The sequence below is a fragment of the Pelodiscus sinensis genome, chromosome 1, assembly GCF_052426305.1.
Source record: "Pelodiscus sinensis isolate ZL-2025 chromosome 1, ASM5242630v1, whole genome shotgun sequence".
In the NCBI taxonomy this organism is placed as follows: Eukaryota; Metazoa; Chordata; order Testudines; family Trionychidae; genus Pelodiscus; species Pelodiscus sinensis.
In genome coordinates, this window is record NC_143052.1 from 282,802,936 (window position 1) to 282,875,024 (window position 72,089).

The 72,089-nt window shown below is 42.6% G+C and overlaps 1 protein-coding gene and 1 long non-coding RNA gene across 2 annotated transcripts; both read left to right on the top strand.

Moving 5' to 3' along the window:
* The first annotated feature begins 5,094 nt into the window (after nt 1-5,094).
* Nucleotides 5,095-43,232, top strand: LOC112544201 (uncharacterized). The gene is made up of 4 exons (XR_012901533.2): nt 5,095-5,200; nt 6,079-6,191; nt 41,128-41,238; nt 42,697-43,232. It is a non-coding gene; the product is annotated as an uncharacterized LOC112544201 (long non-coding RNA).
* Nucleotides 43,233-63,329: 20,097 nt separating this feature from the next.
* On the top strand, nt 63,330-71,347 carry PCDH20 (protocadherin 20). Its single transcript, XM_006113555.5, has 2 exons — nt 63,330-64,514; nt 66,242-71,347. Exons 1-2 carry the CDS (start codon nt 64,362-64,364, stop codon nt 68,924-68,926), a joined length of 2,838 nt encoding a protein of 945 aa, XP_006113617.3. The 5' UTR covers nt 63,330-64,361; the 3' UTR covers nt 68,927-71,347.
* The last annotated feature ends 742 nt before the right edge of the window (nt 71,348-72,089 follow it).

Sequence of the window (72,089 nt, forward strand, 5' to 3'; positions counted from 1 at the left end):
GATCTGTAAATTAAGGCCCGGTTCTCACAACGAAATCTATGTGAGGAATTTTCCCTGGCACCTTGAAAAAACATATTGATTTCTGTGGAAGCACATGACAGGCCTGCCCTGACTTTGAAGAACAGTCCCAAATGTAATCACTTAAAACTAAACAACATTGTCAGAGAAGAAACAACTCTTTTCCTATTTTAGCAATTCAGGTAATATTCTACAATTTTTAATGAATTATCATTAACAATTATCATTTAAATTTCTATTTCCAAAAATAAGTCATTGGTGAAGAAATTATGGTAGTATATTTTTTTCCAGTGCTTTTATTATTATTTTACACCATTACAATCTCTCAGCTTCCTCTAAAGGTAATTTTTTTAGCTGCTGGTAATGACCAGTTTTCAGAAGCCATCATTTAATTGCATCCTTCTTGTTCATTGCTTTGCATCCACCTGGTTGTGCATGCTGCTCTGAAATGAGCCCTCTTGCTCAATGTATAATCAAAGTAGGATGATTAACAAGGGCTTCCAGTAGTTTACTGAGCTTGTATTGGGTACTTCTAAGAAAGAACAGGCTATATTCAGAAAACAATTGATGTGGTGTCCTGTTGTGCCTCATCACTAGTGAATTTATTTCTCTCTTAACTGTGCATATCATCATGTCTGTTAATTTGGGCCACCACATAAACATTCCTTTATATGCAGAGATATGTGTCAGCTTTCATCTGAACTTCATATTTTTCAGTAAAAAACAGCAGGTTTTGTGAGTTCTGATTCAGCAACCACTTTCAGTAGGGTTTAAATACACGTTTCTGTGCTTTGCTGAATTGGAGTCTTTGTTGAAATCACATTGTCTTTGAATAAACTGCTGAGAGCCACAGAAATGCTTTTGTTTCAGGGATAATCAGAGTATGGTCTGATCTACATTAGGAAATTTGGTCTGCAAAACTAATGTCACTTAAGTGTGTGAAAGAGCCACACACTTGAGTGACACACTAAAATTGACTTAAACTCCAATGTAGATGCCTCTCAATGAGCTAGCTACCAGCTCTTGGAGTGGATTACTTTTGTCAAATACCTCCCTTTGGTGGTATTTGACATAAGTAACCCTTATACTGAAGCACTCAAACAGCACAAATGCAGTGGCACTGCTATGCTGCTATAGTGGTTTATGCATGGACAAGCTCTGTCAGCTCATTGCTTATTTTAAGGTCCCACATTCACACCAAATAAACACAAAGATTTATTGGTAGCAGGAGAATTAAAAATCACCAATCAAAATGTGTAAGAACAGCATCTCACAATGTAAGTGCCTTGAACAAAAGCACCACTCTGGACAAAAAAAAAATTCAACTCTTAAAAAAAATTACAGCTGGTATGACATTTTTAAAGGCTGGTCCCCTATTTCTAAGGGCATACTATCTATTATGTTTCATTCATTGCTAAGTGTATTAGAGCCTCATTTTTTGTTTTAAATCAAACTAAAGCTGCCTGAAAGTTGGTGAGCAGAGGGTTGTTTACAGTAGAAAGTTGCTCTGCTTGAGCTCTACTAGTATAGTTCAAAGGATACAATCCCCCTATTATGCACACAGTCATCTCAGTATGAAGGTGTTTTATATCAGTTTAGTGAGGCGAGTAAGCTTTATTGGTATAAAGCACTTTTATGAATATATAGCTCTTCAAGTTATGCTAGGAAAACTATTTAGGTATAAATAAAGACATGCATAGCTCCCTAGCCTAGTTCTGTAAGTACAAAGAACTACATGGAGACCAGGCTGTTAAACATTAGGAAACACTACTCTTAAGGTTACTTCTAAAACCTTAGCACAGTGCCATTGTGCACGTGTGTTATGATACGGACTCAAAAGTATGGCCTTGTGGTCAATTCCCTTGCCCACACTGTATTAATTTCCCCCAAAGTACCAAGGGAAATGGTAGTTTCTCCTTCTCTTGATGTCTCCCAAGGCCAGATACCTTTCTGATGTGTACTTTGGTCCCCAACTCCATACTGCACCCTACAGAATGACTGTGATCTGCAAGCGGGTCATAGTAGATGATCTAATAGTCTCTTCTATGCAAAACTGAATGTGGCACATTGAACAGTCTCTGATATTTTCATGTGTAATCTACTTAATCCCCAGCACTAGCACTAAGTGAGTGGGGGGAGTAACAAGGGGCACAAGTCAAACATACGCAGGATTGGCCCACAGGCAGGACCTTGGTCCTGCAGGTCATAGGTGGGTCTGGCAGAGAAATCACAAGAGACTTTTGCAGCTCCTCAGTTTATTATCAAAGATGTTTGGGAAGCGGTGACCTCACAGAGTGTCCATGGCAATGGGCATGTAAGAGAATCTTCAAGGTACAGTGGTGGATCTTGCATACACTTGAATCATTTGTATGTAATTCTTAGAGACAGGTGACTCTAGTTTTCACATTGAATATAGCATTCCATTTGAACTTGATAGACATAACTTTGGGAACCTGGGGCATGTATTGTCATGTCAACTAATAGCAATGGATACTACAGGCCAAACTAAGTCTTCAGATGTGCAAAAACCAAAGAAAGAACTGAGTTCTAAAGCTGTAGGATAGTTCAGGCTATGACTCCCATCCCTGTTCTAGCCATCATAAATGATATAACATTACACATTCACTGACATCCACCCTTGATGCTATCAGAAATGCTGACTCTTGTAACAAAATCATTACCAAAAAATTGGTGGCATGAAAGCATTTCATTGTAGTGCAGGGGCAATCACAATATACGCTAAATAAAAATACAGGAAAGCTAATGCATTTTGACCATGGAAAACTAGGATAGTTCTCTTTGGAAATATTTAAAATCGAGCTCTACATCTCATTTTTGTGATGTGGCCTTTCCGTACCAATCTACAAAATCCGTTCATTTGGAGGGAGCTCAAAATCTTGAGTTTAGTTCATCCTGTCAATTATCAATGGTGGAAAATTTCAGTGCATTCATCTCAAAGGCATCAGTCTTTCTGAATATTAGGATACTTCAAAGGTTAAAAATCCAGAAATAACACTAATCCATACTATTGTTTGGTTTTGTTTTGGCTCCAGGGTCATTATATTCACATTAAGACAATGTTATTACAACGCCAGCATAAACAATCAATTAAGGAGATAAAATGTTTACTTCTATAGTGATGAGCTTTGCAAAAATCATCTGTAAATAAACATATTAAATTGGCAAAAACAGATTATCTTTTATATTTTATAAAATAAGAACTACAAAAGAAGAGGAAACAGTTATTCAAAAACCCCAAAAGATTTGAAATAAAGCATAAATATATCTGCTGCATGTACTGTTATTATAATATAATCATTGTTCTTGCCTTGACAAATTAAGATAATTAGCATTATTACAAAATAAACATAAAGGCTACATCATGATTTTGTGCAAATGCGCAAATACTGGCATGATTTTGCGCAAATGCTTTTAATGGAAAAGTTTTTCCATTAAAAGCATTTGCGCAAAAGAGCGTCTAGATTGGCATGGATGCTTTTGCGCAAAAAGTGCTTTTGCGCAAAAGCATCCATGGCCAGTCTAGACGCGATTTTGCTCAAGAAAGCCCAGATCGCCATTTTCGACATTGGGGATTTTTTGCACAAAACAGTTATTCCCTGTCTACACTGGCCCTCTTGCTCAAAAACATTTGCACAAATTCAAGCGGCCAGTGTAAACAGCTGGCAAGTTTTTGTTGAAAAGCAGCTGCTTTTGCGCAAAATCTTGCCAGTCTAGACACACCCAAAGTGAATAAGTCTAATAATCCGTGTGTGTCAACACCTATTTAAAGTGCATTATATAGTGCTTATCATCAAGTAACTCTTTATATAATAAACATGCTACAATAAATTGTGATCTGCATGCATCCAAGGGTTGAAAGTCCCAAGAACTGTGTTGGGAAAATGAGAGGAATATCTACCTTTCTACCACTGTAGCAACATTCTCCACCCCAACATTCTCTTCCTGTAGTATCCCCTTTGCTTTGACCCTGATCCTGAATTTCTGCTCTGGTAGGACAGTTTCAGAATGGAGAAACCTTCTGGAATAGTGGTTTAAACTGTGGGGTGCATCTCCCCGGGAAGATATGGAGAAATATTTAGGGAGATAAGGGGAAACACCAGGTGCCTCAACCCAGCATCATGGGAGTCGTGTTTTAGCCCCACCCAAAGAGCTCAGGGAGGGAACACTATTTCCACCCCTACCTCACCTCTTTTTGTCTCGGTTGGAAGAATGAAACCACAAATTGTAAGTCAGAGGCTCCAAAAGTTTGAAAGCTGTTGCTCTAAAAGGATTATTCTAGAGTTATTAATATCTAGAATTATTACTATCTCTGCCCCCACTATTCCCATTCTGGCTCCACCTCTTCTACTGTAGTTTTCTTTGTTATGCAAACCTACCAACCTTGATTTGTGCAGAACAGAAGGTCACATATGCAAGGGTATGTAATAGCTACTTCTGTCTGACAAAATCAGAGAATCCCAGCAATTTAAGAAACACTGTCCTTTTCATGTGTGTTCATTTTTTTTTAAATTGTATCCTTTGGTATATATGGTTGTGACTATTTTCTTCCATTATTTGATCTGAGGAAGTGGGTCTGGCCCACGAAAGCTCATCATCTAATAAACCATCTTGTTAGTCTTTAAAGTGCTACATAGTCCTGTATTTTGTTTAAGAAACACTAAGACATCTTTCCCAGAAATATATTGTTCTAAAATTTTATTCAGATACAAATAGCTGTGGTCATCTATCAGCATAAACCCAGAAGGGCCATTAATGCTGGCTCCTTACCATACCAGACCCTGCAGTAGAAAAGGCAATATGCCATGGAAACTCATAACACAATAAACCTATTAGCTCTGCATCCAAAAGTGATGCAGCCAAACAGCTCTTCCCACAGTGTAACAAACAATGCCTGATTCCCAGTCATTTTAAAAATCCTGCCCATAGGTGTATTACATCATTTTACACTCATTCACATTTGGGAGGGTGCCCTGATAGCTAAGGTTTAGAGACACAGGTCCAAATTTCTGTCCTCACACTCCATGAATCTCAATGATTTGTTTTATTGTTTTGTTTTCACAGAAAACTTAGATTCTCGAGTTTATTTCTATGAGACGGTAAATATAATGACAGATTCTATGACAGTAGAATTCACAGAGCCCTGACTATATTGAGTGCCAAGGTGAGTCATTTTAAGTTCTTCCATGTCCACTTCCTATATTCTTTATAGAAGGACCCACTTCTATTTTAAGACGCCTGAGAGACTAAAAAATGCTCAGTCTATGTCTAAAATGCAGAGCTTTTCCAGGATACCAGAGATATCCCGGAAAAGCTCTGCCGCATCCAAGGAATGCGTCCACTTTTTCGGAACAGTTTCTAAAAAAACAGATGCGTTCTTTTGGCATCCCTGTATTCCTTACTGTATGAGAAATAAAGGATGTTCTGAAAGAGGAGGTTTTTCCAAAATTTGGCTCTGTGTAGATGGGCAAAATTTCGGAAAAGCCTCTTCCGAAAAATAAAGGAGAAAAAGATACGCAAATTGCAATTCACAATCTGTTTATCTTTTTCCAACTTTTCTTTGTAGGGTAGACATCGGATGCATCTAGACTGCAGCTTTTTCCAGAAAAATGTCTGTTTTTCTGAAAAATATTCACTTACGATATCCACACTGCTGTTGCGTTCTTTTGAGGTTTTTCTGGCATTGGTGAACCTCATTCTATGAGGAAGAACACCTTTTCTGAAAGAGCTCTTTCAGAAAAAGGCATGTGTGGACAGGGAAGAAGGAGTTTTTTTCAAAAGAAGAGGTTTCCAGGAAAAAGCACAGGTGCCCTGGCGGCCACTGTGTCCATAGTAATCACAGCTTAAATGTGAGACAGTGTCCATTCAGTGTGGATGCTATCTTTTGAAATGAGCTTGGGCAGTGTGGACACTCTCTTTTGAAATAAGTTTTTTTTTGAAGATCTCTTCCAGAAAAGCTTCTTTGGAAAGAAGCCTGCAGTCTAGACGTACCTTCAGTGTCATCTCTATTATTGACTTAACATGATATCCGATTCTGACCAGGAAAAAGGGGGTAGCACCAGACAATCTCATGAAGGAACTCAGCCACTGAGGAGCAAGAATTCTACCTGATGAAATTGGATATCCTCTACTCAAGAGCCCAAGGAAATATAAAGGTCAGTAAGCAGGCAAAGATTTGTTTCTGTTTGCCTGGTGCTTGCAAACTCAAGTTGTGCACAATGCTGCTTAAAAAAAACAACAACAAACCAAACAAAAAACAAAACAAAAACAAAAAACGAAAACAAATCCAGACAACTGAACAACTACAGCAACTGGAACCTACTAAAAAGCGTCAATACATTTTTTTATATAAAAATGTTGCTCTGTGCAACTCTGAAGGGAGGGAGAAAAGATAATGTTAAGCCGTTTTTGCATTTCCATTATTCCAGTCTATTTAGGCCCATGATATAAATTAGAGCACCATAAAGGCTGCCCTACTTTATGCCAGTGATAATGGTCCCTTAGGGGAGTTCCATCAGCTGGGAACTGGTAGAACATTCAATCCAGCCTCACATACCCTTCCAGCCCCTGGAAAACCCTATGAAAGCAGTGAGCTAAAATTAGGATTTTTAGACCCAGCTATGCTGACTTTTCACCATATGAGAATTCTCTTAAGCAAGAGGAATTCCCAGGTGAGCAGCTTTACAGCCCATTTGCACCACTCCCACAGCACAAAGGGACAGAAGTTTAGGCAGGAATCTGGCTTACATTCTTTACCTTCTTAAAAGGAGTCTTGTTTGTTTAAACTTTATGTTCTAATTATTTCCAGGTAGGGTGTTCTTTGCCTGAAGTCAGAGATGTGATGTTCCCTTTCTCACAATCAGAGACAAATTAAAACATTTACCAGAATGTCAGAGTGAGATCAAGCAAAAATAACTTCATCTGGCTTCTGAGCCAAAGGGGAAAAGCCTTGTTACTTACAAGCTTTGCCTTCTGTTAAGACTTTCACAGCAAACAAGTGCAGGTTGAGCCTCCCAAATCCAGGACTCTGGTCCTGCAACATCTGTGGTCAGGCGAGGCCATGGATGTAGCTGGACCAAAGAGCCCCAGGAGCAGGAGCCAGTCTGGAGAATTTAGGGTCTGTGGAATCCTGGCTCGGCCAGCAGCAGGCAGGGGAACTCTGGTGTCATCAGGGCCACATGGCAGTAGGGAGCCTCTTCCCCGCCTGGGGAACCTCCAGTGACAGTGGGGTCATGAAGGCAGAGAGCCCCTAGAAGCAGGGCCAGTGACAGACGGAGAACTCCAGAGACCTCCCTGTAGTGGGGCTGAGATGGCCGGGCAGTCCTGACCAGGAAAACCCTGGCAGCAATGGGGCCAGGCAGTGGCCTGCAAGCTCCAGCTGGGGGACCCCAGCAGAAGGGTCAGGTGGCAGCCAGGGAGTCCCAGCTCCTGCAGGGGAGTTTCTGGTGGCAGCGGAGCTGGTCTATCAGCCCTGGCAGGGGAACCCTGGGAAACCCCAGGAAACCCCCAGTGGTGGCAGGCCTGGGCCACCCCAAAGAACCCGCAGAGGCAGAGGGGGTGGTGGTGCCCAGCTAGCCTTGGCTGGGGAACCTCTGGAGCAGTGGGTGGGCAGCTAGGTGGGGAGCCTCAGCCCAGCCAGCTTTAGCGGGGCTATGGCAGGGAGGGGAGCACCAGCCTTAGGAGCCCCATAGAGACAAGTTGGCAGAGGGGCAGCCAGAAGGGGAGCACTGACCTCCCCTGGTCCAGCAAACTCCCAGGTCCGGGATGACCCAGATGACCCATGGAGGTCCAATCTGTACTAATAATCTGAACTGTCTCTTCCTCCCAATGATGAGTAGGTAGTAAAAATAGTAATAGTACCCAGCCCTGAAAACGTTCCAAGTTTGAAGTTGGTGAAAATGCAGAACAACTATTTTAAGTTCTCTTAAATATGCATACAGTGTGTAAAAGTCTGATCTCGATGGTATATATATATATATATATATAGAGAGAGAGAGAGAGAGAGAGAGAGAGAGAGAGAGAGAATCAACAGAATCTATCTATCTATCTATCTATCTATCTATCTATCTATCTATCTATCTATCTATCTTTAATTAGCTCAGATTTAATTTAAGAAATACATTTTTTCCTTATTAAATATAGTCATTCAGATGTATCAGGAACTTGCTGACAGATGACCACTGTGATATGTAAGTCCTTCTGAATAGACATCATTGAAAACTTCCATCTTACACAATAGTGACCTAATTTTAGTATGATTGAGGGAACTATAAAATTGATTCAAGCTATGCCTTCATCACATTTACAAAGCAAGTAAAAATTCAAGGATAGGATCTAAAATTAGGAAACTGGTAGCAGAACCAAGAACCAAAAAGTTTAAGAATATGGAAAGTCTGACACCCTTCCTCCAAAAAGAGCTATTGAAATGAGCATTAGTGATCTCAAAAAAAAAAAAAAAAAAAAAAAAAGTAAACAAAGCCAGCATTGAGAGGTAAAGGAAACATATGCTAATAGAGATGATGAAATTTAAAATGGCCATTTAAAGTGGCCTTTTCTCTAGATTACTTACATTCATTCTAAAACATCTATATCTTGTATAGCATCAGTGTTGTAATGATATAAGAAACATTCATTTCTATTGAATTCACTCAGAACATGTCTATACTATGGAGAAGATCGACCCTCTGTTGGTTGATCTAGCATTTGATTTAGCGGGTCTGGTGTAGACCCCCAAACTGAATGCTGAAGGCAGCCCATGCCAATGTCCTATATTCTTCATTCTGTGAGGAGTGAGGGAAGCTGACAGGAATGTGTGCTCCTGTCAGTCTCCTGAAGTGTAGGTACTGTGGCGGCTCGACTTAAGGTAAACTGAATCCAGCTATGAATTTTGCATAGCTGGATGGTCTAGCTTAAGCTGACCTGCCTGGTCTAGTGTAGACCGAGGCTCAGCCCATGAAAGCTCATGATGCTATCTACATGTTTTGTTAATCTTTAAAGTGCTACCAGATTATTTGTTGTTTTTTTAAGTTTACCCCGGACCAACTAACTCGGCTATCCTCTGAAGCTTCATTATATAATGTTTCCCTCATAAATAAGCCCCAGAATCCTTTGTGCTATCTGTGGAGGTGCTCCATTGCAGCTGGCACAAAAGCTTTAAGAGCACCTATTGTGCAAACATAAACTAGAACTGGAATATAATATTGGAGGAGTAGGCCTGCTTGGCAGAACATACATAGCTAGATTAGAGCAGGTAGAAGTCTGTCTGTCTTGTGCATGATCATGGCTGTCTTCTGGTACTCCATTACACAACCAGAACTAGAGGTTACTCCAATACATCTCTTATTAAATTTCAGGACGGGCAACTAAAAAAAAAATCCGCTAATTTTAGTGATGATAGCATTCTGACAGATGGGCACTTAGAACTATATCTGGAGCATAAAACTACAATCTGTTTTTGTTTTGCTTTTTAAAGTGAACTTATTGCTTGCAGAAGGTGACAAATCCTCTATGGATCCACATAATAAGTATGAGTATACTTATTAGCATGAGTATAAGCCCTAATCTATACTATAGGGTTATGTTGACGAAACTACCTTGTGTTGACCTAGCTGTGGAAGTTTCTTCACTTAAAATTGGCTCCTGCCAACATAATCAGTTTGGTTCTCTATAACTGATTTAGTAACATCACCTCCCTGAGTAGCACAGTCATAGTCCATATAATTAAGAACATAAGAACAGCCATACTGAGTCATACCGAAGGTCCATCTAGCCCAGTATCTGTCTTCTGACAATTGTGAATGCCCCGGGGACAGTAAACAGATAATCATCAAATGATCCATCCCCCATCTCCCATTCCCAGCTTCTGGTAAAGAAAAGGCTAGGGATATCATTCCTATCCATCCTGGCTAATAGCCACTGATGGACCTATCCTCTATGAATGTATCTAGCTCTTTTTTTTTAACCCTATTCAAGTCCTGGCCTTCATAACACACTCTAGCAAGGGGTTCCACAGTACTTTGCCTGAAGAAATACTTTCTTTTGTTTGTTTTGAAACTGCTATTTATTAATTTCATTTGATGACCCCGAGGTCTTGTGTTATGGGAGCAAGTAAATAATATTCTCTTTCTTATTCTCTGTCCCTTTATTAATTATTTTGAAGATTCTATTTGCTTTTTTGACTGCCACTGCACGTCAGCTACGTCTACACTGGCATGATTTTCCGGAAATACTTTTAACGAAAAAGTTTTCCGTTAAAAGCATTTTCGGAAAAGAGCGTCTAGATTGGCAGGACGCTTTTCCACAAAAGCACTTTTTGCAGGAAAGCGTCCGTGGCCAATCTAGACGTCCTTTTCCGCAAAAAAGCCCCAATCGCCATTTTTGCGATCAGGGCTCTTTTGCGGAAAAGAAATCTCTGCTGTCTACACTGGCCCTTTTGCGCAAAAGTGTTTCAGAAAAAGACTTTTGCCTGAACAGGAGCAGCAAAGTATTTCCGCAAAAAGCACTGATTTCTTACAGTAGGAAGTCAGTGCTTTTGCAGAAATTCAAGCGCCCAGTGTAGACAGCTGGCAAGTTTTTCCAGGAAAGCGGCTGATTTTCCGGAAAAACTGGCCAGTCTAGATATAGCCATTGAGTATATGTTTTCAGAGAACTATCCACAATGATTCTAAGATCTCTATTCTGAGTGGTACAGCTAAATTAATCCCCATCATTTTATATATATAATTGGAATTATGTTTTCCAATATGCATTACTTTCCATTTATCAACAATAAAATTCATCTGCCATTTTGTTGCCCAATCACCTAGTTTTTTGAGGTCCTTTTGAAACTCTTCACAGTCTGCTTTGGGCCTAACTATTTTGAGCAGTTTGATATCATCTACAGATTTTTCCACCTCACTATTTACCCCTTTCTCCAGATCGTTTATAAATATGTTGGGTAGGATTGGTCCCAGTATGAATCCCTGCGGAATACCATTAGTTACTTCTCTCCATTCTGAAAACTCACCATTTATTCCTACCTTTTGTTTCTTGTAATTTAACCAGTTATCAGTCCATGAAAGGACCTTCCCTCTTATCCCATGACAGCTTATTTTGCTTAAAAGCCTTTGGTGAGGGACCTTATCAAAGGCTTTCCGGAAATCTAAGTACCCTATATCCACTCAATCCCTTTTCTCCAATAGACAGTAATAGTGTCAGTGTAGATAATGTGGTGGTTATGTTGACTATTACTGGCCCTCAGGAGCTGTCCCCCAATGCCCCATACTGACAATAGAATTGCTACAAACTGTCCCGTATGCACCACTGACACAAGGAACCCAGCGTGCACATGCACAAACAATTTAATACTTTGTAGTAACTGTATGCCAACATAGTTAGTTCAACGTACTTTTGTTATGTAGCCATGGTCAAAGCAATCCAAATTCATCCATACTGCCCCACTTGTCAAACCTTTGCCCTCCCCTGAATGACTGTCTTATGGAATTGGAAAGAAGTTCAATTTCCATGCTCAGGTATTCCTTGGCTTCTTTTCTCATACTCTAAATAATGGTCCTATGTAATTACAGTTGTTTGGATTTTGACATGTGGATACTTGTACACATTCTGGACCCTGCTCTGGTCTGTGCCAGAAAGCAGCCCCATATCGCTAAGTTGGCACCTTGAGATTTCCCCTGCCTCTGTACTCCTATGCCATCTCTTCCTGAAACCAGCATAGGGTGTAGTCTCAGGACACAGCAAGAAGAATAACATTTGTCTGGGATATCCTTATACTTCAGTGTGTGTGTGTGTGTGTGTGTGTGTGTGTGTTAAAGGATCTTCAGGCTACAACCTCGAACTGAGGTATGCTCTGCTCCTTAACTCTCTGGCCTGAGTTCCTTCTTACAATGTTTTGCTAGTAGCAAACACCAAACCCCTATGGGCACAGTTATCACATAATAAATCAACGTGTGGCATGCCACACCAATGAAATTGAATAAATGCTCCCTGAGCCATTCCCAAATCACACAGAGACCAACATATCTCCCAATGTCCAGCCTTGCACCACTAGGATATGCCATCTTGCCCTTATTAGAAGCCTGATGAGTGTAAGTTTATTACTCAGTCTTCCCTCCCTCAATTTGGAGAGAATACACACTAGTCTTTGTGAACTGAGATGAGATTTACCAAGCACTTTGACCAAAACACAGTTTAGGTAAAATATAAAATAGATTTTTTTAACTACAGAAAGATAGATTTTAAGTGATTAAAAGTAGTAGGCACATCTGGCTGCCAAAGAAAATAAAAATCTCACAGTCTAAATCTTAAACCCTATTAGATTAGGTAGTATTTGGATCAAGCAGTTTTTTCCTATCCCATTCGATGTTTCAGGTAGATTAGAGACTAACATGGCTACCCCACTAAGACTTTGTAAATCACTTGTTTTCAATTCCTCTGCTGGGAGTGCATCACCTTCTTAGTTTAACTAGAGATGCCAATGGCCACAAACTTACAACATATTTCAGTAACAACCACACAGCAAAATCTCATACCTTCATAAAAATTAAGAAGATCTATATTTTGATATTGTTTCAGCAGATCATGACCTTTCATTTGAGTTCTTACATTTATGGGTAGCAGGTTGCTATTTTATGGCTCTGTGTGTGTAGTTAGCTAATCAGCCATTAACATTTAGAAAGAGGAACTATTGAGGATATCTCATAAATGGAACAAGGAAGAAAATAAGATATGGAATTAACAGAATGTATAGGTGCCTCCATCACTCTCATTAATTTGCTTCTATGCTGCATTCACACACACTTCCCCATATATTTGTTTTGCCTTTCAAGAATGTAAGTTTTTGAGGGTTAAAGGGCTAAAGTGGGAATAAACTACGCAACTACGCAATTTCAGCTGAGTCAAATGCATAGCTGAAGTCGAAATAGTTTATTTCGGCTTTTGGCGCTGTCTACACAGCAGGAAGTTGAAGGAAGAACACTCTTTCTCCAACTTCCCTTACTCCTTGTGATATGAGGATTACAGGAGTTGCAGTAAGAAATCTGCCAGCTTGACATTATGTCAAAATAAAGGCTTATAGTGTAGACATGCTCTTTGTTATTTTGGAATAATGCCACCTGTTCCGAAATAACGCTACAGTGTAAATGTACACTGAGCAACTGTGTGTTTCTTAGCATTTGGAAGGCATCTAGTGCACTTCTTTCCTTTCCCTCTCTTCCTATTTCTTTGTTCTTTTACCTTTTGTAAATGTTCTTTGCTTATTAAAAATCAATTAAATATAAACTTTAAAAGAAAAAATAGTTTTCTAAACAAGGAACTTTGTTTTAAAGTGAGTAAAATAATCCTCATTTTTTATCTTTCCTTATTATATGGATGATTAGGAAAATCAAATTCCATTAAACACAGGTTTAGAGAGGAAACTCTCAAAAAAAAGTATCCTTTCCCCATTGCTTTCTATTATTTTCTTGATCCCATGGTCATGATCCCATAAGTATGGAGAATCAAGGTGGTGTCCTTTCCTGAGAGACATAGGTTAATGGCAAAAACATTCCTAGTTCACCCAGTTATTACTTGAATATTCATTTCTGTAGAGCAGGTGTTTACAGTTATCTACATTGCAGCATTGTTTGACATTAAGCATGAAATGCCAATGATTCAATAATGTGCTTAATGCAAGTATTCTTATTTTCAGCTGAAATAAAAACCACCGTCTTGCCAGTATGTGTGCAATAAATGTTTGATATAAATGGCAATCTTGTTTACACATTTAAGTGTCACGCTTTTTTCTTCACTTAGAGCAGGTTTTTTGTAAAATAAATAAAATAAAGTTACAAACAGCTATGCTTCCCTTGAGAGAGATTTCTCCCCCATTTGAATGGTAATAAGAGGTGAAGCAAATCTTTTCTTAGCTATATGATTATTTTTCCTTGCCTTTTGAAATTGTGTTTTGCATTTGTCATTTATATACATCAGCACATAACTAATGTAGAGAGTAAATTTAGCTGGTTAGCAGTTCCTAGTAGCTTTGATTCATTACAATGTATGTAAAGACTGTATATCCTTGGTATTATGCCACAGATTAAAAAAACTGAGAAAGGGATCATTTCCCTCCCCACGAGCCTTTTATATGCAAAGATAAAGGGTACGTCTAGACTTCAAGCCTCTTTCAAAAGAAGCTTTTTGAAAGATACTTTCGAAAAGGACTCTTTCGAAAAAGTGAGTCTAGACTACAAGTAGATTTTTTGAAAAAGCAAGCCACTGTTTCGAAAGAGCGTCTAGACGCTCTCTTTTGAAAAAAGCAGTTTGCATTCAATAACACCTGTTTTTGAAAGAGTACTTTCATTCCTCATAAAATAAGGTTTACCGCGATCAAAAAAACCTGCAGCTTTCTTTCGATTTACTTCCAAAAGAACACAGCTGCAGTCTAGATGCATGTGAAGTTTTTTTGAAAAAAGGCTACTTTTTTCAAAAAAACCACGTAGTCTAGACACACCCAAGGTGTGCACTTAATATTAGGCATGTGTCCTCGTTGGGCTGTATTCTCAACAGTTTTACAGTGAGTGAGGCTGACTATGATTCAGTGGGTGCGATTTGTTCATTTAAAATCCACTGTTGGAAAGGTTAAGTGCTGAGCACTTCTGAAAACAATGCTCACGTCAGTCATCTGAAGAAGTGGGCTTTGCCCATGAATGCTCATGATCCCATTGACATGTTTTGTTAGTCTTTAAAGTGCTACCAGACTATTTGTTGTTTTTTATGTTTATCCTGTACAGACTAACTCGGCTACCCCTTTGAAGTTTTATTACTCACTTGAACATCTTCCTTTGTATTTTCTCCAAACTACCTTTCTTAACACTGCCAAAACTGATAGCTCTTCGCTCATTCTTCTCCCCCATCATGCACAGGAGTCTGAGCTGAACAATGACTTGACCACTGATTCATAATTCCTGCTGGAATTCATTTTATGAATTATGTCAATCCAATTAGGTAACAGCTAACTGCTCAGAATTTCTATAGATAGACAAGGTGGATGAGGTATATCTGTTTATGAGAGAGACAAGCTTTAGAAGCACATAAAGCTCTTTTTCAGGCTAGGAAAGTATCACAGCTACATTCATGGTGGAAGAGATTGTTTAGGATAAATATTCAGCAAGAATGTTCAGGGGCCATTGAAGGAAGAGTGCCCCATTAACACCTCTGCAAAAAATGGGGATTTTTGGGTTACAAATTGTTATAATAATCTATAAATCCAGTCTCTCTGTTCAACCTATGATTTTTAATGTCTAGCAGAGTTATGAATTCAAGCTCCCAGGCTCATATTCTACAAGTGTTGTTTTCTTTTATAATGCCAAGAGAACTTTTTTCAGATCTGATCTCTAATATTTGTCACTCCAGAACTTGTCTATGAATACAAAGATGTTGATTAGGGCTAACAGGCACTAAGAGACTAATTGACAAGTTATTAGCAGGTGATTTTCAGATAAAGGGAATTCAGATAACTGGAATTATAATATCTTTGTAACAAAATTCTAATATGAAGACCAAGAGTTATTTATATACATTGTTTGGTATAATAATTCAGAATAAGAAATATATTTGGGAAAGTCATGATTTGTTTGGGGGAAAACTCGTGAACTGAAAAACAAATAAAATTTATCTCATAAACTATCCGTCATGAACATTTTTCATAGGTTCGCTTGAGTCATCTGTAATAAACTGTCAACATTGCCATTATTGAGTTAAGTATTAGGCTTCTTCTCAAGTGGATGTGGGACTTCTTGTAAGGAAAGGAAGTTGAGGAGATGCTATAATATCAGATTTAAGAGGAGTAGCTGTGTTAATTTGTTTCAGCAAAAACAACCAGGAATCTGGTGGCACTTTAAAATCTAATTCATTTATTAGCTTGTGCCCTAATAAGTGTGTTAGACTTTAAAGTGTCATTGGACTCTTGGTTGTTTTTATAATGCCAGAAATGACAAGGGGGATGAGGTGATATCTTTTATTGGCCTATCTTCTGTTGGTAAGAGACCCAAGTTTTCAAGCATACACAGAACTCTTCTTTGTCTGGCACCAAAACAGCTACAACAACAATGCTATAAATACCATATAAATTTTGTGCTTGTGTTATTTACTTTCTTCTGTAAATGGAAACAAAAGTGTGTTCATTGGAGGAAATACTTTAACCATGATTCTGTGTCCATTTTGCCATTCACATGGAAGAGAAATACAATGTATTCCACTTGATTAGAATATGCTTAATGTACTCATCTATACTACAGAGAAGATTGACGCTCCCACGGTCGATCTTCCAGGGTTCGATTTAGTGGATCTAGTGAGGTGTAAGAGAAGCTGATGGTGTAAGTGAGGTGTAAGATGAAGCATTTGCTCCTGTCAATCTCCTGTTGCGTGGACAGTGATTTAAGACATATCAACTCCAGCTACACAATTAATGTAGCTGGAGTTGTGTGTTTTAGGTTGACCTTCCACTCCATTGTAGAACAGGCCATCTCCCACAGAGCCAGTGACCCATTTTGCTAGCAAGCACTGCTGTTTTATGGAGTGGCTAATTCTACTGAAGAAGATTTCAGGTGATTTATTTTGACATCCTTAACTGTGGTGTTTTCTTCTCAGTCCCATGCTATTTATACTGCTGCTTTTCTAATCACAATTTCAGGCTCACCATAGCAGTGATACATCCAGAGAATGTATTAAAAGTTTCATTACTGACTATACCTGGCTGTTGATTTGCTCCTTCCATGCAAACTAAGCAATCTGGGCTGTTATGCTAGGCCTTTCACAGCTGTCACTAGTCAAGAACCAGGCACAGTCATTATCCCAATGCAGAGAAATCTGATTAGAACTCCATGAACCAGTCCAGTAACATAATGGGACTCTGCAGCTTTTCAGAATGCAGCAATATAGAATCACAGAAATGTAGGACTGGAAGGGACCTCAGTAGGTCACCTAGTCAGTCCCCTGCACTGAGGCAGGACTAAATATTATCTAGATTCTAGACTATCACTGACAAGTGTTTGTCTAATCTGTCTTTAGATTCCTATAGCAACAGAGATTCCACAACTTCCCTGAGTATTTTGTTTCAGTTCTTAAATACCCTGACAGTTAGGAAATTTTTCCTAATATTTAATCTAAATCTCCCTTACTGCAACTTATGCCCATTACTTCTTGTCATGTACTTAACAGATAAGGAAGCCAATGTATCACCCTCCTCTCAATAGCAACCCTTTACTTACTTATTTGAAGACTGTTATAATCACATCCCTTCTCAGTTTTTTCTACTCCAGATTAAACAAATCCTTTATTGTTTTCTATCTTTCATTACAGGTCATGTTATCTAGGTTACCTTTAATCGGTTTGTTGCTGTTCTCTAGATAGTCTCCAATTTGTCACATCTTTCCCAAAGTGTGGTGCCCAGAACTGGATGCAATGCTCCATCTGAGTACAATAAACATAATTATTTCTTGTGTCTTTCTTATTGCACTCCTGATAATACATCCTAAAACATTTGCTGGGTTGTTGTTTTTTTGGGTTGTTCGGTTTTTTGTTTTTGTTTTTTTTCAATAGGATTACATTGTTGACTCATATTTAGTTTGTGATCCCCTATGAACTCAGATCCTTTTCTGCAGTGGTCCATCCTCAGCAATCATTTGCCATTTGTATTTGTGAAATGGTCATTCCTTCCCTCATGTAGAACTTTGCATTTGACCTTATTGAATTTAATCCTATTAATTTTAGATCATTTCTCCAGGTTTTCAAAAACATTTTGAATTCTTATCCAGCTCATTATCCTATATAAACATTATAATTATATTCTTTATGTCATGTTCCAAATCATTTATGAAACAGACTCAGCACAGATCCCTCTGGGACCATATTCTATATACCCTTACAGCTTGATTGTGAACCAATGGTTGATAATTACGCACCACCTTATCATCATTTCATCTAGGCTATATTTCCCTGTTTGTTTATGTAAGACAATATCAAAAGCCTTATTAAAATCAAGATACATCATGTCTAGTGCTTCCCCTTTACCCACAAGACTTATTATCTTGTCAAAGAAAGATATTGGATTGGTTTCACAGGATTTGTTCGTGCTAAATTCATATTAATTATTACCTATCATGTTATTGTTTTTAGGTTCTTCCAAAAATAGGTGATTGATTGTTCCATTATCTTTCCAGGTATCAAAGTTAATCTTACTGGTTGATAATTTCCTGGGTTGTCCTTATTCCCCCTTTTACAGATAGTTATTATATTTGCCCTTTTCCAGTCTTGTGGGATCTCACCCGTCTTCCATGACTTCTCAAAGATAATTGCTAATGTTTCAGAGACCCTTTCAGACAGCTTCTTGAGTATTCTTAGGATTTATTTGATCAATCCCTGCTTATCTAGCTAATTCTTGACTAGTTCTTTCCTACTTTTATCCTCAGATCCTACTTCATTTACATTGATGTACACTGTGTTAGATGTTCACCTCACCTTCTATTCTTTGTCATTGTCACTTGCTGTGTACTCTGCTGTACACAGCTAAACTCTTCAGGTCAGGAATTTTGTTATTTTATGTGTTTATAAAATACTTAGTATATTGGGGTGCCCAGTGGAACCTTTAGGAGTTACTGTCATATAGATATATGAATAACAAGAATTATGGCAAGAATAACTTTCATCGATGAAATGAAAATTAGGTACAGATGTCCCTGTCTATGAATGGCAGACTAAAATGCTCATATTTTTGACAATAGTGACAACAGAAAAGATATTCACATTTGGTTTTGTCCATCCTCTTAGCATGAAAAATCCCATGTTTAACAGCTGAAGCAGATACTAGATAGAGTATGATAGCTTTTTTTTTTACCCTTTCATAGCAAGCAGTCAATCTGTTCTTGTTACATTCAGTTCATCAGCTAATTTATTTCAGAAAAATCTAAATATAAGTGTCTAAGTTATGAAAGGGGCTTAGTAACTTCTTTGATGACCAAATGTGGTAGACAGAATAACATTAAATATTATAATTTAAAATGTTCTAATGTGCCTTTTTATAGCAAAAAATGGTATGGCTATTAAATATTCACACTGCAAAGTACTTTTGAAAAATTGCCCATGATAAATTGGTCCCCCTTGAAGTTTCCATTTTCTAATATTCAGATACAAAATTCCAGCAACATTTGAGTTTGATTGTTTCTTTGTGACATTAATGACAGTTATATAAGAAAACCATCGCAACTGAAAAACATTTCTAAAAATAATCAAGTTTGTTTTTCGATCTTGCTTTGGGATGACTACTACATTTTGGTCATGATGATCTCACTGAGACTATTCAGTCAGTTCATGGTGGTTCACAGTGAAGCTTTTTTCTTCATGCTAATCAGTGTCTCTTACTTGCAATTAAAAACATGGGCTTCTATCATTTCAAAAATATTTGATTGTGACGGTCATTTCAGAGCCAGCTTTGTCTTCAGTTTCTTAGGAAAAATGTAAAGCGGCAGATTCGCAGTTGTAGACACCATGACACAAAATTACTATTAATAATACTCATTATTAATGACAGTTACATCATTGCAACCATGAATAATCTATTAATATTATTAATGTGAGCTACAAGTTTCAAGGGATTTTGAATCATAGAGTGGTTATAGAGACTATTTTGGTTAATGTGTAATTCTTACTATCATTTGGCTAAACTCTTCTTTAGAAAGTAATGTCAGGTTGAAAACTGTACTGTTTTTAAAGCAAACATTAGATCGTTCAATAGACACAAATTTTAAAATGTAACTGGTTTTTCAATATTTATGCTGTTTCTTTTTTAAAACTTTACTCAGCTTGGATAACAAAAACAGATATATCAGTTATTTTGGGAGTTATTAGTTTGAAATAAGTTATTTCAAAATTATTTCCTAGTGTAGACATATCCTAAGTGACCAGTTCTCCTGTTCCTTTGTATTGCTTGTGGCCCGAGATGGAATCTCTTCAGTGTCGACAGGATTAACTAGTTTTTTCTGTGTCTTAAATCTAACTATTGTTTAAGTAATAGGTTTTGAAAGTTAAGTGTAGCATAGTGTTTGTAGCATGGGTCATGGAGATCTCTTCCTCCTTCTCTCTATTGAGGGTATGTCTACATGACAGAGAAGATCAAAGCTGCCACTGTCAGTTTTCCAGGGCTCAAACTAGCAGGTCTAGTAAAGACACATTAATTTGAACTCAAAGGGGCACTCTGGTCGATCCAGTAGTCCTGTTTCAATGAGAAGTTAGGGAAGTAGAAGGGCAAGTGTTTTCCCTTAGACTTCATGCAGTATAGACAGTGCCAAAAGTCGAGTTAAGGTACTTTGACTTCAGGTACATAATTAACGTAGCTGAAGTTGCGTGTCTTAATGTGATCTTATCCCATAATGTAGACATACCCATAGGATGTTTAGTATGAGCAAGATCCCAGAATTTAAGCGCTGCTTTTCCTGTTCCTGAGTCTTTCTGCACAGTGATAATCATCTCAAAGGCCTCTACTTCCTTAGGGAATCTCACTTTCTCTCAAAGTGCAGCATTTGCCAATCCTTCCTGAGTGAAACCCATAAAGACCGTGAGTACAGGCTTCAGAGAGTCCTACTGAACCTTACTATGAGGCCCCCACCACACTCTAGCCTTTCAGACTCCCTGATGCTTTAGAAGAGCCCCCTATCCCAGGGTATGTCTACACTAGAAAGTTAGTTCGAACTAACGGACGTTAGTTCGAACTAACTTTCCTATGCGCTACACTAGCGCTCCGCTAGTTCGAATTTGAATCGAACTAGCGGAGCGCTTAGTTCGAACTAGGTAAACCTCATTTTACGAGGACTAACGCCTAGTTCGAACTAGCTAGTTCGAACTAAGGGCTGTGTAGCCCTTTAGTTCGAACTAGTGGGAGGCTAGCCCTCCCCAGGTTTCCCTGGTGGCCACTCTGGCCAACACCAGGGAAACTCTATGCCCCCCTCCCGGCCCCGGACCCCTTAAAGGGGCACGGGCTGGCTACGGTGCCCGTGCCAGGTGCAAGCCTGCCAGCACCCAGCTAGCAGACCCTGCACCTGGCACGGCACAGAGCCACCCACCCGATGTCCCCCAGCCCACCCCCTCTTGCCGGGACCAGGCTGGCGGCTCCCGGGAGCTTGCCCTGGACCGCAAGAGGCGGGCACCTTCCTGGGCTAGTGCGGACATCGTGGACCTCGTCCACGATCTCCGCACTAGGCACAGGAAAGTGGCCGTCTAGGGCAGGAGAGCTGCCAGCCTGGCCACCCAGGACCAGGTGTGCATGAAAATCAAGGGGGTCCACTGAGACCCCCGACACTGAGCCCTGAGCTTACAATGGCCGTCCTGGGTCAGACCAAAGGTCCATCTAGCCCAGTAGCCTGTCTGCCAACAGCGGCCAACCCTAGGGACCCTGGAGGGGATGGACCGAAGACAATGACCAAGCCATTTGTCTCGTGCCATCCCTCTCCAGCCTTCCACAAACTTTGGGCAGGGACACCACTCCTACCCCCTGGCTAAGACTACTCCATGGACCCAACCTCCATGACTTGATCTCACTTCCCTTTAAACTCTGTTCTAGTTGTAGCCTTCACAGCCTCCTGCAGCAAGGAGTTCCACAGGTTAACTATTTGCCTTGTGAAGAACAACTTTCTGTTACTAGTCTGAAGCCTGCTACCCATTCCTTTCCTTTGGTGTCCTCTAGTCCTTCTATTATGGGAACTCATGAAGAACTTTTCTGAATGCACCCTCTCCACCCAACCCCTGCTTTTAAAGACCTCTATCCTGTCCCCGCTCCATCTCCTCTTTTCTAAGCTGAACAGTCCCAGTCTCTGTAGCCTCTCTTCATCTGGGACCTGTTCCCAACCCCTGATCATGTTAGTTGCCCTCCCCTCTCCCAGCCTTTCTCTTCCCCTCTCCCACCTCCTTTTCCCAGTCTCCCCCAGTTTTTTTCAATAAAGACAGAGTCAATGTTGGAAGAAACGTTATCTTTATTTTGTACATCAATAAGAAGGGGGGCTAGGGAAGGGCAAGTGGAAGGAGGTGAGGGAGGAATGGGTTACGAGCCCCCGATGGGGAGGACTGGGCTGGCTCTGCGGGCTTCTGGGGGTGGAAGCTCTCCTGCAGCCCCCCAATTACTCCCTCTCCCCAGATGGCAGCCTGCGGCAAGTGCAGCCGGGCTGATGGCCGAGTGGTGTGATGTGCCCAGTGTGGGCACTCAGGGCACTCCAAGCCAGAACTTCTTTGCAAGCGGGGCACCCCTTAGAACTGTGTGTCCGGGGTGGGGGTCGGGACCCTTTAAGCGCAGCCCTCGGCTAGCCTGAGACAGTATCTCCATGCTCTAAGTCCTCCTTTTATGCCCTGCCGGCACTGCTTCCGGCCATCCTTAAGCCCTGTTCAGAGTCCACTCAATGTGGACTTACTAGTTCGAACTAGCAAAACGCTAGTTCGAACTAGTTTTTAGTTCTAGATGCGTTAGTTCGAACTAGCTTAGTTCGAATTAACTAATTCGAACTAAGTTAGTTCGAACTAGCGCTGTAGTGTAGACGTACCCCCAGTGACCAGCTCTGGCACTTATAGGAGCTAAAGTGTTTCCAAACAGGGATGTGGGAAGTGTTAGAAACACTCTCACAAGACTCAAAAGAAATCCCAAGTCAAATCCAAGGGTGGAATTTCAGGAGCAGGGTGGGGGAGAGGAGACAGCAGCCATGCGCTCTGGGACACAGCTTGCTTTTTTCATCCTGTTCCCTTCACCAGACAGGTGTGAGAGACATGCACGGAATGCAAATATATTCCCCTCACTCCCTTAGTGTCCGAAAAATGGGATGAAAAGCAAGTTACCAATGGTACCAAGCTCCCTGGGGACCACCTCACTTTCCATTTAACCCTTTGTTCAGGCCTTTTTGTGGGCCTATCACACCTATACTTGGAATATCCTGAGCATATTCAGCCCCATTGGGAATCCAGACAATCTTCCAATCATAAAGAGGGTCCTGAACCTCCTTAGGAGCTAAAGGAGGAAAAAAGAACCAGATATGAGTGAAATACCAGATTTGACAGGGTTATCCTCCTCTTCACGCTCCTTCTCATCCTCTTCTTTATCATCATTGTCATCATCGTCATCTCCTCTTTGGCACTCAGAGGACTGAATCCTTCAGAAAATCACGTAGATTATTTGTGTCCATCTTGGAGCATAAGAGGGGTAGAGCAAAGTCATTCTTAAGAATGTCCAAATGGATTTCAGGCAGCATTTTGCTCTGTTTTGAGTTAACATTGATCCCCAAGATATGAAAGTCCATTAAGCTAAAGCTCAGGCTGCATGAGTACCCTCACTTTAAGAGGTTCCTGTGCTGTAAATATGTAAAGCAGCAACATGGGGCTTTGTTCACTTTGTCACACCTGGCATTACAACCTGGTACAAGCTTCTACAGCTGACACATCCTTCAACAGAGAAGTCTTCCCATCAGGAGGAAAGAGCTGGGGTCCTCACTTCCTCATCCTAAATGTTTGAACTAGGATTTGCTAGCGTCATGCCACACCTTTGTCTCTCCTGACCCTCCAGTGGTTGGCTGGGATGGTGGTTATTTTCCATTCAAGTGAATGTGTTACCTCTCTCAATTTTGTCATTGGTGACTGAGTTTCATCTGAGGATATCTATTTTGTGGTGTATGAATGGGTATTTAAACAGTGTGTCCTTTCTCCCACCAAGATACACTTGTTTGTTTTCAGGTTCCACAATTATACCCACATACAGTCATGGTGCTCGAAGTTCTTCACTGAGTACAGCAGCTATGGGTAATACTTATCTTGCCGGTACCACAGTCATGGCTGCATCTTTCTACAGACAGACTTATGCCTTGTCTACATTTGTGGCAATTGGCCTGTAAGAAATGCAATGAAAGGCAAGCTGTATTCATACTGGGGTGTGCAGCTATATGAGGCATTGAAAGACTCTGGCAGAAGGGAAAGACACATATAAAATAGCAGTGTACGCATGGGAGGCATTGCTTGGGCATATAGAGAGATGTATAGGGTAGGTATTCCAAGATTATAGCTTCTCTGTACTCTATGTACATAAGCAGATCCTCACCGTCTACACTACTATTTGTATCCAACCTAGCTGGAGGTGTATTTTCTGCACTTTCCATGAGATAAATGTAGCCATACCTTCAAAAAGTGAGCACAGAACTATGACTAACTGCCACGTGCCGAGCCTGAGTTTACTCATAATCAGTATAAAAATGCATCGTTTAACCATGACTTTGCTCACTTAAGACTGGAACAATGTTTCATTGTGAGTTCTGTTCTTCTCTTGTCCACTAATCCAGCACCTTTACAATAATTTCCACAAACAATGCTATTCCATTTCAGGGGAACTTATGAAGTGATCAATGTACACCTACATATACCCAACACCATGTAAGTCTTGCTACCCAAATAATTTGAGTATCAAACTCTTATATTTCTTCTTTTACCTTTAGCCATAGGGACTTCTCTTCTCATTCTGGATTTATAAAATTGCTTTGAAGGAAAATGGATACTGTTTTCAATGGCAATAAATACAATGCACAAAATTACCTGTTATAAACTTTCCATTATATAAAAAGAATAATGGAGAGGGAGGATGAGGTGACTTCATAGGCTATGTCTAGACTGCAAGCCTCTTTCGAAAGAGGCTTTTACGAAAGATACTTTCGAAAAAGCCTCTTTCGAAAGAGAACGTCTAGACTGCACACGGAACTTTCGAAAAAGCAAGCCGCTTTTTTGAAAGAAAGCAGCGAGTGAGTCTGGATGCTCTCTTTCTAAAAAGCCCTGTTTGCTTTCAAGAAAGCCTTTTTTCGAAAGAGCACTTTCAAAAAAAGGCGTTCTTCCTCGTGGAATTAGGTTTACCGCCGTCGAAAGAAAAGCTGCATTCTTTCGATTTAATTTCGAAAGAATGCGGCTGCAATCTAGATGCAGGTGAAGTTTTTTCGAAAAAATCCCTGAGTCTGGACACAGCCATAGAGTTAAATGTTTCTCATAGTTGGGTGTATCATCTGATTTTGCATTTATATAGTGTGAGGTGTATGAAATGATTAATACATTTTTTACTTTACAACTCAGAGTGATTTCACAAACATAGGGTGAAGGTAACACAGAAGGCCTCCGTCCAGCAGAATACATTGATTGTAGGGGAGAAAGCTGCTGTTTGTATACCTGTTTATAATTATCAATGCTTTAAGAGGAAATGGAGAAGAAACATATCACTGCTTAATGATTTTTTCATAATTTATATTTTTAAAAATCCACAAAGACTTGTAGAAGGCAATCCACTGTAAACTATAGCAAACTGTTAAAATAAATATTTGATTACCATCAAATCCTTGGTATACCAGTAATAATTTCCTGCTGTGATACCATCTGAACTCATATTCTGCCTCTAAAAAAACTAGAACCCTATTCACTCCCATAATATATTCATTTGATGAGCTCTCACGTTATTCTTATAGGTGAAATAAATATAAAGGTAACCACTGAGAATACTTATTTGCAAAGAATCCGTGTGATTTGAGGAGTCCATAGTCTTTTACCCAAGGATCTTTGCAGAGATTCAGACAATATTTAGTAGTGGGTGGCAACAGTCATTACTGACTTTCATCCATCCAACTGGTCTCTTCATTTGTAACATAGTCAGCTCTTCTTGCATCCTCGTGTAGATCTATATGAACTGAAAAGGTCTATGACAATACCTGCCTCCAATAACGTATCTGCTGATCTGGTTACTTCTATATATCAATAACTTGTTTTCAATATATCATTCCTTCCAAAAGGGGTCAAGTGCTAGCAACTGCCACATAACACCTCTCCTCCTAATAATAATATAATTTTGCATTTATGTAGTGTTGTACACATTCTAAGTACAATAGGAAAATTAGCTATTAAATTTCTGTGAATCATTTCATTCAACAAGACACAGACAAAAGAAAAGAAGAATAAAATGAGAGGAAAAAGAAAGAAGGGGAAAAGGAAACTGGAAAAGAGTCAATGTGAGCCACCAGTAATACCTAGCCAAATTGTGGTTCCCCTTGGCAGGGCATCAGAGAGGAAGAATGGAGAAAAATGCCACCTAGAATGGGATTAAATTGTTTACTCTGTTCTTCTGATTACCAATGGTATTTCCCATCAAAAATGTGTCTACAAAGCAAAACATTCTCATCATCATCATCAAATCAATTTGCAGCTTCAGGGGGCCTTCTGAAATTTCTCACTGCTGTGAGACCTTCAAATAGAACAAAACTCCTTCTTACACTGTGTCTGGCTGGATGACTTCATACCTTCCTTCAGTTGCTGATTCATGCTTTAATGGCCTTCAGGATGGATGATTGCAAGAGTAACTCATTAGAGAGGAGCATCTGCTCTATTAAAGTGAAAGCTGTGAAGACCATTCTGTTTAAAGGATAACCCTTCTTAGTGTCTTAACATCCATAGTTTGCTAAAATCCATAAATTTGCAAAGATTGTCTGGAAATGTGGTATGCCGCACAGAGGTGTGGGGGATTTTCTATTCCAAACTAAGGATCATTTCAGCACAGGGCTCCTAAGACACAGCCCCACACCAAAAACACCTGCTTTATTAAAGCTTGATAGATTATTACTGTTGGGGGGTACACCTATAGTCAAACCTAGGTCTTCTTTAATCCCCTAAATGTTCCTATTTGCTCAGCATTTATCTTAACTAATGAATGGCACCCACTGCTCTTGTGGGGGAAGCATTACTGAAATCATTATTCAAAAAGGAGTTAAGAAGAGGTGTAAACCTAATTCTGGAAGGTCCCACAGATTATACCATGCATGTGCATAAATTCTATCCAAGGAACTTGCTCCTAGACGCAGAAACTGATGGCTCATGGAGCTATGCAGTGACTGTAGAACCTGAGCTACAGCCAGACTCGGTTCATTACTTGGTAGAAATCTAAACCAGAAACTATGGTTATTGAAATGTGCCTGCGCAAAGGGTGGGGGGGGGGGAGTTTCGATGGGGTGATGTAATCAATACCTTTTCCCCCAATAGAAAATCTAGAAGGCACTCGAACTCTATTCAGAAAGCAAGTAAAATGCACGTGACCTTGGTTGGGAGGGGGAAGGAAAATAGGCATGCATTCCATCTGGAGATGGGGTACCTAAAATGTAAATACCTTTGTGGATCTAGCCCAGCACCCAGGTATTTCACAAGTTTCCCATGCATTGTCTATCTGTGGTCACCTCCTAATTCCTGCACCCTTTTTCTCCTCAGTGCTTCACAGAGTGCTGGGGAAGATAATGAAGGACAGATTACACTTCTACTCAATTCTACGGTTTCTTAGTTATTTTTGGCATGATGACATAAATGCCAGGTTAACAGATGGGTAATACTGCAGAGAAGTACTCTTTCATTATCATGTTTGTTCTCAAGGGACTGCTGTGAAAGACAGGATACTCAGACCAAACTACAATATTTCTGCTCTCAGCTTTGAAAAGTGGCAACTAATATGTTCCACATCATGCTTTAAGGAGGCATTGTTTTAATGTGAAATTAAATCCAGAAGTACAGAATTCCCTTTTCATAGTTAAACCACCAATCCTTTGCTGTTGGATCAGTTAGAAGCAATTGGTGTATTTACTGCCACTACGAAAATTATGCGTCGTCCACTAGTCTCTATTTTCCCTGGTGCAATCAAAATAAGAGAGTTTGGCAGTTTAGCCAAGGTTGCCTTCAAAATCAAATTTATCTACTTTTTTGTAAATCTTGTTTAGTTATTAAGCTTTAATTAACAATTCATTTTGCTCTATCAGGAACTTACATTGGTTTGTCTTTTATCTGCACTTTTGTCTAGCAGTATATCAAAACTGGATTTCTTAATTAACTAGATCTATAATTAATTCTGGATAAAAAAGAAATTAGTAGCAGAACTGTATGTCTGGAAGACTCTATCTTAGTGAGATTACAAAGGCTAACCTGTATTATTTTGTTACAGATGTGTAATATCTGTGTTATCTTCTGACTCCTGAAATATATTTAGATGACAGCATATACAAAGATTGACATGTATCGCTGCAAGTTACTTTAACACTATCCTATCTAATACAATAAAAGCTTGGTTTGAACCCCACATGGGCGATGAAGGCTTAAAGTGTGAAAATATGGGGTTCACTTACAATATATAGAAGGACAGCTACAGTTGTAGCAAGGAGTAGAGGCTGTGACATCTGCAGCTCTCTGGTCTGGAGTGGATCTTCATTAGAAATTACTGTAGACTTTTCCCTGGATAAATGCAAATTAGCAACTGTAATTCTCAGAAACTAGAAGCTACTACTTCTCACTTAGAGATAGATTGTGACATTATTCCCTAGACTATAAAAATCAGGTGACTTTAATGTTAAGAAAAAAGTAATTCTAGCTGTTTAAAGAGACTAATACTGTATTATTCCCCCACCATCTGTCATATAGTCTGATATCAATTTTTACATTTTCTACCCAGAATTTTTAATTAGAAGCATTGGAGAACACATAGCTCAGAAATTTATAATCTCTGTATCGATGCTTACTTATATCATTAGCAGCCATCCTGCAGCTACACCAATACTGAAAAATGGATGCTCTCTTTCCTACAGAATACAAAGCCATGTAGGGTCTGATTCTGTTCTTCCTGATTTGAGTAGCTAAGGTATGGGTCTCTTCTGTATTTTATCAAAAATCATGTAGTAAATATTAGATAATTGTGTGTGAGAGATTCATTTGCTTTCATCTATTCCTATTATGTTATCACATGAAGCTATTTAAAGGATACAGAAACAGCTCGCCTTATTTAGAAGCAGAGAACAGAGCAATTTTCTTCCTTTAAGATGGTTCATAAAACAATAATGTTGAAAGTCATGCAGAATTAACCATCTTCTCTAAACAATTTGCAGGACAAATCCCATAAGCTGCCTACTTTTTGTTTCATTGGCATGTTTTCCTTTTGTAAACATCATTGAAACTGTATTAGGATTCAATTGCCTTTAAACTCTGAAACCAACATAAAATATGACTAGCTTCTTGTTTCGCAAATTACATCTAAAGTTGTGTCATGAAAGCTGACAAAAGAAGAGAGATTCCTACTAACTGATTTACAAGAAACCCAAACTTTCTCTTGAAAAACAGATGGCTCTCATTAACTCTTTGTGTGTGCTGCATATGGTTGGAAATGTAAATGTTTTTGCCCCAGCCTCTCTCTAATTAGAAATGTATATGGTTTCCTACATAACCAAGGGACATAAAGCAGGCCTGCCTTTCGGAGTTTTTAGAAATAAACAGTGATAATGGGGACTCCCCCATCCCTTTGTTCACGTGAAAATCACTAAGGGTACGTCTACACTACAGCACTAATTCGAACTAACTTAGTTCGAATTAGTTAATTCGAACTAAGCTAATTCGAACTAACGCATCTAGAACTAAAAACTAGTTCGAATTAGCATTTTGCTAATTCGAACTAGCGTGTCCACACTGATTGGACTCAGGGGGGCATTTAAGGGCAGCTGAAACCGGTTCTGGCAGGGCATCAGGTCAGTAGTTGCTTTGTGTGGCTGCTGTCTGAGGCTATCTGAGGCTCGTGCTTAAAGGGACCCCCCCGGACAGCCGGTTGTCAGCTTTTCCTGCTTGCTTGCCAACCTCGCCGAGGGGCAGCAAAGCGTTGATCTCTGCGCCCGTGTGTGTCGGTGCTTCCCTTCGGGGACGCCGCCGCAGGTGGCAACATGGAGCCAGAGCTCGCCCTGCACCTTCTGGTGCACTTTCTGGACTTGCTGCTGCAAGCCTGCCAGCAATGGCTCGAGGCTGCCTGGCACCACCTGGTGCACGTCAGTCCCCTGCCTCTCCTCCTGGCCACCCTGGGGGCCGTGGAGGAGCCGCGGCGGCGCCCCGGCACTGGCGTGCCCCGCCGCATCTGGCGTCTGGACACCAGCAGCGACTGGTGGGACCGCATCGTCCTGGAGCGCTGGGAAGACCGACAATTGACCCAGAACTTCAGGATGAGGAGGAACACCTTCCTGGAGCTCTGCGAGTGGCTCGCCCCTGCTCTGCACAGAAGGAACACTCGCATGAGGCCCGCCATCCCCCTCCAGAAGCGGGTGGCCATCGCCCTCTGAAAGCTCTCCACGCCAGACAGCAACCGATCCGTTGGGAACCAGTTCGGCATGGGGAGATCCACTGTCGGAGCGGTGCTCATGCAGGTATGGCACTCGTCGGCCACTGCGCCAGGGGAGGAGGGGGACTGCAAGGAGGGGATGGGCCGCCCCAGGGACAAAGGGGGGGAGGGAGGAGGCGAAAGCACCCCGCACCGGAGGGGTCGGTCTGTCCCGGCTGTACTACACGCCGCCAGGGGGGTTGCTTCCGGGAGTGGGGCGTGGGGCACTGCCAGGGCACGAATGCTCCCAGCCACCCGGGCGCCCCACTGATTGGCGCTTTGCTGTGTCTCTCGCCGCAGATGGTCAAGGCCATCAACCGGGTGCTGCTCCGCAGATGGTCAAGGCCATCAAGGGTGGTCTGCCTCACCGACCCGGATGCCGTCATCCGGGGATTCGGCGCCCTTGGCTTCCCCAACTGTGGGGGGGCCATCCCCATCCATGCCCCGGAACACCAGGTGTCCCGGTACGTCAACCGCAAGGGGTACTTCTCCATCCTCCTGCAGGCCGTGTGTGACCACCAGGGACAGTTCACGGACATTAATGCGGGCTGGTCCGGCAAAGCACACGACGCCCGGGTGTACTGCAACTCCTCCGTGTGCCAGCGGCTGCAGGACGGGACCTTCTTCCCCGACCGCCACATCAGGGTCGGGGACGTGGACATGCCCGTGTGCCTGGTGGGGGATGCCGTCAACCCACTGCAGCCGTGGCTGATGAAGCCCTACACGGGGCACCTCAATCCCTCCCGCCAGGCCTTCAATGCCAGGCTGACCAGGGCCCGCATCGTGGTAGAGGGGGCCTTCGGGCGACTGAAAGCCCGCTTTCGATGCCTCCTCACCTGTCTGGACCTGGCCGAGCACAACATCCCTTCCGTGGTGACAGCATGTTGTGTGCTCCACAATTTATGTGAGCGAAAGGGGGAGTCTTTCCTGCCAGCCTGGATGGCTGAGGCTGACCGCATGGCTGGCCACTATGGTCAGCCCCACACTGCCGCCGTCCGGGAAGCCCAGTGGGGGGCCATCTGGATCCGGGAAGCCCTGCGGGAGAGCTTCCAGGTGGAGGAGGAGGACTGACCTCTCCCTGCATGCCCCACTGGGGCCTTCTTCCACCCTACCCCCTTCCGCTTTCCCCTCCCTACCTACTGTCAAATAAAGACACCTGTTTTTCAAACAAAAACGTCTTTTTATTTTACATAACTGGGGTGGGGGGAGAGAGGGAGGAAGAAGGGTGGGAGAGGGGAGGGGAAAACCTGCGACGAGGGAGCTGGAATGGGAGGGAAGGGAGGAAGGGAAAGGAAAGCTCAGGGGTGGTGGTCCGGCTGCCTCTCCTGTCTCGCAACACTGCGGGTCCGGGGGCGTTGGTGGGGAATGGTTGTGGAGGGTGGGGCAGGAGGGACGGGGGGTGTGGAGGAAGCAGGAGGGGGAGCAGGAAGAGCAGGGGGAGGAGGAGGAGGAGCAGGGGGAGCAGGGGGAGCAGGAGGGGGAGCAGGGGGAGCAGGAGGAATTGGGAAGTGGTCGAGCAGGCTCTGGAGGTGGCCTCGCAGGGCACGGCCCTGCTCCTCCAGTGCCTCCAAGCTCCTCCGGCGCAGCCTCAGGTCCTCCTGGACCCAGTGGTCCTGGAGACAGAGCTGTTGCTCCAGGAACCGGAGGTGCCGCCTCTGGTATTCTTCCTGGTTCCTGGCTCTCCTGCTTGCCTGGGCACGGGCGGTGGCTGCAAGCGGGGTGGTGCGCCCTACAGTCCCAGGTGCTGCGGCTGTGATGAAACAAGAACAGCGGTCAATTACCCCAGAGGCTCAGGTGTGTGAAACCCAGCTCCCCTCTGCAAGCCCAGGGCCCCTGCAGGATCCCCAGCTGCTGCTCCGTGGTGGGCAAGGCCCAGGCGCATGGTCCCGGGGCTCCCTCACGCCCCAGCCCCCCGTACACATAAGGGGAGCATGATGGTACTCACAGCTGGACGCCTCCCCGGCCTTGGACGACACAGGCGAGCGGCTCTGTGGGGTGCCTCGGGGGTCCCGGGTCCTGGGCAGGCTGCCGGCAGGCTCCTGGCTCTCGGAGCCCTCCTCCTCCTCCTCTTCCTCCTCCGTCTCTTGGAGCGGTCCCTCTGCCCCGGGGTCTATCACGACTTGGGGGGCAGGGACTGCATGAGCCCCCAGGAGGTGATCCAGAGCCTGGAAGTGGGGGCATGCCTCCGGGTCGGCCCCTGGCAGGCAGGCCAGGGAGTAGGACTGCCGCAGGTCCTTTATTTTGCAGCGCACCTGCTCCCGGCTGCGCTGGTGGGCCCTGGCGGCCAGGCTGGCAGCCATGTGTCCATAGACTGCCGCATTCCTGTGGCTAGTGCGGAGATCGTGGACACTGGAGGCTTCCCCCCAAACCTCAATGAGGTCCACGATCTCTGCACTAGACTACGCGGGCGCCCGCCTCTTGCGGCCCCGGGCAGGCTCCTGGGAGCCGCCAGGCTGGTCCCGGGAAGAGGGAGAGGGCTGGGTGTCATTGGGTGGCTGGCTCATGGGTGTCAGCTGCTGGGTGTGCTGGCATGGGTGCTGGCAGCCTTCCAACTGGCACAAACTGTGTAGCCAGCCCGTGGCCCTTTAAGGGCTCCGGGGCCGGGAGGGGGGCAGTAGAGTTTGCCTGGTGTTGGCCAGAATGGCCACCAGGGAAAGCTGGGAAGGGCTAGCCTCCCACTAGTTCGAATTAAGGGTCTACACAGCCCTTAATTCGAACTAGTAAGTTCAAACTAGGCTTAATCCTCGTGGAATGAGGATTACCTAGTTCGAACTAAGCGCTCCGTTAGTTCGAATTAAATTCAAACTAACGGAGCACTACTGTAGCGCCTATGAAAGTTAGTTCGAACTAACGTCCGTTAATTCGAACTAACTTTGTAGTGTAGACATACCCTAAGTGATATATTATGATATAGACAACTCTCCCACACTAAGCAGTGTAGTACGTTGAGGGTTGGTAACATGGAATCAACAGGCCTGAATAAAGGTCTGTAACATAAAAACAGCAACAGTCCTGGAACCTAGTGAGCAAGACTTTGGTTCAGTAACATGGCAGCCAAGAAAGAGGCCCTATTGATAATTGTATCAAGTTATGTCTAGCATGGAAGAACATAGGGATGTACTCGGATCAGGACAGGCTGTGAGCCAGAGGGGAGTAGGGTTGTTAAGGACTAGTCGACTAGTCAACTATCCAATAAGCCTTTGCTTATTGGATAGTCTGTCGACTAGTTAGTCGATTCCCCACCCTTGCTGCCTCTATGAAATAGAAGCAGGAAAGGAGGGGAAGGGAAGAGGTACTTCAAACTGGCAGTGCTGCACAGCTGAGCTGGGGATCACCTGTGTGGCACTGCCACTTTGAAACCCCAAAGCAGCGATTCAAAGGGGCAGCTGCCACACAGTTGATCCGTGTCTGACCTATGCAGCGCTGCCCCTTTAAAATGCTGAAGCACCATGGAGCCCGGGGTCAGCTAGGGACTCCCCAGCTAACCCCAGGTTCCAAGTGGCATTTTCCTAGAACCTGGGGTCAGCAGCGCAGCATGGAGCCCGAGGTCAGTGGGGGAATCTGAGTCCCCCACTGACCCTGGGCTCCATGGCTTTTAAATGCACAAGAACCCCCACTGTGGACTCTTATATATTTCAAAACAGGCACCCGCAGGCAGTCCAGATTCAGCGGGACTTCCCACGGGTCCTGGGTTGTACACAGAGTTCCTCATTCCTCCTTTGAAATGTACAAGAGCCCCAACAGGGCTCTTGTACATTTCAAAGGAGGAATGCGGAAATGCTTATCAACTACTCAAGTAGTTGATGGAAATTACATCCACAACTCAACTAGTCAATTAACCGTAATTTAATATCCCTGAGGGGAGTAGCAGAACACCTCAATAAGAAACATATTGGTACCAACCAACTCCCCAAACAGTAATGTACATACCGATCTAGGTTCAGGATCAGGTCAAAGTTGACATCATGAAAAATAGTAAGTAGACCCCCCCCCCCCCCATCTGTGAAGTGAGGGGTGGTAACTAGGTAACAGAGGGTGGCAACATGATACATAAGAAGTGATGTAACTTGTTTGTACCTGTATATAAAAAGGGCACTGCAAAGGGTGATCACCGACTGACCTTGGGGGGGTGTTATGTGTGCTTTCATGTGTTGGTACATTGCCAAGGCTTACAGGATGTTCAGTGACTTAACGCTGAGTTTGTCTGCTAGCAACTGTTAATGTATGTCATCATATATATAGTAGCCCTATGTCTGTGACTCTGTAACGCTGAAATGCTGGTTGTTCCCTCTGGGTGGTGCTGTTGCCTCCCTGGCTGTTCCCTCTGGGTGGTGCTGTTGCCTGAGTCGCATTCTTCGTCTCCCAGGTTGTGTATATTCCTTATAGAGTGCACGGGGTAAGTTATGTGCCAAAGAAAAGGCCACCCCTGGCCATGTACCTCACCACCCCGCCCCCTTCCTCTCCCGCCGTAGTGCTTGGCTAGCTTCTGCGCTGCTCAGCTGGGCTGCTGCGGAGGAGCACCCCTGTGCTGCATGTGGAGCACTGGGCCCAAACAGCCACTTCTGCCGCTTGCTCCCCCGCAGCAGCCCGGCTGAGTGGGGCAGAAGCTAGCCGAGCACTACGGCGGGAGAGGAAGGGGACGGGGTGGTAAGGTACATGGCCGGGGGTGGCCTTTTCTTTGGCACATAACTTACCCCGTGCACTCTATAAGGAATATACACAACCTGGAATCATCTACATGGGGGTTAAAAATCCTACTAAGCGGGTTATCTGGGGACTAGGCATTGCTCCATTCAGCCAGACAATGCCTAAATCTAGGTCTAAGTGATTTAATATATATCTATATAGCAAGCAGGATCCTGCAGCCATAAGTCTCAGAACCCATGTATACAGATGTGGTCTCATAGAATCCATGATACAGTGCTGAAACAGCTGTGTTGAGTTTACAGGCTCTCAAAATCACACCCAAGCTCCAGACAGAACCACAACAACCGCACAGATGTTTTTAGTACAGTTGCACAAGCCTGAGTCTGTATAGCTGTCCCTATCTCAGATGAGTATTTTTTGAAAATTTTACCATCCTTAAATTGCCTTGTTCAGTACAAAAATCCAAAAATAACATTTAAATATATTTAAAGCCTATTAAATCCTTCTCTCTATTTACTTCTGTTATGTTACTAAAAATGTTATAAAAAGCCAACACTAATGACTGAGAGCTTTTAAGGAAAGTTGCATTTAAATATTTTGGGCTTAGCAATCCTCACCCTGCCTTCCAGGGGGTTTTGAGGTTTAATTAACTGATGTTTGCAAATTGTTTGAGATCCTCAGATAAAAGGAGCTACAGAAGTGCAAATTATTACTTTAATTGATCTGGGGAGCTGCTTGTTTTCCTATATAAACACCACTGCTTTCTAGAAATGCTATTTGTGAGCAACCATTAGCAGATCTCAAATGTAATTTCCTCCCACATGGCCAATGGAATTTGGGAGGGGAGGTGGATGTGACACTGCGTACCAAAAATCAGAAGTAAGTGCTTCAGGCATTCCAAATTGTCTTATATTTCTCATTGAGGTCATAGCAAAAAAAAAATGTACAATTACCTTTGCACTGCTGAAGATCAGTGACCAGGTTACAATAACTGATATTTTGGTGCCAATGTAAGTTATTTAGTTGACAAGGCACTGTCTATTTTTTAAATACCATATATAACTGAATCATTAAACATGGATTATTCATAAACAATCAGAACTAAACCATGGCTAGAATGCACTGCATGGGTACCTGGGAAAGGTAGAAGGTACAGCAAGATTCTTTGCTGAACCTGTGCAAGGTCAGCTTGAGTGCAGACTTCTTTGAGCACGTTGGCTAATCATAGAATCATAGAATCATAGAATAATAGGACTGGAAGGGACCTCGAGAGGTCATCGAGTCCAGCCCCCCGCCCTCAAGGCAGGATCAAGCTCCGTCTACACCATCCCTGACAGATGTCTATCTAACCTGTTCTTAAATATCTCCAGAGAGGGAGATTCCACCACCTCCCTTGGCAATTTATTCCAATATTTGACCACCCTGACAGTTAGGAATTTTTTCCTAATGTCCAATCTAAACCTCCCCTGCTGCACTTTAAGCCCATTACTCCTTGTCCTGTCCTCAGAAACCAAGAGGAACAAATTTTCGCCTTCCTCCTTGTGACACCCTTTTAGATATTTGAAAACCGCTATCATGTCCCCCCTTAATCTTCTTTTTTCCAAACTAAACAAGCCCAGTTCATGAAGCCTGGCTTCATAGGTCATGTTCTCTAGACCTTTAATCATTCTTGTCGCTCTTCTCTGTACCCTTTCCAATTTCTCCACATCTTTCTTGAAATGTGGCGCCCAGAACTGGACACAGTACTCCAGCTGAGGCCTAACTAGTGCAGAATAGAGCGGCAGAATGACTTCACGAGTTTTGCTTACAACACACCTGTTGATACAACCTAGAATCATATTTGCTTTTTTTGCAACAGCATCACACTGTTGACTCATATTCAACTTGTGGTCCACTATGACCCCTAGATCCCTTTCCGCCATGCTCCTTCCTAGACAGTCGCTTCCCATCTTGTATGTATGGAACTGATTGTTCCTTCCTAAGTGGAGCACTTTGCATTTCTCTTTATTAAACCTCATCCTGTTTACCTCTGACCATTTCTCTAACTTGCTACGGTCATTTTGAATTATGTCCCTATCCTCCAAAGAAGTCGCAACCCCACCCAGTTTGGTATCATCTGCAAACTTAATAAGAGTACTCTCTATCCCAATATCTACATCATTGATGAAGATATTGAACAGTACGGGTCCCAAAACAGACCCTTGAGGAACTCCACTTGTTATCCCTTTCCAGCAGGATTTAGAACCGTTAACAACAACTCTCTGACTACGGTTATCCAGCCAATTATGCACCCACCTTATCGTGGCCCTATCTAAGTTATATTTGCCTAGTTTATCAATAAGAATATCATGCGAGACCGTATCAAATGCCTTACTAAAGTCTAGGTATATGACATCCACCGCTTCTCCCTTATCCACAAGGCTCGTTATCTTATCAAAGAAAGCTATCAGATTAGTTTGGCATGACTTGTTCTTCACAAACCCATGCTGGCTATTCCCTATCACTTTATTACTTTCCAAGTGTTTGCATACGATTTCCTTAATTACCTGCTCCATTATCTTCCCTGGGACAGACGTTAAACTGACCGGTCTATAATTTCCTGGGTTGTTCTTATTCCCCTTTTTATAGATGGGCACAATATTTGCCCTTTTCCAGTCTTCTGGAATCTCCCCTGTCTGCCATGATTTTTCAAAGATCATAGCTAAAGGCTCAGATACCTCCTCTATCAGCTCCTTGAGTATCCTGGGATGCATTTCATCAGGACCTGGTGACTTGCTGACATCTAACTTTCCTAAGTGATTTTTAACTTGTTCTTTGTGTATCCTATCTTCTAAACTTACCCTCTCTCTGCATGTATTCACTACGTTAGGCACACCTCCAGACTTCTCGGTGAAGACCGAAACAAAGAAGTCATTGAGCATCTCCGCCATTTCCAAGTTCCCTGTTACTGCTTCTCCCTCCTCGCTAAGCAGTGGGCCTACCCTGTCCTTGGTCTTCCTCTTGCTTTTAATGTATTTATAAAAGGTCTTCTTGTTTCCCTTTATGCCTGTAGCTAGTTTGATCTCATTTTGTGCCTTTGCCTTTCTAATCTTGCCCCTGCATTCCCGTGTTGCTTGCCTATATTCATCCTTTGTTAGTTGTCCTAGTTTCCATTTTTTATATGACTCCTTTTTTATTTTGAGATCATGCAAGATCTCCTTGTTAAGCCAAGCTGGTCTTTTGCCATATTTTCTATCTTTCCTACACAGCGGAATTGTTTGCTTTTGGGCCCTTAACAACGTCCCTTTGAAATACTTCCAACTCTCCTCAGTTGTTTTTCCCTTCAGTCTTGCTTCCCATGGGACCTTACCTACAAGTTCTCTGAGCTTATCAAAATCTGCCTTCCTGAAATCCATAACCTCATTTGTGCTGGTCTCCCTTCTACCTTTCCTTAAGATCATGAACTCTATTATTTCGTGATCACTGTCCCCTATACTGTCTTCCACTTTCAAGTTCTCAACTAGTTCCTCCCTATTTGTTAAAACCAAATCCAGAACAGCTTCTCCTCTGGTAGCTTTTTCAACCTTCTGAAACAGAAAGTTGTCTCCAATGCAGTCCAGAAACTTATTGGATAGCCTGTGCCTCGCTGTGTTAGTTTCCCAACATATGTCTGGATAGTTGAAGTCCCCCATCACCACCAAATCTTGGGCTTTGGATAGTTTTGTTAATTGTTTAAAAAAGGCCTCATCCATCTCTTCCACCTGGCTAGGTGGCCTGTAGTAGACTCCTAGCATGATATCACCCTCGTTTTTTACCCCTTTTAGCTTAACCCAGAGACTCTCTACACAGCTATCTCCTACGTTCATCTCCACTTCAGTCCAAGTGTGTACATTTTTAATATACAAGGCAACCCCTCCTCCCTTTTTTCCCTGTCTGTCCTTCCTGAGCAAGCCGTACCCTTCCATACCAACATTCCAATCATGCGTCCCATCCCACCAGGTTTCTGTAATACCAATGATATCATAGTTGTATTTATTGGTTAGCAATTCCAGTTCTTCCTGCTTATTACCCATACTTCTCGCATTTGTATATAGGCATCTAAGATACTGATTTGATCTTGCCTCCCTGTTGTGCCCTGACCCTCCTTTCTCCTTGCCATTATAGGCCGTAGTCCCCCCCATTTCCAACCCATCTCCCAGTCCCGCACATTCAGCACTTACCTGTGGGCTTTGCTCACCTGCCCCCGACAAACCTAGTTTAAAGCCCTCCTCACAAGGTTAGCCAGTCTGTGTCCAAACAAGGCCTTCCCGCTCCTGGAAAGGTGAACTCCATCTCCGCCAAGCAGTCCTTCCTGGAAGAGCACCCCGTGATCAAGGAAGCCGAATCCCTCCTGGCGACACCATCGTCGCAGCCAGGCATTCACCTCCAGGATGCACCTCTCTCTGCCCGGGCCCCTACCTTTGACAGGAAGGATAGAAGAGAATACCACCTGCGCTCCAAACTCCTTCACCCGTACTCCCAAAGCCCTGTAGTCACACTTGATCCGCTCAGTGTCACACCTGGCAGTATCATTTGTGCCCACGTGGATGAGTAGCATGGGGTAGTAGTCAGAGGGCCGGATAATCCTCGACAATGCCTCCGTAACATCTCGAATACGGGCCCCTGGCAGACAGCATACCTCTCGAGATGAGCTGTCAGGGCGACAGATGGGTGCCTCCGTTCCCCTCAGAAGAGAGTCTCCAACCACCACTACTCTACGTTTCCTCCTCGCAGTGGTGGCAGGAGACTGCTCAACCTTGGTGGTGCAAGGCCTGGTCTCCTCCACCGTGGGGAGTGACTCCTTGTCTCCTGCTGAAAGTAAAGTGTAACGGTTATGTAACAACACAGTGGGAGGGTTAGGAGCAGGGGTGGAACACTGCCTGCTGCCGGAAGTAACCAGCTGCCAGTGCTCACCCTGCACCACTGCCTCCTCCATAAGTGGCTGGTCAACAGTCCCACATCCTAGGACAGTGACCTCCGTGGACTCCACAGGAATACTGTCCAGGAATTCCTCATGGCTTCGAATGCTCCTCAGCCTGGCCACCTCCTCCTGTAGCTCTCCCACCTGCTGCCTGAGAGATTCCACCAGCAGGCACCTTTCACAACGGTTGTCTCCCCCAGCCTGGAGATCACTCAGTGGGAATTGCAAGCCACAAATACAGCAAGACCACACCAGGACCTGGGTAGAGGCATCCATGCTCAGGTTCTCTGTCTGGATACAGGCACAGGTGGAGGAGACAGGAGAAGTACTGGCACAAGCGCTACGGGTCTTCATCACCATCAGTCACTCCCTCTTCAACTCCCCTGTCTGCAGTCCCCTGTCCGCTTCGCTCCCCTGGTCGCACTGCTCTGGCTTTTTAAAGCCTGCTTGCCTAGGTCAGGCCTGCCCCCTTCTGAGTCACACAGGGGAAGGCTGAGCCTGAGGCTAATCAGAGGCAATCAAGGGAACAATGGCAGGCTCTCAGTCCCAACTGCCACAGAAGCTGAAACTGAAACTGCTAGCACTCACCTGGAATCAGACTCTCAATTCACACTTCAAACTGTAAAATTCAAACAGTCAGGCACAGGCACACACTCACACCACAGCTTGTACTCTCACCGGGAAGCCTCTTCGGCGGTGGGGTCACTTTGCTCTCCCTCTTCAACTCCCCTGTCTGCAGTCCCCTGTCCGCTTCGCTCCCCTGGTCGCACTGCTCTGGCTTTTTAAAGCCTGCTTGCCTAATGGGGCATAGGCCCATAGGACATAGGAAGAAGACAGTTGTGTTATAATTAATATAATAGAAGCACCTAGAGGCCTCAGCTGAAATTGAAATCCAATTGTGTGGAGCACTATATACACCTTTGTTAAGAGACAGTACCTATCTCAAGCAGTATACAAGCTAAATAAACAAGACAAACAGAGGAAGGGCACGAAAACAGAAGTGAAGTTACTTATGTAAACAACATAGCAGATGGTTGGCAGTGCTAGAAAGAGAATGCAAGTCTCCTGACTCCCAGTCTAGTGCCATCCATAACACCATTCTGTATCTCAGATACGGGCATAGGACATTTCATCTTTCCAGTATTCTGTGTGCCACTCCAGAATTTTGAGACATTGTTCCTAAATTTGCTTTTTGCAGTCAAAATGCTAAAGACCTACACTGCCACTCAAGTGCTATAACTCCACACCACCTTTTCTGCCTGGCACACTTCGAGGTACAAAATCCAGAAACTGCTCCTGGATGAATGTTTACTTTGAATTTCAGAGAACTGGGAGACAAGATTCTGGAGGAAGAGAGAGAGGAAAGACTTAAGAGAGAAGGAAGATGAAAGGAGAAAAAATATCGACTGAGAGCAAAGGCTTCTGTGGTATCGGGGTAAGGAAGTGTCTCTCTGTGAGAGGAATGAGAAGTTACATTCTGGCAGAAAAGGGGACTGGCTTAGGCTCTCTCCATCCCTGGTATAAAGAACAGATACAGGTTGGGCCTTAGTACAGATTGGGCCTCCTCAGGACCTGACCAGTCCCAAATGAGAGAGTTTGCCAGGCCAGGGGAGGAATAATGTGTCTTCCAAAATAGTTATTTTGAAATAGGGGCCTCCAACCTTTCCCAAGGTGCCCTGCGGGCCACTCTGGCCATGCTCAGCCAAACTCTATATTCCCCCCCTTCCCATGGAGCCCGTTTAGCTGCAGCCTCTGGGGAAAGTGCTTGTGGCAAGTTGGAGGCCTTGACAACCCTGAGCCACCCTGAAGCTGCCACTGCCTCGTTTTTAAGTGAGCGAGTCTGCAGTTCCCACCCAGTGCTCCACTGCTCCCAAGGAGCAGTCAAACAGCTCCCAGGAGCCTACCAAGTGCCAAAAGAGGCTTGCGCCTCCCTGGTCTGTTGCGGAAATCCTGGACCTCATTAAGGTCTGGGACAAGAAGGCAAACCTCCTGGATCTCCAGACCAGATACAGGAACACAGACATCTATTGCCACATGGCTGAGAGCCTGTCCAGCAAAGGACTTATCCACACCCAGGAGCAGGCGTGGATGAAGGTAAAAGAGCTCCACCAGGCATATGCCAGGGCCAAGGAGAGCAGCTCCATCTCCAGGGCAGAATCCCACACCTTCCCCTACTACAAAGAGCTGGACAGCAACCCAGGGGGGCCGGGCAGTCCCTTCACCACCCCCCATCCCGGTTGTGGACTCTGGGCTCAAGACACCCAGTGTCGTCCTCACAGGGGAGAGAGACAAGAAGAAGGAGCCAGACGAGGCCAGCATCATCACCCTCCTGACCCTTGAGACGGTGTCCCTCCCTGTGGATGTGTCCCAGGCATTGTCCAAGGCTGGGGAAGGAACATCATTTGAATGCCATCATGTTCTCTTCATACAGGGGGTGGAGGTGGTGGGCAGTGAGGGTGAGCTGGGCGTTCCTCTCAGCCCTTGTGGCTCAGGAATCACGCATTAGCCTATGCGTGTGGGAGTATATGTTGCACTGCTCCTGCCCACGCAGCCCTAGGAGGTTTCCACGGAACACCATTGTGCTCTTGGCCACAGGGGTCTCTGGAGAGGCCTGCAAGCCTCATGACTCCAGGGTGGGACAGCCTCTTTCCATAAGCCACCTCTAGAATGAGGCTGGGGACATTCACATACACACACACACACTCAGCAGTCCCACACACGGCACACAGGCATGCCCACACTCTTGGGGCAGCACCCACTCCCAGGGAAATCTGGGACCCTTTAGGAATGGACCCACTGGCCAGAGTGCATATGGCCTTGCTCACAGATGAGGGCAAGACTTCAGGCACAGTGTTCCCTGGGATGACTGACTTTCTCTCTTTATTCTCACCAGCCAGAACAGCTGTGAGAGGGGGGTGGTCGACACACCCGGGCAGTCTCCTGAACCCGAGGAACCCACAGGCACCGGAGACCCAGGGATGACTTCCAGAAAGAGCACCTCACAGCACTTTGATCCCTGAAGCAGACCATTGACTTCAGGCTCCAGGAAGACATACAGCTGTGGCAAGATACCTGGTAGAAGCTGCTGGAGCAGGGCTGTGCCATGTGCGCTGCCATTCCATCCCTCGTTGACAGCATGATTCCTACTCCTGCTCCTACTTCTGCTCCTACTCCCGCTGTAGCTGCTCCTCTCACTCCCTCTCCTGCTCCTGCTCCCATTCCTGCTCCTGCTTCTGCTCCTCCTGCTTCTCCCCTGTTCCCCATGGCCACCGTGGCCCTGTACCCATGACTCCCAGCCCCTGACCTGAGCCTCTCCTCACCCTTCCTCCCTCTTCCATCTGCCTCCTCCTTCCCTCTCTAAGGCTCTCATCCCCCCTCCTCTCCACCTCCTTCCCTCTCCCAGATTCTTTCCCCAGTTCCTCCCCAGTTACTTTGACCCCAATAAAAAGAAACATAGACTTTATTTTTTCCAAAACATTTTTTTTGTTGTCTCAGCAGGGAAGGGGGAAAGGGAGGGGTGTGGAGAAAAGGCAGTGAGAGGCAACACACAGGCCCCTAGTGGGGAGGCCCAAGGGAGATTGTCACTAGGTCCCCTGCGAGAAACTCTCCATCAGGACCTCCTGGATGCACATGGCCCCCTGATGGGCCTGCCGGATAGCAGGTGTGCATGGCTATTCAAAGGCCCTGCTGATGCGATCAGCCTCCACCCCCCTCCCTGGCAGGAGGATTTGTGAAAGGAATGCCTACCCTTTTCCTTTCACAAAAAGTGTGATGTTGCGCTCCCCGAGGTTCAGCCAGGTGAGGAGGCATCTAAACCATGCCTTCAAATAGCCAAAGGAACCCTCTACGACCATGCAAGCAATGCTGAGCCTGGCAATGTAGCATCCTCTAGCAAAATCAAGGTGGCTGGTGTATGGCTTCAAGATTCAAGGCAAAAAAGGATAGGCCGCACCCCACACAGGCAGATGTGAATGTCCATGTCCCTGTGCCTTCCCCAACCACCTGACATAGATGACGTCAGTGAACTGGACCCAGTGGTCCTTGACAGCCTGCAGTGCCATTAAAAAGTATCCCTTCTGGTTGATGAAGAGAGATGCCTAGTGATCAGGGGCCCAGATGGGAATGTGGGTGTCATCAATCACACCCCCTGCAGGTGGGCAAGCCCATGTCGGCAAAGCCAGGGATAATGGCATCCACGTCACTGAGATGGATGAACCTGAGAAGCATGATGGTGTTAATGGCCTGCAGAAGGTGTTTTCACCACCTGCAGAAGGAGACAAACAGATTCACAATAGCCCGAGAATGCAATATCTGCAGTGTCTTGATGGTCAATCTCTCCATGTCGAACTGGTTCCTGATGGATCGGTAGCTATCCAGTGTGGAGAGTTTCCAGAGGGTGATGGTGACACATTTCTGGAGGGGGGTGGCGGGTCTCATGTGAATATCCTGTCACATGAGGGTAGGGGCAAGCCACTCAGGGTATGTCTACACTACCCTCCTATTTCGAACTAGGAGGGTAATGTCGGTATACTGCAATTGCAAATGAAGCCCGGGATTTGAATTTCCCAGGCTTCGTTTGCATAAGTGGGGTGCCGCCATTTTTAAATCCCCGCTCGTTTGAACCCCGTGCAGCGTGGCTACACGCAGCACGAACTAGGTAGTTCGAACTAGGCTTCCTAGTTCGAACTACCGTTACTCCTCGTGGAATGAGGAGTAACAGTAGTTCGAACTAGGAAGCCTAGTTCGAAGTACCTAGTTCGTGCCGCGTGTAGCCGTGCGGCACGGGGTTCGAACGAGCGGGGATTTAAAAATGGCGGCGCCCCGCTTATGCAAATGAAGCCCGGGAAATTAAAATCCAGGGCTTCATTTGCAATTGCGGTATGCCTACATTACCCTCCTAGTTCGAACTAGCGGGGTAGTGTAGACATACCCTCACAGAGCTCCAGAAAAATGTCCTTCTGGAGCCATTTCTGCCACCACTCCATGTCAATCCGGTCCCACCAGTCTGTACTGGTATCCAGACACCAGAGGCGGCCATGCACAATGTGAAGAGGAGGGCAGATGTGATCCAGCTGCATGAGCCACACCCACAGAGACCCAAGGAAGGTCTTCCAGAGGAGCTGGGGGTTGAGTTCCTGCAAGGCCTGAGCTGCAGCCTGCAGAAACTTCTGCATGAGTTGCAGCACAAGCTGCAATAGCCATAGACTGCCCAGAGGTAGCTCTGGCTCCATGTCTGTCAAGGTGAGGTGTCTGCAAGGGTAACTGGGGAAAGCAGAAAAAAAGAGGAGAAAGACAAAGACAAAAAGCCTGCGACACTACTGGACAGGGGAGTCCCTTTAAGAAAGAGCCTCATATAGCCTCAAGCAGCAGCCACACAAAGTAATTGCTGACCTGATACCCTGTCTGAAGTGGTTCTGGGTGGCCTTAAATGTGAGTTAACATCCAATCAATGTGGCTGCTCTATTTCGAAATAGCTAAGTGCTATTTCAATGTGCATTTGGACGCACTATTTTGAAATACGTTTTTTCAGGAAAATTTTTCTAAAATTGCTTATTTCAAAATAAATGTGAAGTTTAAACATAGCCTAAGGGTTCATCTACATTGAAGAGCTAGCTCAAAATAAGCTACACAATTTGTGTTATGCAAATTGTGTACCTTATTTCGAGTTTAGATTGAGATAGTCTATTTCAAAATTTGGCGCTGTGTACATATCACCAAATTTCGAAATAGACCACTATTCTGAATAGTCCCCTAATCCTTGTGGAACGAGGTTTACCAGGACATCGGAATAGCACACTTGTTATTTTGATTGCATTTCGAAATAACGCTGACAAGACATGGAAAACACTATTTTGGGATATTGGAAGTATCCTGAAATATCACTGCAGTGTAGACATACCCTGACTGACAGAAACTGGGAGTGGATGACAGGGAATAGATTACTCAATAATTGCTCTGCTCTGTTCATTCCTTCTAAATTCAGACCATGTTGAAAACAAATTCCCAAATGTGCCATGACTAGGCACCAGAACGATAAGAGAGTGTACTACCCTGTTACAGTTTTATAGAGACCTGAGTCCTTAGCCCCTGCAATCACTGTGATAAAAATGGGTTGTGCAGGAAGCAAAGAGGTTGGAACACATTACATTTAGACAAATGCAAAACTGTGGTAACATCTCCAGGGAAAACTAACTCCACAGTGAAAAGATAAATAAATCAAAATTGTTATGCCATCCATAATGCCTGGCATCTACACTTTTAATATGCACTGAGTCTGTGTTAACTTGATTTACAGTATTATAACTCAGAATGTCATTTAAAATACTTTGTGGTAATTAAAATGCCAAAAACCCAAATAAGGGATGTTTTTGGCCTGAAAGCTCATGTACTAGTGTACATTATTTGATGATTCAGTTAAAAATATCAAATATTATGTCTGATCCACTGTACAAAGAGGTGGCAAAATTTGAAGACACTACTAAATTACTTAAGATATCTAAATCCAAAGCAGAATGCAAAGAGATCTCACAAAATTGCTCAGTATGGATTGTAGAATTGCAAGCAGCAGGTACTATGGAAACATTATTTTCAGATTCCTATATGCCAGCTCCTCCATACTGGTACCTTGAACCTACAAACACAGAGAATATTAAAAAATTGTTTAAATATTGGATCAAAATGTGACGAATTTCAAAATAGTTTTGTAAAACCCCAAAATGGAGGGAAATAAAACATAGTTCAGATGTTTCATAAAACCAGGGGTCTAGCTGCATTCTATTTTAACATTTCTCCATCACTTTAATGCAACCAATTCTGTCCTGAAACAAAGTAATTCCTTGTCAGGTAAATTTACTATATATAACCTAGAAAAAACAAAGACTTAAGGGGAAATAGATTCAGACTGCAAAACAAGAAATACCTTCCAGGTATTATCATATTTGAAGACAGAGAATTCATATTTAAAAGATGGTAGAACTAGAAGCAATGGCCTGAAGCTAAGAAAGGCAAAATATAGGCCATGAAAAAGTTCTTAACAGCACTGGTAATTGGACAGTGGACTCCTAAGGTAACGGGACAAAATCGCCATCACTACAAGTATTCAAGAAGAATTTAGATAAGACATCAGAGGAAGTGTTTTGTAACCCAGACACATAACTGAATCATCTTTACACGTTTAAGTAGTCTCACATTTTAGTGTTGTAATAACGATATGCATAAAGCTTGCAGGCTTGAACTATTAGCGTACCACTACACTACAGAGGAAAATCAAAGCTGCAACTGTCAATCTTCCAGGGTTCAAATTAGCGGTCTAGTTAAGACAGCTATTTTGAGGTTAGAAAGGTGCTAAAGTAGATGTGGGTAAGGAAAGTCGAAGGAAGCGTCCCTTCAACTTCCTGCAGTGTAGATAGTGCCAAAAGCTGAGTGAAATTACTTCAACGTCAGCGATGCAATTAATGTAACTGAAGTTGCATATCTTAATTTGACTTTGTCTCATAGTGTAGACATACCCTAATTAATGTGCAAGCTTGCAAAAAAAGGGATGAGTCTGGATGATCAACTGGAGACTGGTTAAGCAGCAGTTCAGCAGAAAAAGACTTGGAGATTACAGTGGATGAGAAGCTGGATATGAGTCAATAGTGTGTCCTTATAGCCAAGAACGCTAAAAGCATATTAGGGTGCTTTAGGAGCAGCATTGCCAGTTGATCTAGAGAAGTGATTATTCCCCTTTATTCAGCACAGGTGACATCAAATCTGGAATATTGCATCCAATTCTGGGGCCCCCATTACAAAAAGGATGTGGACACATTGGAGACAGCCCAGTGGAGAGTAATAAAAATGATTAGGGGTCTGGACTATATAATTTATGAGAAGAGGTTGAGGGATTTGGACTTATTTAGTCCACAGAAGAGAAGAGTGAGGGGGGATTTGATAGCAACCTTTAACTGCCTTAAAGGAATTCCAAAGAGGATGGAGAGAGGTTGTTCTCAATAGTGACAGATGACAGTGACAGAACGAGGAACAATGGTCTCAAGTTACAGTGGGAGAGGTCTAGGATGGATATTAGGAAAAACTATTTTACTAGGAGGGTAGGGAGGCACAGGAATGAGTTACCTAGAGAGGTGGTAGAATCTCTATCCCTACAGTTTTTTAAGTCCCAGGTGCAAGGTGAACAACATGTCTAGCGACCTGCCAGTGACTTATCCTGATGAGCTGCATCTGGCCCTCAGGCCACAGGCTGCCCACAACTGATCTAATGGATGAATTATATCTAGAGTACAACTGCAGTTCTGCAGGTTGATAAAATGACTTAAAGTAATCTTTACTGTTGGAATTTTTTTTGCTGATTTTCAGTGATTAGTTAAAAAAATTAATTTACTTATTTACATCAGTGCAGTCACCTGAAGTAAGGCAACAAAAAAAAACTTCCAAAAAACAAAAAGGAAGGAAATCAAAAACAATTAGAAAAAGCCTGGAGAATAGCAGCAGATTATGTGTGGATATTAAATGCTCATTTATCCACTAGCTTATCATGCTGAACTGGCACACTGTTGCCAAATTCTGTAATTTTATCATGAGTCTCCTGATATTTTGGATGTTTTCTTAAAGTCCCAGATTTGGAAGTCATGGTGTGAGAATCTCAGCTTCCTTTGGGGGTGAGGAGGGAAGAGGTTTCTAGGTTTTCTGTTTGTGGAGAATAGTACGAAAACATGAACCCTAAAGACTGAAAGATGAGAAAGCAAATAAAAATGCCAACTTTTAAAAAATATATATAATTTTAAAACCAGTATCTTAATTTTGCGGAGACTTGATTATGGCTTTTGAATGCGACGGGCTGAAGACAGAGTTGGCTCTCCTGAGCCTAAAAAAGACCATGCAACCTGAAATAATATTTTGGCATATAGAGGGGCATGTTACGCCATAGTGAATGGGTGGATGCAGGATGGTGAATACCCATGGCTTCTTAAGGATGGCATTAGACAATTTGCCATCGCAGGCCACTGATACCCAGCTATGTGAGAAGGAAATTCAAAGGGGCAGACCATCCATCCAACCCAGGTGTCCCAGCAAGGGAGGAAGGAAAGGTATGTTGAGGCAGAACCATGACACTTCCCTGACTCAGACTCAGCTGTTACTCGTGGAGGCCCAAAGGAGGAAACCCTGGCAGAGAAAGAACTGACAAAGCTGTGTTGACACAGTAAGGCCAGAGACTCTCCTGAAAATTAGGTCTCCTAGACAGCTCTCTTCTAACATATGCTTTGGGCTTGTTCCCTCTTCTCCCACTTCACACTTTGCTGAAAAGCAATCAGACCTCTATGACTTTACATTGAACATTCCTGGAACTCTGTGGCTTCATTTTCTCTCCTAACAAATGTGATTTTTAATCCCCATCATGTTATATCAGAGCCTGATTGAAGCAGGACGGGGCTGAGAAGAAGTCTTAGCTCATCAGAGAGCAAGAGAGCAGCTTGGGAAACAATAAAGATTTTATTGCAATAGTTTGGAAATAAATAATAAAAAGATGTTAAAAGGAAATGTCAAAAGCATGTTGTCAGAACATGCTCTTGCGTTGAGATATTCTGATTGGATTTCTGGGACTTGCTTTTTCTATGTCTGTGTCTTAGTACCAAATGGACTAGGGTTTCACACTGATTTCCCTAACAACTGGAATTCTTTTTTGATTGTAATGCCAGCAAATGGATGCATTTAGTTAGTGCCTTTCTGTCTCTGTCTGCCTGCTGTTCCAGCTCTGAAATATGTTTATTTGATAGTGTTGATTCTTTTTATGAATGATACATTATTACATTCTGTCGTGTACAGTAGTTCATTTTTTCCTAACATTGTAGCGATGTTATGGGATAAAATCAGATTAATGTCAAACCAGGCCAAACCCCTGGGCAAAATATTCTGATCTGTTTATCTCTAGATATGGACTTGTAACCTACTCTACAGTAGCTGGACTGATTGATGCTAAGGAATGCTTCTGTTGCTGTTATCAAGACAGACTTTTTTGTGGAACAACAGATTGCAATTGTAGATACGACAGTCTTGTTAGATGCATACACTATTTGAATTTAATTACCTCTCCCTGCTTCCAGTGAGGAATTTTATCCATCTGTTTCCTAACAAATAGAGTTTCCATTTAACTTTTTTATGGACGATCTCATACATTGTCCACGTTGGAATCTTTCGTCCTGCAATGATCTCACATTACAGCAATTGTTGTTAGCATAAGGAGAACGAAATGAGACCAAAATCTGAGTTGGGAAGAGATAAAATAGACAACTGCTTCAGATACTTAATTCAAAACAGGGAGCAAAATACTGCCTCAAAAATCAACCTATTTGTTCTACAGCTCCAGGAATGTGAGATGGCAGGAAGGGCTACAGTACAGTGGTGCTATGCTTTGGCCTTCTTCTGACTACCTCCCACACTGATTATTCAGCTACAGCCATGTTACATGCACACCCACTAAAGATGAGAGGTGGTTGGGCAAGTAAAGAGGGCCATGTGGCATGCAGACTGGCAAAGAATGCTTTCTTTTGTCAACCTCAGTTCAAATGAGGCATTGGATGGATGGGGGAGGCTTAGTGATGAGGGAAAGCTTGAGAGGGAATGGGAGTTACTGGCAGTTGAAAGAACTTAGAGAAGAGGATAAAGGGAGAGAATCTAATGTAAGCTTAAAGAGAAGATAGAGAGTGGAAATGAGAGCCTGGGTGAGAAAGCACTTGGGAAAGGGAGCACAGGCTAGTGAGAAAGCACTTGGAAAAAGATGGCTGAGGGGTGAGGAAGTTCTAGATACCATAGGGAAAGTGGGAGACTAAAAGGGAGTAGAGACAGGAAGGAGAATGAGAGAAAAGGACCCATGGGGCAATAAAAGAAAAGGGAACTGAACATAGAATTGGGGAATATGAGAAAGAAGAAGAAACTGAAAATACAGAATTATAAAACTGTTTAAAAGGGAGAATGGAAAGAAGCAAGAATAAACTGAAATTGCTGATTTTATAGACAAGTTGAACATTAACCTAAAGAATTGAGCAAATGTATCTGTTTCTTAGTTTCTATGTAACAAGCACCAATGGCACTTTACAGCTTCAAAGTACTGTACCATCTTTAAAGGTATGTAAGTACTGTACATATCATGCATCACTGATAATAAATTGCTTAATGTGTGTTATACATTGCCTTAAATGCCATGGGCCTAATTCTCTTTACTAGCTTTATCCTACTGTGTGTATGCTGAAGTCAAAATGAAGTTATGAATCAGGCTTCATATGAGCACATTTGCGTCATGAGGTATAATTTTGACAGTTGTTTTTCCCCATTCTACATCTACTAATTTACATCTATACTAAATCCCAAATAAAAACCTTTCATTGTGCTATGCATCTGGATGTAGTCGACTGGGGATTCTGAGGTGCGGGAGAGCTTATGGGGAAGTTCAAGTGTAATGATGGAGATTTTATGTGGTTCTTTCACTACCACATTTATCCCATGACACCATAGAGATCATTGTGATTCATAATTAAACTTTATAACTCTCCAGGAACTGTAAACATTGATTTACAATCACAAAACATACCACAAGGTACATTTCATCAGAAAAACTTTTATTCGGGAGCACATCTAGTTAGTGAACAGTGTTATTTCTTGAGTGTTTGAACTGCTGATCTACATTGAATACCACATAAAATGAGTTTATTTTGGGTTTTATACTTATTTTATTGATCTATGAAATGAGATTTTGCCTCAGTCACACACACATTTAGTATGCAGCAAATGTTGTCTAGAGAGGGTCAAGGCATTTAAAAAAGTATACCTTTTAATTGAGAAAAACCTATGAGAACTTTACGTGGATTTGCAATTTTTTTACACAGCTCTATAAACTATAATTAACAAAAATAAATTCAAATTATTCATAGAGGTTCTAGCCTGTAACTTTAGCGTGTACTCTCGGTCAGAGGTATCTAGCTGCCCTGCCCCAGGATCAGACCAAAGTGCAAACTGTGTTCAGACACACACAGTTTCTCTATGACTCTTTTTGCTCTGAGGCAGTGAGGGGGGCAAAAATGAATTCCTTCCTTTTTGTGGAGCTGTTCACCCCTTGCTGCATGCTGAGCAAGCTGTTCTAGCCAATGAGTGAGGGTTGGAATACCATGTGTGTTCCCCTCCCCGACCACTTCTTGACAGGGTCTTTATCTCCGATGACCCTTCTCATGGCTGGGGTTGGAATCCAACCAAGATGCACGGGGAACATAAGCAGGGAATTGCTCTCCTGCATGCCTGAGTCAGTGCCGGGATAATTGGATAACTAATTGTCAAACATCCCATAATTTATTTGATCAGCTCTAATGCTGATGTTTCGCTTAATTTATAGAAGCAAATTGTATAAGAGTACAGCCTTCAAAATCTGTATGATTTCTTCCATAACAAAATCATATGAAATCATATTTCCAATCTAGCCTCTCAGGTAAACTCCATTTTTGGTATTTTCAAATGTATTCAAGGGTTTTTCATTTTGCTATCTAATAAACTCTCCTAGTTGTGTTTGCATACCTCATCCATTTAAAAAGGATCTGGCTACAATACCCCATCTCACATCTCAGGTCAGCATACTAAAAATGGCTACACTGGGATTTTGAAACCAATGGGACTTTGTGACAAATGCTGGTTAGCATGAGTGGAAGCCCCAAAGACTGTCTTCGCCATAGTCAATATCATTAACAGTGAAAATTGGCTATGGAGACCACAGTTGATCCTTTTGCAGAAATTGGTACGAGGATAAGAATTTATTATTGGTTGTTTGAATATTTAATCTCTGAGCCTATGAACACTTACACGTGTGTAATTTCATATGTGAAGCTAGCCCATTGTACACTTCGGGTCCCAGTGCTCAAGAAAAATGCCAGGCTGAACTAGTCCTGGTGAACAAAGTCCTCTTTTTGCCCACAGAGAATTCAGTACAGATAGCGTCAGCACAATATAGTCAACATAATACCTTGTGAATGCTCCTAAGACTTGAACAGAAAACACCACTAGAAGATTCAAATAGCTATTATTGGGCTTCTGCTCCCCTTAAACAAGGCTGGGCAAAAAGAAGAAGTGATTAACAGGGTGAAAATATACTACAGAACAGGTAAAGTAAACAACTAATATAGAAAGTGTTGAAAAAATAGGAGGGAGAAAAGAAATCTAATTAAAAAGTAAAAAATAACATATATCCAGTTCTGTAGGTTGGTAATGGCTCTTCTATCCCTTATATAGGTTATGTAGTCCCATTAGTTCTAAAAAACATGTTTGGTTTGTTGAAAATAAACATGGGCTCAAATTACAGAACAAAAGGTCCTGGAATTACTGCTACAAATTCTAAAAATAGCTTAAGAGCATTGTGAGGCCAAAGTTAATTGATCTGTAATAACTAATATTGTGTTCACTGACCCATAGTTAAAATTGACCTGAGTTTGAACCAGCAAGAGACTCAATAGCCCATGGTTTATTTTCTGAACGTTATACTTCCCCAACAAAGGTTTTGAAGTCAATGAACTAGATCAATTTACATCTGTTAAGGATCTGGCTGTTACAGAGTATTTGTGATAATGAAACCTATAGCCATAAAACTATTATGTAATGAAGTGTCAAATAAATCAGTGCAAATGCATGGAGAATTTATTCTGAGGAATGCCAGAAATATGTCATTTTAAGTCTTTTGGAAAATGAGGTCAATAGATAGAGCAATTATCATGATGTTATGATATCTGGAGATGTAAAAAATCAATGTTAATATGTATATGGAGATAATCTTAAAATCTGTGAAAAGCAAAAATACGTTAATGCTGCCTCATGAAGCTCTGGATACTGCAGATTATGGAAGCAGAACCTCACAGTAATGCATACTTACAGTAATATTCATACCAGTGCACAGAACATTTAAATTTATTTTTGGACAATAATTGGCTGCCAATGGCCAAAAATATTCTATTCCATTTGTATTTAGCATACTTGTCACCATTCCTCTTAGATGTGGACTTTCCCACAGTTATCCAGGCTTTTGACGCCCAGATTGCACTACTGCAACATATTCTGTGTGGAATTTACCTTAAAACTCTTCTCAGAAACTGCACGTTGAGCCTGATCGATCACAGAACCCTAAGTCTGGAAGAAATCTCAGGAGTTCATTGAGTCCAACCCACCTGCCCAAAGCAGGACCTACCCTAACTAAATTGTCCCATCCAGAACTTTGTCAAACCAGGAATAAAGAACCTCTAGGGATGGTGATTCTACCACCTCCCTAAGTAACCCATTCCAGTGCTTCACCACCCTCATAGTAAAATAGTTTTTCCTAATATCCAAACTAGACCTTCCCTGCTGCAACTTGAGACCATTGTTCCTCGTTCTGTCACTGTCATCTGTCACTATGGAGAACAACCTCTCTCTATCCTCTTTGGAATCCCTTTAAGGCAGTTAAAGGTTGCTATCAAATCCCCCCTCACTCTTCTCTTCAGCTGACTAAATAAGCCGGAATCCCTCAGCCTCTCCTTGTAGGTCATGTGCTCTAGCCCCCTAATCATTTTTGTGGCCACATTCTTTCTGTAATGGGGGATCAGAATTGGATACAATACTCCAGATGTGCCCTCACCAGTACAGAATAAAGGGGAATAATCACTTCTCTAGATCTGCTGGCCATGTTCCTCCTACTGCACCTAATATGCCATTTGCTTTCTTGGCTACAAGGGCACACTGTTGACTCATATCCAGCTTCTCATCCACTGTAATCCCCAGGTCCAGCCTGTATGGGCACGTCAAAACTACAAAGACTTTTAGAAAGAGGATATGAAAATTCCACAGGAATTTGCATATCTTCTGATCACAATTTCGAAAAAGGATCTTTCAAAAATGAAAGTAGTCTGGATGCATTTTTTCAGAAAAAAAGCCCTTTTTTGAAAAAAACACACTTAAAACTCCTTTTTTTAAGAAGAACAGTTTTTTCAAAAAGGAAGGGAGTAGAAAAAAATGTATCCAGACTACTTTCATTTTCGTAAGATCCTCTTTCAAAAATGCAATCGGAAGAAGATATGCAAATTCCCACAGACTTTGCATATCCTCTTTTGAAAAATCTTTGTAGTTTAGACATGACCTAAAAGTGTTTGGGGTTCTTCCGTCCCAAGTGCAGGAATCTGCACTTATCTTGTTGAACCTCATCAGATTTCTTATGACACAATTCTCCAATTTGTCTGTCACACTAGACCCTATCCCTCCCCCCCAACATATCTACTTCTCCCCCAGTTTAGTGTCATCTGCAAACTTGCTGAGGGCACAATCCACCCCCTCATCCAGGTCATTTGTAAAGATGTTGAACAAAACCAGACCTAGAACTGATCCTTCAGGCAGTCAGCTTGAAACCAGCTGCCAACCAGACATCTAGCCAGCTTTCTATCCACCTTACAATCCATTTATCTAATCCATTGATCCCTCCCACTGATTTCCAAGGGAGCTGGTCTGGGTGTTTAGTGATAGCACAGTTGCTTTGAAGGGTGAGTCAGGAGAAGAAGAGTGCATCAGTGGGGTTCCACAGATTGTGATAAATTTCTATTGACTTTTGGCTATACTTCGAAATGTTGCTATTATACTGTAATTTGACAGGAATTTGACTTGGGCCAAGGGTAAGGCAATTTCAGAAGGGTAGCCATGTTAGTCTGCTTCAGCAAAAACAATAAAGAGTCTTGTGGCACCTTAAAGGCTGAGACCTTGTCTCCATTTGCCAGAGGATCGATGCTTAGGTGACTGATCATCCTGCATTCAATTTAGCAGGTCTAGTAAAGACCCGCTAAATTGAATGCTGAGGGACACCTATCGGCAGCTGGTACTTCTCGCTGTCATGAGGAATAAGGGAAGTCCCATGTATAAAAAGGGAAATATGAACAGGGAAACTACAGACCAGTTAGTTTGGAAGATAATGGAGCAAGTAATTAAGGAATTCATCTGCAAACAACTGGAAGATAATAAGATAACAGGTAACAGCTAACATGGATTTGCAAAGAACAAGTCATGTCAAACTCAATGGCACCGTTTCAGGAGGATGGGAGGAAGGGGCAGCAGCTTTGCACTCCAGGATGTGGCTTGCTTTTCATCCCGTTCTCGGGACTTGAAAGTAGGAATAAGGGATCTTCCAGAAAAGGGTTTATTTTCCACAAGATCCTGTCTAGACTGGCGCTTTTCTCCGGCAAAACCCTGAGCCAGAAAAAAGCAGCAGCCATGTTCCTTCAAATGCCGCGGGGGATATTTAAATCCCCCGTGGCATTTGCAATTCCGACTGGTCTCATTAGCATCCCTTTTCCGGAAAAGGGTGCCAATTTAGACACAGCCTTAGTGTATGTCTACATTGCGTGTAGACCTCCGGTATCCCTAAATTGCTACCCAGCATCTTAACAAGCCTCCCGTTATTTCAAAATATTTTTTGAAATAATAGGCACACTGTTTCAGCATCCCTGTAACCCTCATTCCATGAGGGTTAAGGGATGTCTCGAAATAGCGTGTTTTTTTCAAAATTTGGCACTGTATTAGATGCGCCAAATTTCAAAATAAGCTATTTCGAAATAGAATTGTGTAGCACAAATAACATATCTTATTTCAAATTTAGGGTGCTGTGTAGATACACCCTAAGTAACAGACCTGAAAGTTGCCATACTTGAGCAAAAAAACTTCAAAAACAGACTGCAGCATGAAACTGTAAAGCTGGAACTTATATGTAAACTTGACACTATCCAACTGTATTCCGTCGCTTTTGCAGATTCAGACTAACATGGCTACCCCTCTGATACTTGACTCCCATCTTTGTATGTGTGTGTATATCTCTGCCAAACTGTAGTTTGCACTTCATGCATTTGACAAAGTGGGCTCCAACCTACAAAAACCCATACCCAAATAAATTCATTAGTGTTTAAGGTACCACAGGACTCCTTTTTTTGTTTTTAGTATAAGGCAGTGTTTCCATACAGCTAGCAATATCCTGTAAATATTTGAGTGACTGACTCTCTCTCACAGCTGACCACCTTGACCAATGAGGTCAATCAATTTGCTCTCATGCAAGGTACATATGTTTGAACAACTAATGGCTAGCAGTAGGACAGTCTCAGTGGAGAATCATCTTTCTCCTTAGGTTAGACAGAGCTTAAGTTTCAGGGGGCATAGCGCAAATCTAATGTATTTAGTTGGACCTTTACCAGACACCAGTTAATGCAGAATGTTTTTCTGTCTTTAAGGACAGCCCAATGTTACTTGTTAAGCAAGATTTTTCTTACTACGCCTTTTCGTTTTGAGCATTGTAAATTTGGTGATTGTCCTTTTTTGCAGTATAATGCTAAAAATGTGATATGCTGTGTTTTTACTTGTAAATATGCCCCAAGAACCACGTGATTTGCTCATGCGTATCATTAACAAAAATATTATCGGGCATAAACTGAAAAGGTATAACACCCCACTCGCTCCAAGCTTCATCTCCTTCTTATGGCCCTCCAGATGCATCTCCTCTTCCTTAGCCCCCACTACCTGGTTAAAGGCCTGTGTGAGGAAGAAAGCTGAGGAGTTGGGGAGACAGGCTGGCTGCATCAACAAACTGAAGTTGTAAGGGTAATATCTAGCCTTGTATTTGAATAAAAGTTAACTTATGACGTGTTGCTGAATTGTTATAAGACTATGTGGTATGTTGTAATTGAAAGTTTCTAGGTACTATAGTTTTTTCATTATGAGTCTATACTATTTAATCTCAGGAGAAATGTCAAAAGATGCTCATTTTAAAAGTTTCCTCTTTGCCAGAAGGGCTTTTGTATCTATCATACAAAAGCTTTTTTAGCTAGCAGTTGTATATTCCTGTTCATTGCCTTAACCATTGGACTTGAGTTTTTCACACCTCTAAAGAGAAATGGGAACAGTAACCAACATCATGGGTATCTTGTTAGCTGTGCCACGTAGGACAATTTGGCTACATTAGTATGTTTGGAATAGCAATATCTATTTACTTCTATTTCATTTATACATTCTATATTGAAATGAATATAAAAAAATCACCTTTATATAGAAACTGCTTATTTGCCCTCTGAATTATTAAATTTAATTGTTTTAGTATTTAATTTAATTTTTTAGAATATTGTTTTTCATGGAGAAAATTGCAACATAAAGACATAAAACACTGGATAATTTTACCTGTACTGCAGGAAATCACCTTAATGAAAGCCTTTTGACTTTTATTCCACTGTTTGCTGAGTTTCTGGTTTCTTAAATTATTATATAGAGCCCTAGCAGTGTACATTAGCAAAGGGTATTTAAGAAAGCAAACTCCCACAATCTGATTTTACAATATATACCTCTGTTTAAAAAAACTTTTCAGTTTTATAAAATTAAAGCACATTCCTACCTGAGGAAACAAAACAAACACAATTTTTCTACAAGTAATGCCTTTTTTCTTTGTTATGAGTTGAGTCATTTTTGTGTGTAGTGGTTGTTTTAGACTGAATACCAGTATGTGATTAATTCATTAAAAATACTTCCAGTGAAATTTGGCTCTTTTGAAAACAGACAGTGTACATATAATTTTTCCCATAAAATTAAATCATGGTTTGAAATTATTTGCCACAGAATTTCTGTATATAATTCTTATTGTATTGCTTACTGGTGAGCAGTTTATCAGATAACCACAATCCCTTGAATGAAAAAAATATGTTGTGGCTCTCTGATTGGATTAACATAACTTTTAAAATTAGGGTGTTAGTATTAATAATGTTATTACAAATAAAAAATGTCTGTGCATATTCTGCAAAGTTTACTTAAAATTCTACAGATATTCTGATCAATATATTTGTTTCCTTTGTGAATACAAAGGGGGTATGAATACATATGAAGCAAATTATTTTAAAAAGTTCAAAGATATATTTTCAAAAATATTGTATCTTAATTGCCAAGCTTTAACAGTGAGATTGGCATTGAGTTTGCAAAGAGCTCCATATGAATGGACCTCACACAGTTAATTTTTCATCTCAGTATAGAGTTGGGTTGATAACAATTAATAAATCTAAATTGATAAATCAAAATCAATGTCATAGCCAATAGCTATTTTCATCCATTCAAAGAGACTCCGTGCATCCTTCTCGATTTGAGAAAAAATGTCATAGACAAGGGTCTTATGAACCAAGTTAGGAAACTGTCTGGTTTCAACAGCAAGATGCACATGTTCATGGAAAATATAAATGAAGAAAAGCTACACTGAGTGCAGTAGAGAATATGCCAAATTATCCGACTCTTTCCTATCTACAATGATATAAATCTACTTAAATCCATATGGTCAACTAATCTTGCCAAAGAAATTAAGCAGTTTGGCCCAAATCCTATATAACATCATAGTTATTCCTTGCTCAGGAAAATGTTCTTTGGAGTCAATGGAACTTTTGCCTGTTTAAAGACTGAGAGGATGGTAGAATCTGGTCCTATGAAAATTAAAATTGTCCCATTTTCAGTGAAGCACCCTTAGCACATTATACTGTATAGCCTAATGTATGTAATCCTTCATATGAGAGCACAACATAGTCCGCATAATTCAAAGTGAAGCCAGGAACTCCATCTGAAAAGGTCATATATGCAAAACAATCCTGAGGAAGCAACAGAGGAAAAGCCGGAAAACTTCTGTAGCTGCAGCTGCCACAGTAAGCACAGGAAACTGGACTGTGCAGCAGCATTATATCCACTATCTAAACATTTCCGTCTCATAGAATTGCAGCCTGTGGCTAGTTGGCCAACCTGAACCGACTGGCACATGCCAAGCTACTTGGAGCCCAGTAGGCATGTACCTCGATGTCAGATAACTACATGGCATGTCACAGGGACCCTTTAATATGCTGTGTTTCATTTTTAGTCGCAGAATTTTAATCAAAAATCTGATTTCTGGCATAAGAAGACTGCAACTTCAGCTCAGAAGCTGTGGCTTAATGTCAATGAGAACCCTATTCACAAACATTTAAATATTCATGAGTCCCTTATACTTACAGGCAGTGTGTAGAAAGTAAGCTGGCAGAAGCTGGAATGCTGTCCCTGTACTAATGTGATAAGCAATATAATGGCAGACTTATAGTATTAACAATTTTCAGCTGCATCATATTAGTATTGTATCACACAGCCTTTGCTTTGGCTCCTATGGTACAAAAACATATCATTATTATTGACAGGCAACCACAAGAACTGAATGAAATTGAAGTTGATATGCTTTGTAATATGATGTAAAAACCACTAACATAAAAGAAGAGTTTGAATATGATCTGAGTCAGTCCCTCCCTTCTGATTAGTTTTAGAAACATACATACACTTAGTTAATAGAGTAAACTAAACTTTTAATTAGTTTTCCTTTTCAGAACACTTTTATGATCAAGCTGGAAATAAATTAAGGGTAATCTTTTTTCACAATGCTACAGCATTTCTGCTTCTACTCCAGGCAGAAAAGAGGAAAGCTGAAGACATGCACAAATTAAAATAACCAAAGAAAAGAATGTTTTTCAAACTTCAAAAAATGTTTGGGAATGACATATATTAAAGTGCTGTACAAAGATTTTGCTCAGTTTCCTTTCATTTCACACTGACCCACCAATCAAATGTATGGTGTCTTTCAATCTCAGAATTAGCTCAACCCATGACAAATATTGAGCAGACTACAAAGGAATCCCCTCTCAACTATGCTTCAAAGAAAAAAGGTATGTCTGCTCCAGAGATGGGTTCATGAGAGGTTTATGAACTGAATCCTGCGGGTTCATTTTGCAAGCGTTTTTAACAAACCAACCCCTGCAGGCTTGACTAGACAGTTGGTGTTTACAAACTCTAAAGCAAATAATATCCCTCCAGCTCCACAGCTGCCTCGCACACCCTGATCCCAGGACTCTTTTCTACCTTTGGTGTCTTCAGGGGAAGTAGCAGTTTATCCCTGTCTATTGGTTTACCATGAGGGCTTCTAGGACATGATTTACAAAGATTCTGAACTATTACAGCTCAACTCTAATCAGTCAAAGTAACAGATGCTCTGCACTTTTGAAAATCAGACCATTACCTACCATTCATAAGGTACTACCCTCAGTTATCCACTAGTATACTCTGCCATCCAAAAATCCCAAAACACTCTTTTATAGAGAGAGCAGGATTTGGTCCTACTTCATGCCCAGAGCCTAGACAATAGGCAGCTTCTACTGCTAATAATAAAAATACTTTGTTTTTTCCACCCTGTCTGTCATGGCTGCTTAGGCTGCAAATTCTTCAAGGCAGAAGCTCTTTCTTGGTATGCATTTGTCATAGTATATTGGGACCTTTTTCTCAAATGGAGCCTCTAGGTGCTACTGTAACAAATACTTAATGCTACTAATGTTAACAACAAGCTCTACGAAGGCCTTGTCTACACTTGCAGTGGCACAGGGTATCTGTAACTACATGCCATTGTGGAAGGCAGGCTACATCCACACTGTGGTATGTAGCAGCATGTGACTGTGAAATGCTCTGGAGAGGGAAGCCAGGAAGTTCCCGCGTCCCAGAGTCTTTCACTGAAGCAAGTGTCTCTCCCTGAAGTGAGAAAATGCTTCTGCAGTAGGGAAGGATATGGACACTACACAACTAAAAATGGCATTGCAGGTGTGAGAGGAGTTTACTGCATATGTAGAGAGCCACAGTTGGTACATTTAGGGTTCTGGCATGTCTATATTTTAGTTGCCTAAGCAGTGCCTTGCCATTCATCTTCTATTTACACCAGGGCTAGGGATTCTGGGCAATCTGTCAACCTAGTTCAGAAGAGTTACTGTGTAGTCTCACAACAATGCTCCGTAGAACCAGAGGCCAGCACAATGATCTGGCTGTTTGCTGCTGTCTTATAGGTGCTGAGGGAACTGTAGGTATCCCTTTTATTCAGACAATCCTTTATGGATTTGTAGCATACTGAAAGAGGTATACAGCTTGCCAAAAACAATATTTTCCGGGTTCCCATTTGATAAAGCTGAATAACTGTTGTGATTTAATCATTTGCATTTCACTGTAGTAGTAACCCATTTCAGCTAATGTATTTATACATAATTGTTGTGCTTCTTGGGTGGTTTGTCACTTAATCTTTAATCTTGTGCCTCATAACTCACCTGAGGCAAACAATAATCCCACAGAAGGGTGCCTACGTGTTCCTTCTTATTTCCTAATTATAACACACCCTCAATTTTGGCTGAGTTACAGCATTCCGGGAAGGGCTATCTTATTGAGTAAGGTGTATAAACTTAGTGTTAGTAGGGTTATACATAGCAAAAGGCAAGGTGAAAATAAATTTTTCTTTAAAATGATCTTCTTTAGTGAAACAAAAAAGACAACTACTAAAAATCTTATGCTTCTTAGTAGAAAATTTTCTGTCAGTCTGGAGATCTATAGAAATCAAACATCACATTTCTGGGTACTTTCAAAGACTCTCAGAAAACCTTTGCAAAATTCTTATGTTCTTATGTTTGATTGTATAATGAACCAGCGGAAAAAGCAGATGGCAAATTTGCTGTATTTTTGTTAATCTTTGTTGATACGGAAAAGTAACATTGCATAAGAGTTTTAGGTTCTTAAAAGCCTGATGGCTTCATGGCTAGGTACATAGCGTTGCCATAGTCCAGGTTGGAAATGACTAAAGTGTGTGTTAATGGACACATCTACACTGTGATAAAGACCTGTGGCACAGCTGTGATTGGCCCCTGTCATCTCACTCAGACTTGTGTGTCTTAGGGTGTGGCGATGTAAAATTGCAGTGTATACATTCAAGCTCAGGATGAAGCCTGGGCTCTGAAACCCTCTGAGGGAAAGAGCTCAAAGTTTAGGCTCCACCCTGAATCTGAAGATCTATATCGCAAGTCTCAGCCCAACAGCCCAAGCAATCTGAGCCCAATCAATTGATCTGGGTGCTGGGGTTCAGGAAAAAAATGTACAGGGGAGGGTTTTCTGAGAGCCATTGAACCAAACTGTATGCCCTGTACATGATGAAATCCATTGTAAGCCAGAGGAACAGCTAATTCCAGCTCTTATGCTGGGTATGAGTATTGCTGGACATACCAAGTGACACCAAAATTTCATGTCAGGGTGGCACAAAATCTGTTAGCCAGCTCCTGGGTATAGAAAGCATTATTTTTAGCTGCTGCTTTGTGAGGTTTTAGTGAGGAATCCAGGAGTTCTCAGCAATGGATTAGTTTAACCAAATGAAAGCGTAGCCCTTCAACCAGTGGAGACTGCAAATGGCCACAAACTCCTCAGAGCAGAACCTCCATCTTTAATGGGCCCAGCTGCAACTAACTGAAGTTCATTCATGCTCTGCTCTGCTCCAAGCATTGCTTTCAGAGGATTTGAACTGAGACTATCTTGGCTTCTAGTCTTGTGCACAAACCACAGCTTTTTCCAAAGGTGAAACAAATACGGTTGTTGTAGTATACTGTAACAAGGAGTCAGCCAAACACTTAGTGCTGAAGTCACTGGCACAGGTTTCCTATCTATCCAAGTTAACCCTTAGCATGGTGACATGTGGTCCCTTGAAGTAGCAGGATGGCTGGTGTCAGCAAGTCAACAACCTTCTAATGAGAAAAAATAGTATTAAAAAAGGTAAAATCAGGCCCAGAGTATCTGCTGCGAAGCAGCAAGAAGAGGAGTTGGGAGCAATACAGGGGAACATCACACTGCATTGGGAACATTATCAGAGACCTGACATGATAGAAATTGGATTGTTCCAACAATAAGGCTATTGATTCAGATCCAATTGATTATTCTTGAACTAAAAGGAAACAAGTCTTCAAAGCAAGGAGGCGAAATGCGGAGGCGATTATTTCCTTTTTTTCTTCGCTCCCACCTCCTTTTTCCTCCTTGGGAGCTCACTCAGACTGAAAACACAACGGCACCTCCCGCTGGCTGCGGCTGGATGAATTTAGACGGGGATGGTGAGCGCCACAATCCAACCGTCCGCCTAGCTTCAGTCCGGTCTGCGGCCGCTTGTCCCGGCTTTCTGGGCAGCGCTTTGGGGAGGAGGGTGAAGATTCAGAGGGCGCGCAGTGCCAACGGGGCAGGGAGCAGCAGCAGCCGCTACATCCCACTGCCTCCGGGCCTCCCCCCGAGGTCGGATCTGCAAAGTGAGCGTCCCCCGACATGCTGCCCGAGGGCAAAGTCAGAGCCGCCCCCGCGCAAAGCCCTGCGGTGGCTGGCGCCTGTTGACAGGGTTTTCCTCCGGACGGGTTTAGAGCTGGGGGGAGGAGGGGGAGGAGGAGAGCAGCTGGCGCCGGCGGTGCTAAGCCTCGCGGCGGGCTCGCGCGGTTCGCCCCAGGGCTCGGTGCGGGGCTCCGCACGCCCCTAGCCCCCGCAGCCAGGAGGCGAGGATGCCAGGCGCTGCCTCGCGCCCTTTCTGGCGCGCTCCCCTTCTCCCCGGCCGAGCCCGGTGTTAATTGAGGGGCCCCTGCCTATTGGCTGAAGTTCTCCCCGCGATTTGCATGAAGAGAGAGACGGGGGGGGCGTGTCTTCGCCTGCCTTCCCATCCGGAGCGAAATGACTGCGGTTTCAGTGGGAATGAAGTGCCCAGGGACCGAGCGGCGCTCGCCAGCCCGAGCCGCGAGCTGGCTTCCGAGGAGCAGGCACCGGCAGCTGGAGATGGGGCACTTCTGCAGCGCTGGGCGCTCCACCAGCCACAGACACCTGCAGGTAGGGGGAGGTGCGCTGGGGAGTCCCGCACTTTGTGGACTCCTGCCCAGAAGAAGCGATTGGGATAAAAAAAAATAGCAAATGTTGTAGCTCCATCTAAACTTCCCCGGGAGCGGTGCGGGGGCTCTGTGGCGCCTCTCCCACCGAAAAGGAAGGGCGCGCGGGGAGGGGGGGGGGGGGTGTCTTTGATTGTTTTCAAGCCCCGTGGACACGGAAAGGTGACTGGCTGCCAAAGGGAGGGGGGAACAAAACTCCCCGAGGAAGCTGTAGACGAAGTTACGTGAATCCGTTTCCAGATGCAGAGGGCTCCGGGCTGGCTTGGCCAGCATCAGATCTTTTGCGTAATCTTTTCAGGCGCTCCTCTTGGCGCTTGGCGTGAGTCCTGGCGGGGGGCGAAGGGAGCGAGCAAGGAACAGGACGTATCTGTTAACCTGGAATTGCAACTTGCACTACGAGCTCTGGGCAGTGAGAACGGGAGTCCCTCGCCCTCCTGCGCGCGGTGTACTTGGTGCGGGTGGTGTACTTCGTTACCCGGTTCCACGTGCAACAGGCTGCGTGGTGTACCCGGCGCTGCACTGGGAGTGGTGCGACAGGGCCATCGGAGGTGCGCGGAGGCTACATTTGTGGCAGGGGTCTGTGTGGGTAGGATAGTGGATGTGCATGACCTGTTGGCTAGATGCGGTGGTGAAGACTGTCTATGCAAAGTGGATAACGTAAAATGTGAGGTGTATTTGGTGGAAGTGGTTTCTGGGGAGGGTGCACGTGTGGGTTTTTAGGTACAGCAGGTGGCATTTTTGATGTTTATGGTGCTGTTGTCTAAGTCAGGAGGTGTATTTAGTGCACATTCTGGTTAGTGGGAGGAAAAAATACTGTAGAGGTCTTGGGTGTATTTGAGGAGGTGTATTTGGTGGTGTAATTAGGTGGCAAACATTGGGATATTTGAAATGCGCATAGTGGTGAATATCATTTACAATTGGTGGCGAAGATGGTTTATTTTGGGTAAGATTATGATATACTTCACATCTAGACTGGTGGTGTAGGAATGCAGATGGTGTATTTGAGGTGTGGATCTTGGTTTAAGGCATGATGCATTTGGGGTGCAAATTGAGGTGTATTTGTGGTACAGGGTTCAGATCGTGGTGTACTGTGAACACAGATGGTGTAGGTGATGTGGTATTTAGGGTTCAGGTGATGGCTCAGAGGATGGAGGATTTGGATTGGAACATATGGTGTGGTGGTGATGTGTTTGGGGCATAGAATAAGAGTGTATTTGGCATGTGAGTGGTTCTGAATTTGAGATGCAAATGGTATATTTGAGGGATAAATAGTGGTATCTCTGTAGTACTGAAAGTTGTGCGTTTGTGAGTAGTTGGTGGTATATGTATACAGAGCATAGTTGAGCATGTAATTGGTTTTCAGGTGGTGTATTTGTGGTTGAGATGCTGATGTTCAGCGGATAGGTGATGGCATGTTTTGTGGTGCAGATGATGACGTAGTTAGGGTACAGGTAGTTTATGTTGGGGTAGGCAGTGGTGTATTTGGAGTGCAGACAGTGGTATATTTGAGAGTAGGCAGTGGTGTATCTGTATTTGGGGTCAGGTGGGAGTGTATTTGTAGCAGATATTATGTATGTCATAAAAGGAAGGCTGCTACTTGTGGGCAAGGTGGGCTGGCTGGGTGCTCACATAGGTAATCCCTCTCTAACCCCTGTGCCTTTCTCTCACCAGCACTTGTTCCTTTTCCTGCTCTTCATCGGCCCTTTCAAATGCTTTGCCAGTTACAGCCGTGCCACGGAGCTCTTCTATAGCCTCAATGAGGGGCTGCCAGCGGGGGTGCTCATCGGGAGCCTGGCGCAAGACCTGCGTCTGCAGGGGGTGGCAGCAGAGGGGTCATCATCCCGTCGTGGGGAGCCTGCACTCTCCTTCAACCTGGCCTCCCAAGGGCTGGGTGGCCAGTACGTGAGCCTGGACAACCGCTCAGGGGAGTTGCACACTTCATCCCTGCAGATCGACCGTGAGGCACTGTGCCTGGAGGCCAGTGCTGGCGCACTCATCTCCCTTCCAGCACCATCCTCAGAGCCCTGTCTGCTGCTGCTGGATGTGCTGGTGCTGCCCCAGGAACATTTCCGCCTAGTGAAGGTAAAGATTGCCATCCGTGATGTCAATGACAATGCGCCGCGCTTCCCTGTGCCCAACATGCGCCTCTGGGTGCCTGAGAATGCCCCTATTGACACTCGTCTGGCCATAGAGCACCCTGCCCTTGACCCTGACTTGGGCACCAATGCAGTCCAGACCTACCGCCTTCAGGACAACTATGGGGTCTTCACCCTGGATGTGGAGGAGAATGAGAACGGGGAGAGGACCCCCTATCTGATCATCATGGGGGCTCTTGACAGGGAGGCTAGGGAGGAATATGTCACCCTCATCATTGCAGAGGATGGGGGGACCCCACCTTTGCTGGGCAGTGCCACGCTGACCATTGGCATCAGTGATATCAATGACAACTGCCCCCAGTTCAGTGATTCCCAACTCAACATCACCATCTATGGGAATTCCAGTGCAGGGACACATGTGGCTACTGTCCACGCCGTGGACATGGACCTGGGATCCAATGCCCAGATCACGTACTCTTACAGCCAAAAAGTCCCCCAGCCATCTAGAGACTTGTTCCACCTAGACGAAAGCACAGGAACTGTCAAACTCTCCAATAAGATCGATGGTGATGCCCCACGTCTCCATAGGTTGACCATATTGGCCAATGGTCCTGGATGTATTCCTGCTGTGATTACTGTGCTGGTGTCCATCATCAAAGTCATGCTGAGACCTCCTGAAGTGGTCCCTCGTTTTATAGCTAATGAAGTAGATGGTGTGGTTTTCCTGAAAGAACTGGAGCCTGTTAACACACCAATAGCATTTTTTACCATCAAAGATCCTGATGAAAAATATAAAGTGGATTGCTTTTTGGATGGCAATGGGCCATTCAGATTATCACCATACAAACCATACACCAATGAATATTTATTAGAGACTACAAGGCCATTAGACTATGAGGTACAGCAGCTCTATGAAATATCAGTGGTTGCATGGAACTCAGAGGGATTTCATGTAAAGAAGGTAATTAAAGTGCAGATTCTGGATGATAACGACAACTCACCAGTTTTTCCTCAACAACTAATAGAATTGTCTATTGAAGAAAATAATGCTCCCAATGCTTTCTTGACCAAATTGCATGCAACAGATGCTGACAGTGGTGAAAGAGGGAAAGTGTCCTATTTCCTAGGGCCTGATGCCCCTTCATATTTTTCTTTAGATAAAATCACAGGAGTTCTAACAGTTTCCACTCAGCTGGACAGAGAAGAAAAAGAGAAATACAGATATACTGTTAAAGCAATAGATTCTGGATTGCCTCCCAGAGAATCGATAGCAACGGTCGCCATCACCGTGTTGGATAAAAATGACAATAGTCCTAGATTTATCAATAAGGATTTCAGCTTTTTTGTACCAGAAAACTTTCCAGGTTTTGGTGAAATTGGAGTTATCAGTGTTACAGATGCTGATGCAGGGCAAAATGGATGGGTAGCCCTTTCAGTCTTAAATGGAAGTGATATCTTTGTGATAGATACTGGAAAAGGAGTTTTGAGAGCTAAGGTCTCCCTTGACAGGGAGCAGCAAAGTTCCTATGTCTTGTGGGTTGAAGCTGTTGATGGAGGTGATCCTGCCCTTTCTTCTACTGCCAAAATAACTATCCTCCTTCTGGACATAAATGACAACCCTCCACTGGTCTTGTTTCCTCAGTCAAACATGTCTTATTTGTTGGTACTTCCTTCTACTCTTCCTGGCTCTCCCATCACTGAAGTCTATGCTGTCGATAAAGACACAGGCATGAATGCTGTCATAGCTTACAGCATCATAGGTAGAAGAGGTCCCCGACCTGAATCGTTTAGGATTGACCCTAAAACTGGTAATATCACCTTGGAAGAGTCACTGATGCAAAATGACTATGGTCTCTACCGGCTACTTGTAAAAGTCAGTGATCATGGCTATCCAGAGCCTCTCCATTCCACAGTCATGGTGAACCTTTTTGTCAATGACACAGTGAGTAATGAGAGCTATATTGAAAGCCTGTTAAGAAAGGAACCTGACATTAATATAGAGGAAAAGGAGCCACAAATATCTATAGAGCCTACACATAAAAAAATGGAGTCAGCATCTTGCATGCCTACTTTAGTAGCCCTTTCAATAATAAGCTTGGGGTCAATCACTTTAGTAACTGGGATGGGCATTTACATATGCTTACGGAAAGGGAAAAAACCTCACAGAGCAGATGAAAATTTGGAAGTACAAATTCCACTAAATGGAAGAATTGACCTTCATATGTTGGAGAAGAAACCAATGGAGATTTCTAATATTTGATGTTTCCATGTGGACAATCCAAACTGTTGTCTAACAAACCTCGGACAATACCCAGACTGAGTGTGTTGACAGCAGTTACAATGAAGGACCACTAATTTATAACTTAACTATATAATTGTAAATAGTGTTTACAGGTTTTTTTTAAAGTCAGATTCAGATTGCAGCTTTTTTAATGAAATCTTCGTACTAACAGCTAGCAAGCAGTCTATAAAAACATGAACATCATTTGCAGCTATCATAAAGACATCAGATCAGTGGTTATACAGAGAAAGGAAGGTAAGACAATGATGCATTAAACTTTAAGTTTTTAAAAGTTTAAAAAATCATTTCAACCACAAGAGGGCATCAGATGCTCCTGTGCTGGGAACTGTTTGAGATACTGTCCATGAGATTAATGCAAAGTACATTTATGGGTTTTAACATAAAACATACCTGGACATACATATATTTGCACAAAATAAACATGTATTCCACTATAGGTATGATAAAAAAGAGGGGGAAACATGCACTAGTAAAACAAACAGAAATTTTACCTCATGAATAATGCTTACACTATGATAGAAAAGATATTAACAAGAAATGCAATTCCTGTTGAGCAAGGATGCAAAATATTGTCATATAATCAGAATTTGAACTGCTGTAACATCTCCATTTTTCATTTATTGCGGACTTAATATCTTCAAAGAAACTACCATTGCTCCAACAGTTTACTTGCCATTATTAGGGGGAAATGATATTTAATATTTCTTATGGCAAATGTACACAAACACATGTACACATGTCCACTTCAATAACTCTGGCCAGATAGAAGGAAGCAAGGAATGGTTACATCCTTTAGTTGTCCCGGAAGTGTTGATATTTTGATTTTTCCAGCAATACATCAGTCGTATTCCACCACTTTGGTTGTATAATATATATTTGTATGTGATACTTCTGAATCTAATCTGTCAGATAAAGACAAAAACACTTCACATTATTAGCAATTGTAGTAGATAGTTTACACTGCCTATTGCTTCTTTCTGAGTTGTATTTCATGTGAAAGATCTGATTTCTGCCTTTTTGGCTACCATTCCAGGCTCCTTTTCACTGGCTTTGTTTTTTGGATCAGTTCCAAAATCTTATTTGTAAGACTGGTGGCATATTTTCTTGATAATTTATTCTTTGCTGCATCCTCTGCAACAAAGCAGCAGGTTTATCAGTGATGCATCATTTTCACTTCATTGTAAGACCTGAAAACTATCTGTTGTATGATGGTTACATCAAATTTGTCTACGTAAACAAGGTAAATAAGTGTTATGCTTAAAACTAATCATTTTGATTTCTGGCATCATATGTCTGCATTGTACCAAAAGTGTTTATACGTCTGCAAATTAAAGCTATATATTTTCATAATTATGTTTTCTCGCTGTGCTAACATTTTAATGATAAAATTGAGTGTCTCTCCATTTACAAACAATTTTTCATCATTACCTAGGTATTTACTCTTTGGTTTATTTTTAATGTAATTCATAGCACATGACAAATAGCATAATGTTTCCAAAAACTAATGCACTCCAAAATTTTCTTTAGGAATCTTGTTTTGCACCCACTGAAATCAATAACAAGTTTCAAATTGACTAAAATTGGGCAGAATCAGATTCTTATTTTATTAAATGGATGAAGTACAAGGTATGCAGGTATGGATTTTGATACATTTGCCCACTTTGGATATTTAATACCTTACTCTACTGCAGAATCACTGAAATCTTCAGACTACTTGCTGAGTAAAGTGTTACTTGACATGAGTGAGAGTTTCAGAATCTAGCCCATATTTTACCAAATCATCTATTTAACGAAATGAATTTCTTTTCAGAGGATAATATTCTCTCTGAACATTTTTTATTTGTGAGCAGTTTGATGTCTGTGTTCCATGAAAAATTAATTCTACCTGTCAAATGGTTATGGTTTATCACTTTGTTTTGTTTCTTTTAATATTATTAATATATGAAAATGGTGTGTATCCATGAAAATTCATGTGTCATAAAAAAGACATTATCTCAGAAGATATATGACTAACTCCTTGGAATTGGGATCTTTGTTAGAGATACATTTTCATAGTTTAGTGGGAAAGTTTAGTCCTCTGTACTACATTTATTTATTTTCTGCATTGCATCTGTATTATTCAAACTAGAAGCCTGGTCTCATTTCCAGTGAAGTCAATGACTTAAATGGGAGCAGGAGGAAGACCCACACTTTTAATAACAAAAAACTAAAACATAAAATCATGGCCCTGATCTCACAACCCTTACACACAGGCCACCAGATTGTGTGATTCTTCCTTATGCCTCATCTACCTGTAGGTGTGCATTGATTTAAATGACCACCGTTTAAGAATGGCTTATTTTAGTTCATCTTAAACCTGTTCCAGATCACTTTAAGATAAACCAAACTGTGCCTGGTTAAACTGAAATAAACGTGTTCACATAATCTTATGCATCTGGTTTGAATAAATCAATTTTCAGTCACACCTTTACTTAGACTGATGCAAATATGCATGGTAAGTAAAGGTAAGCCTTTATTTCTTAAATAATCCCATTGACTTTAATGGGGCTATTTGTGGTTCAAACTGCAAGTCAATGTGAGGAATGTGATAATCTATCCCATGAATGGTCTTCATGCAGATGATCCCACAGAAGAGGACAAAGGGTGCAAGACTGGATTATTTTGGGGTTTTTTTTACACAAAATTGTACAATTGGCAGCAGGTAGAAAAGGCTTCCGGCCATGCTACAATTTGGCTAATCATATCCATGACAAAGCAATCTTAAAATCATGGTACAGTAGATGTTTTTCATTTTAAAAAAGTGCTTCTAATTTCCTTGTGTCAGAATAGTTGATACTAGTAATGAGGCACTTCTCTGTAGACCTTGCTGTTGCTAAAATATCCCTCAGAAAATCCCTTTCATGCAAAAGACATTTTTAATGGGTATAGCTAAAGTAAATTAGACTCCAAGATAAAAGGCCCATTTTACAAACACCTTGTGTTAGTGCAGTTGCCAAAATGTATGCTAATCTTGTCAATGTTGATAGTTGAGCTGGCATGAAAATAAATGTCCCATTCATTAAGAATCCCAATATGCACTGAACAATCTGAAAGCGACTGGGTGCTGTTTGTCCAGTTCAAT

What these genes read in the sequence shown, in the direction of transcription:
- PCDH20 (XM_006113555.5), top strand. Translation starts at nt 64,362, where the DNA reads ATGACTGCGGTTTCAGTGGGAATGAAGTGCCCAGGGACCGAGCGGCGC. An exon ending in CCAGCCACAGACACCTGCAG is followed by an intron (nt 64,515 to 66,241) that starts GTAGGGGGAGGT and finishes TTCTCTCACCAG; the next exon opens with CACTTGTTCCTTTTCCTGCT.